The sequence below is a fragment of the Peromyscus maniculatus genome, chromosome 5 (genome assembly GCF_049852395.1).
Source record: "Peromyscus maniculatus bairdii isolate BWxNUB_F1_BW_parent chromosome 5, HU_Pman_BW_mat_3.1, whole genome shotgun sequence".
NCBI classification, from domain to species: domain Eukaryota; kingdom Metazoa; phylum Chordata; class Mammalia; order Rodentia; family Cricetidae; genus Peromyscus; species Peromyscus maniculatus.
In genome coordinates, this window is record NC_134856.1 from 18,549,469 (window position 1) to 18,620,260 (window position 70,792).

The 70,792-nt window shown below is 46.9% G+C and overlaps 2 protein-coding genes across 3 annotated transcripts; both read left to right on the forward strand.

Moving 5' to 3' along the window:
- Positions 1-4,004: 4,004 nt before the first annotated feature.
- Positions 4,005-5,172, forward strand: LOC143273252 (non-histone chromosomal protein HMG-17). The gene has a single exon (XM_076571765.1). The coding sequence runs from the start codon at positions 4,097-4,099 to the stop codon at positions 4,367-4,369; it is 273 nt and encodes a 90-aa protein (XP_076427880.1). The 5' UTR covers positions 4,005-4,096; the 3' UTR covers positions 4,370-5,172.
- Positions 5,173-14,983: 9,811 nt separating this feature from the next.
- On the forward strand, positions 14,984-56,548 carry N4bp1 (NEDD4 binding protein 1). Of its 2 annotated transcripts, none has more exons than XM_076571766.1 (7): positions 14,984-15,325; positions 36,807-38,494; positions 47,988-48,118; positions 49,618-49,714; positions 52,599-52,706; positions 53,926-54,033; positions 55,837-56,548. In XM_076571766.1, exons 1-7 carry the CDS (start codon positions 15,128-15,130, stop codon positions 56,192-56,194), a joined length of 2,688 nt encoding a protein of 895 aa, XP_076427881.1. In that variant the 5' UTR covers positions 14,984-15,127; the 3' UTR covers positions 56,195-56,548. The 2 variants fall into 2 exon arrangements, with proteins under 2 accessions (XP_076427881.1, XP_076427883.1); XM_076571768.1 differs by lacking the exon at positions 14,984-15,325 and adding an exon at positions 35,014-35,207.
- The last annotated feature ends 14,244 nt before the right edge of the window (positions 56,549-70,792 follow it).

Below are 70,792 nucleotides of genomic sequence, written 5' to 3' on the forward strand. Positions count from 1 at the left end.
CCTCCCATATTATGTACTTGTACTCATATTCTCTCTCATTCTCTCTCTCTCTCCCTCCCTGCCCCCCCTCTGTGTCCCTGTCTTCCAAGTCTCTTCAATATGTGGATGAACTTTTTTGCAGCCTCTCTGTCTCTATCTCTTATACTATTATCTTACGTAATTTCTTTGCTCAATAAAAGTGAAGAGTTTCATCTTTGAAAGCATAATTCTTTGAAAAACTCAAGGGGGAGGTTGTCTTAGTCACTGTTCTAAGCTGGAGCAGTAACAAAGGAATACATCCTGATCCACAGACAGACACAGAGAACTTAGGCCTGGCATGGGCTTTTGAAACTTCAGCGTCCACCCACACACTTCCTCCAAGGCCATACCTCGTAATCCTTCTAATCCTTTCACATAGTGCCACTCCCCAGTGACTAAGCATTCAAATATTTGAGCCTATGGAGACCATTTTTTTTTTCCTGAGACAGGGTTTTTCTGTGTAACCCTGGCCATCCTGGAATTCACTCTGTAGACCAGGCTGGCCTCGAACTCAGAGATCCACCTGGCTCTGCCTCCTGAGTGCTGGGATTAAAGGTGTGGGCCACTCTTATTCAAACCACCACAGAAGTCCAGTTTCTTGGGGCTCATTGTTTTAATAGTTTAATAGTTTGTCAGACTGAGGGACACAGTGTCTGTTTAGAATATATTTGTTTCTGCCAGGCTGGTTACAGTTTCATTAGGGTTGATGCCTGTGTGTGGTGTGTGTGTGTGTGTGTGTGGTGTGTGTGTGTGTGTGTGTGTGTGTGTGTGTGTGTGTGTGTGTGTGAATGCTGAAAAGAAGATTCTAAGTTATTGCAAGCTTAGTCCCAGGAATGTTTCTTCCTTTGAACCTACTCTATAGACCAGAAAATCCCAACTGGAGACAATTTTGACACCAGGAAACATTACTAAAATTCCTTCCTGGGGTAGATATAAACACATCAATCCCTCTTTCTAAGGTCCCAGTACCACCAAAGTTTACTCAGGGAAACCAGTGAGTTTATGAGGCTCATTTACAAGAGTGGTGGGTGGAAACTTATTGGAAATAGCATAGGTGATCTCAACCCCAGCCACACTGGCAGATCTGCACCCAACAAGACGCTGGCTTCCCCACAGCTACATAGAGGGGCCCCTCTCCTCACTGTTATGATGCGAGGACAGAGAGGCCTTGGTGGGTGGAGCCAAGCTGCCCCACAGTGGGTGAGAGATAGAGACACCATGCAGACAGTGGAGAGTTTTATTTGGTGGAGGGAAGGGAGAGGGGAGAGGGAAAGAGAGAGATAGGGAGAGAGAGAGAAGGGAGGGGGAAGGTGTGTGCTACCTTGTGGCAAATGGAGGAAGAGAGAGTGAAGGGGGAGGAGTCCCTTCTTAAAGGGAACAGGAATGTAGGGTGTTGTCAGGATACTGGGCGGGCCAGGGTGTTGTCTGCTTATTGGCCAGGATTCCAAGAAGGTGGGTCTGAATGCTAACACCCATCCCTCCCTATCTATATGTTCTAGCCCCTCCTAGAGATCCTGAGGTCATGTCCAGTTTGGACAAACTGCATATTACTTACTGTACTAATAATGAGGGGTGGTTGGATACTCAGGTGAGAATCCCATCAACCTCTCTGCCCCCTCCTTTTAAAACAGAAGGTCAGTCAACAAGCCAAGTGGTGACGATCTTTGGGGAACGTTCTTAGTTGGACTCCTGAAGAGGGCAGTGGCTTGGCTTGGAGGATAGTCCGTCCAACAGGCACTGTCTGGAGATCCTTGTTACTGTTGTCACACGAGGGGGGTGGTTGTTGCTTACATCTGGTAGAGCAATGGAAGGCTGGTGCGAAACATCGGACAATTCACAGGGTGGACACACACACAACACACAACAAATCATCAATAGTGCTACAGTTGAGAAATAACTGGAAAGAATGCTGGGAAACTGTTATGAATCGGAGGCATCTAGGAACCGGCAGACAATCCCTGTGGGACATGTGTCTCAGTACCTGTTTCCCCACTTACGTTGAATGGGTTTTATAAATAGCCAATCATGAGCAGTTATAGCTTCAACAATATGGTTAATAAAAATGCAACAAAATGGTTAATAAAAATGCAAAAGAGGGCCAGAGGTGTAGAACAGTCCTGAAGTGCCTATCTAGCATGTACAAGGCCCAGAAATTTGGGAGACTCCCACCTAGAGTGCTACATTTACTGCGGAAATTGGGGTCTCTTTGGGGGATTTTTTTTTCTTTTCTTCTGAGACAGGGTTTCTCTGTGTAATAGCTCTGGCTGTCCTGGAACTTGCTTTGTAGACCAGGCTGGCCTCAAACTCACAGAGATTTGCCTGCCTCTGCCTTCTGAGTGCTGGGATTAAAGGTGTATGCCACCACTGCCCAGCTCTTCTGGGGGTTCTTAGTCTTGTTAGTAAAAGAATTTAAGAATAGACTCAGAAGAAAGCACAGGGACAATTTTATTAGAGTTTTAAAAAAAGAAACCACACCAAAACCTTGCAGGGCAGCAAGCTGTAAATCTTGGCAGCTTCCCAGAAGAGGGAGGTGGAGAAGAGGAAGAGAGAAAGCTTGGCTATTTGCAGCAGCCACAGGGCATTAGTGGGCAGGAATGACTTCCTAGAAAAAGAGTAGGTCAGAGTGTCCAGAAGAGTATGACCAAGCTTTGGCAAATATTCAAGAGAAGGAAAAAGAAGAAAAAAAGGAAAAGTCACACTTTACTGAGTAATTTAGAAAAGCAGGTGGGCTTGAGCCAGTCATCATTTTCTGCTCCATGCATGACTGTGCTGGGGACTTCTGGGGGGGGGGGAGTTGATTATCTCATTATAGAGATCATTATGTTATAAAGATGTAATTATTCCGTCCTTCTCTTCAGCCTGGCATTGGTGAATCTGCCTTCCTAAATGGTGATCTCTTAGCCAGACAACTGCCCAGCCCAGCTGGACTCTCGTCTTTTGGGTTACTTGCATTAGTACTCCTTCTAAGACAGACAGGCCTGTTCTCCTGACCAGGAGGGAAGAGCTGTAATGGACCTCCAATGCTTTTGCACCATTCTCCCCTGTGAAGAGGTAACTCTAAAATCACTGAGAGAATGGGCAGAAACTGGGCAATGGAGAGAACCCATTTCACCATGAAAATCAAGAGGCCTATTTTGAAGTTGTTCCAGAAAGGATTAGTGTCTGGCCCCGAGCTTCAGTATCACCGTCAAGCACCCCAGGCAGGGCTGTTCACTGAAGAGCAGGGCTCCCTGGCATGCCTGGCTGGAGATGGACTCCATCCAGGAGCCGCTGCTCCCAGGGGTCCTCTCAGAGTGTGCCAGCCCAACTGGCTTCTCCTCCCTGACACTCTCAGGACCCTTTCCCAGGTCCTCCTGACAGGACTCTGTCCCCTTCTCATTACTGCTCTCAACCCACAGCACTGAAAGAGAAAATGAGAGAGACAGAGACAGAGAGAGAGAGAGAGAGAGAGAGAGAGAGAGAGAGAGAGAGAGAGAGAGAGAGAGAGAGAGTGTGTGTGTGTGTGTGTATGAGAGAGAGAGAGAGAGAGAGAGAGAGAGAGAGAGAGAGAGAGAGAGAGAGAGAGAGCGCAACAAACACATCAAGATTTTTCTTGAGCTAAGGAAAACTGAGTCTTTTGTGTTTTAACACAGAGACACTTGTGTCTGCCTGCTTTGGCTATCAGGCCACTGAGACAATGGACACCAAGACATTGGAATTTCCCCAGGAAATTGTCAAAACTTACAGGAGAGAGCCTGGAGCTGAGACACTGCTAATGTGTGGGACCACACCTTAAGTAGGACTGTTTTTGATGCATACCTCTTGCTTTCTTTTTTTGTTTTTAGTTTTTCTTGTAGTTTCTGGTATGGGGGTTCTGCCCACATGTGTGTCTACGCACCTTGTGTGCCTAGGACAGTGGGAAGCCACGATCAAGTGTCAGCTCCTCTGGAACTGGAGTTACAGTTGTGAGCTGTCTAGCATGAATCTTAAAAGTTCGTATTAGAGCAGTGTGAAGAAGCAGCGAGAACGACCCCCGGACGGACCGACCCCGCGCACCGCCGCATCCCCGCGTTCAGCGCCGACGTCCCCCGCCGCCGCCATGCCCAAAAGAAAGGCTGAAGGGGATACTAAAGGAGATAAAGCCAAGGTGAAGGACGAGCCACAGAGAAGATCTGCAAGGTTGTCTGCTAAACCTGCTCCTCCAAAGCCAGAGCCCAAGCCTAAAAAGGCCCCTGCAAAGAAGGGAGAGAAGGTCCCCAAAGGGAAGAAGGGGAAAGCCGATGCCGGGAAGGATGCGAATAATCCTGCAGAGAACGGAGACGCCAAAACAGACCAGGCACAAAAAGCTGAAGGTGCTGGAGATGCCAAGTGAAATGTGTGCATTTTTGATAACTGTGTACTTCTGGTGACTGTACAGTTTGAAATACTATTTTTTATCAAGTTTTATAAAAATGCAGAATTTTGTTTTACTTTTTTTTTTTTTTTTAAGCTATGTTGTTAGCACACAGAACACTTCATTGTTTTGGGGGGGAAGGAACATGTGTCACTAACAAAATGTCTCCCAAGCTGGATTGATGATGGTTGATATTGGAAAACATCTTTCCCTGCTAATTTTGAAAGACACCTCTTGGCTCTCAGGGGAGACGACCTGGTGTTGACATATGTGACCACCATGGCCTAGTGTGGGAAACTAAATTCATTTCTGTGTCTTCCTCCCCTGGACCATCAACATAGACTTACCTCCCTTCAAAACAGAGACCTGTTGGAACCTGACCCCCAAAATTGGTTTTGCCAGTCTATCAGGCAATCTGGACTTTGCAGTGGTATCATTGTGTCCTCAAAAGAGCAGCGGTTCCTTTTATAAAAGATTGTGGATCTTCAGATTGATAATCCTGCCGTGTTCGTTTGGTTTCCTGAAAGTCAGGGTCGGCTTGTGAAAAGTTGTTAAACAACATCCTCAATGTGAACTGTCAGCCCTCACTCTAAGCTCTTCCCCTTTTCAAAGCATCAAATGAAGACTCATCGGGTTTTATAGTGGCTTTCTGATTTTGGTAGTCTATACAAGAAGGGAGTTTGGAAGTTCTTGTATACTGTTAATGACTGTCTGCCCATGTCCTGCCTGAAAAACCATGATTGTTTATGGAAAGTATCTTTAATAAAGCTGGATACAGTTTGGCTTGGAAAAAAAAAAAAAAAAAAAAAGTTCGTATTAATAAAAACAAACCCAAGGCCAGTTATTGGGGTGAATGCTGGAAGATCAGAGAAGCAGAACAAGCCACAGCTTCCTCACCACGCCAGTTCCTCAGCTGATCCTGTTTCCTCAGACTGGAAGCCTCTGAGTCCTCATATCCAAATGGATCTCAGCTGAACTGCTGCTCAAAAGCCTCAAAACTTAACCAGCCTCTAGTTCCTGGTCCTCACGCCTTATATACCTTTCTGCTTCCTGCCATCACTTCCTGGGATTAAAGGCTCACTTTGTGGGTTTAAAGGCATGAGTCACCATGCCTGGCTGTTTCCAGTGTGGCCTTGAACTCACAGAGATCCAGGCGGATCTATACCTCTTGAATGCTAGGATTAAAGGCATGTGTGCCACTATTTTCTGGCCTCTATATCTAGTGGCTGTTCTGTTCTCTGACCCCAGATAAGTTTATTAGAGTCACACAATATTTTGGGGAACACAATACCACCACAGAGCTGCCTTGTGACTGCTGGCAAGTCAACCCGAGTCCTCTGGAGAATATACAGAGTTCTTAACCACTGAGCCATCTTTCCAATTCAACCCAGTTCTTCTGGAGAATAGACAGGGTTCTTAACCACTGAGCCACCTTTCCAGTTCAACCTGGGTCCTTCAGAAGAATAGACAGAGTTCTTAACCACTGAGCCATCTTTTCAATTCAACCCGGGTCCTTCAGAAGAACAGACAGAGTTCTTAACCACTGAGCCATCTTTCCAGCACTTGCTTTCTATTTAGACCTAAACCTCAGGAATGGGCTGGAGAGAGGGCAGTGGCTAAGTTTTTGCTGTGCTGGAGAGAGGCCTGGGTGGGCCACACTGTAACCCCAGCACTGGGGAACAGGGGAGGACTGGGTGTATAACCCCAGCACTGGGGAGCAGGGGAGGCCTGGGTATGTAACCCCAGCACTGGGGAGCAGGGGACAGACAGGAGGGTATTGGAGAGCTAGAAAAATTCTGAGTTCTTGGCTCAGTGTGAGAACCCTGCCTCAAAGAAACAACCTCCATTGGCCTATGCGGTGCTCTGCACAGCTTCAGGGATTGGCCAAACTGGGGCAATGAGAAAATGAAGGAAGAAAGGACAGACACACAGACACATGTATGGAGAGGCTGGGATCGTGTGGACCGTGCTCTTTGATGGAGACTCAAGAGCAATAGCAACCCAGAAACTCAACGTGGTTGTTGTACACAGCTGAACAAGGAGACAGGTTTGTGGTAGGAATGCAGGGTGGTGATATATTGGTACCCTAGTAAAATTTGCTTCAAGATCAGAGAACAGAACAAGCCACCAGAGTAAACAGAGAGGCCAGGCAGTGGTGGCACACACCTTTAATCCTAGCACTCCGGAAGCAGAGATACGTCTGGATCAAAGCCACCCTGGACTGCCTGAGATTGACTCAGTCTAGGAGAGAAACAGAGCCAGGCAGTGGCGGCACACACCTTTAATCCCAGCACTAAGAAGGAAGTGATATGGCTGGGCGGAGAAAGTGAGGAGACAGGAACTAAACCTTTTCAGCTGAAGCTTTTTAGGTTGGCGCTTTTTCAGGCTGAGGAGTCCTAGAGGTGAACCGTGGCAGTGGCTTGTTCCTTTGTCTCTCTGATCTTTCAGCATTTACCCAATATCTGGCTCCAGGTTTTTTTATTAAAAGACCATTTAGAACTTCATGCAACACCACAGTCGAACAAGCGGGGAGGTTTAGCCAGTCTCAGGAGGTCTCTGCAGAACAGTGTCTGTCGGGCTGCCGTCATCCCAGAGGAGGAAGCTGTGGTTGCCGGTTCCTGCACACGCTGTCAACATTCTCACCCAGACCAGAGGAAGGCTTTGCCACCATCCCTCTGAGCCTCACCCTGGGGGAGTTTTTGCCACTCCTATGGGGTTGTGGCATTGGGGTCCTTGACATGACTGCGTTCATGACAGCAATACACATTCACTTATGACTTCCCCCAGTCCCCACAGGCCTGTAACAGACAAATCAACCAATCAAATAAAACCCACCTAAACCCCAAAGAAGGACTTGGAGGGTGTGTGTGTGTTGGGAGTGGGGGGTCACTGTGCTCCTTAGTTCCTTTCCCAGGATGGCCATATTTAGTGACTCTTCTTGGCTTTTAGCTACTACTTGTTCCTTTAGCCCACTGAACAGAGGGGCTGAACCTCACTTGCTAAGGCTGCCCAGGCATGGCTCTGATCCTGACCATTTCAGCCACAGGAGCACAGTGGGGCTCTAAGAACCTGTGGCAAGGGGACTTGGCTGACCACAATGGTAGCCAAACTACAATTTATTTTTCACTCTGTGGTGCTGGGGATTGAGCCCAAGGTCTGATGCACATTAGGCAAACACTCTACCTCTGAGCTACAGCTCTTTAAAGGGTTTTGAGGCCAAGGCTTCTCTGAAATGAAAGTGTCTATCACACCATCATCAATGCTGACCAGAAAGGGCCTGAGACCTAGGTCAAGTTCCCCAATTACTGGTAACAGGGCGGTGCAAGCTGGGTAAACAGTTCTACTGGTGAGGTATATCCCTGGAGCCAGATTGTCTTGTACAGCAGAGTTTCTTGGGTAATAAAGTTTGCCACCAAAAGCAAATAGTAGTAGTAGTATTCTACCATCAGTAGAATAGGTAAGAGTGGATGACAAAATCTGTCACCTTTTACCTTCCCAGTGAGTTCATCTTCCCTAGCTGATGAGTTTTCCTGGGGACAAGAAACACAACAACTAAGTCCCTTGTTTGAAGTTTATCTTTAGGCCGACACACTTCAGAGAATGTGCTTCTCTAAGATGGGGAGAATGAACAGAGACCTTGATCTACATCAGTGGTCTCACCCACCCTTTAATTCAGTTCTTCACACGGTGATGCCCAACCATACAATTATTTCATTGCTACTTCAAAACCGGGGTGGTTGGAAAGAAAATGGCCCCCAAAGGGAGCGGCACTATTAGGAGGTGTGACCTCATTAGAGGAAGTGTGTCACTGTGGGGGCAGGCTTTAAGGTCTTTTTCCACTAAAGCTTCCCTCAGTGTGACACTCAGTTGACTTCCTGTGGCCTGCAAGATGTAGCACTCTCAGCTCCAGCCCCACGCTGCCATGCTCCCCTCCATGATCATAATGGACTGGACCTCTGAAACTGTAAGTGAGCCAGCCCCAATGAAATATTTCCTTTGTAAGAGTTGCCGTAGTCATGGTGTCTCTTCACAGCAATATGAAAACCCTAAGACAATAACTGTAGTTTTGCTACTGTTATGAATCATAATGTATCTGTGTTTTCTGATGGTCTTAGGCCACCCCTGTGAAAGGGCCATTCAGAGGGGCTGGAGAGATGACTCAGTGGTTAAGAACATTGGCTCTTCTTCCAGCGGACCAGTGTTCAATTCCCAGAGGACCAGGGTTCAGTTCCTAGCACCCACATAGCAGCTCACAACTATCTCTAACTCCAGTTCCAAAGGATCTGGCACCCTCTTACAAACATGCAGGCAAAACATCGACTGATGCTCATAAAGTAATTAGGAAGCAAGCACCATTCAAGCCCTAAAGGGGTCACGACCCACATGTTGAGAACCGCTGCTCTCAAGACTCCAGCATACCATATGCTATATAGCTTGCTGAGCACCAAACAGGCCGGTTAACACAGTGTGTAGTTGGAGCACAACTGTATTCTTGACTCCCAACCCACATTCCTGTGACTACAGTGGAAACACAGAGTCCAGGAAAATACATCGACCGAACACTGTGGGCCAGCAGCACCTAAAGTCGGTAGCATCGTAAGTCAGACCGACTGGGAGAGGAACAGCATGCCAAGTGCAGTTCTATTTTGAAAACATCGAAGGCAAATATGGTCCAAGAATGAGGGATTTGTCCATGATAGCACATTATCTGTCTTTTTAATATAAGATTTATTTTTATTATTTTTAATTATGTGTATGGGTGTGTACCCACACATGATAGGGGTCCCCCAGAGGCTGGAAGTCTTGGGTACCCCCCACACACACACACACTTGGAGTTATGGCCAAGTGAGCTCTAACCTGGGTGCTGGGAACTGAACTCGGGTCCTTTGGAAGAGCAGTACACTGCACTTACTGCTGAGCCATCCCCCCAACCTGCTCAGCTCTTCTTGCTCTTTAGGTCAAGGCTAGAAAGGAAGGGCTGGTTATACATAAGGCTTATCATTAAGGCCTAGCACTCAGGATGAGTAGAGCATGGATGCAAACGCCTATTCCTACTGACCTACTTACCAACTCTGTAGAACATTCCAGATTTTATTATCCTCATCTCTAAGATATCCGCTGTTGAAAGTTTAGGAGGTCAGTTAACATTCATTCTTACCCTTCCAAGTTAGAAGCTAAGAAATAAAAGCAAATAGGCAGAGGCCAGAGATGTAACCCAGAGGTAAAATACTTACCTAGTGAGGGTGAGAGCTTGGGCTGAGTCCCTAGCTTTATTTACCCACACTGCTACCACTACCAGCAGTAGTGTTCGATAGTTCAGTAGAGATTAAGATGTTATAAGATAACATCACCAGGCGGCGGCGGCGGCGGCGGCGGCGGCGGCACCCGCCTTTAATCCCAGCACTCGGGAGGCAGGGGCAGGTGAATCTCTGTGAGTTGCAGGCCAGACTGGTCTACAAATCGAGTTCCAGGACAGCCAGGGCTACAAGATGTCGTCTTTGCACCTGGAAAGATGGCTCAGTAGTTAGGAGTGCATACTGCTTAGCATCTGAGTTTGATTTCCAATATCTATGTCCCAAAGTTCCTAACTGCCTGTAATTCCAGCTCCAGGGTATCCGCCATCTCTGGCCTCCAAGGGCACCTGTACTCACATCACACATATATGCATAATTTAAAATATAGTTTTAATCTAGATATCTTTATGTGTATGAGTGTTTTGCCTGGATGTATTCCCGTGCACCAAGCTTGTGGCTAGTGCTGAAGGAAGGCATCAGATCGATGCCCTGGAACTGGAATCACGATTCATATATGTGAGCTGTCATGTAGATGTTAGGAGTCAAATTGGGTCCTTTACAAGAACAAATGCTAGCAACCTCTGAGCCAGCTCTCCAGCCTCTAACGCAGTTTTTTGGTGTTGTTGTTGTTGTTGTTTTTAGATTTCACATTTGCTGTTTATAAAAGTGGTGTTGGAGGGTCTGACTAAACTGGAAGCCTCTAACCATCACTGGCACAGTAAGCGACCACAGGCATCTGCTACCCGGGTACCTACTCTCTCCTAGGGTACAATGTCTGACACAGCACTGGGCTTTCTTCCTCCTGCTCTGGGGAAGGAAGAGTGAAAAGCGGAGGGAACGGAGGGAGAGAGAGAGAGCTACGCTCCTCCAGATGTTACCTGTCTAGGGCACAGAGGGAAACTACTTGCCCTTCTTGACAGAGAAGGTGAAGTGAATTTCTTCAGTCCATCACATGTGGCTGTTACAGAGGATCAAGAAAACCACAGAGGAGTCTGGAATGCAGACTCCAGAAAGACCTCATTCCTACCATCAGTCCCGGGGTCCCGGGCTGGCAAGGCCCGTCAGGCCGGCAGGGCTAGCCAACTGAGGAAGTTGTGGGTTAGAAGCCGCATGAAGCAAGGAAGCAAGGGGTTGCTTTACTGTTATCTCTCTCCTCTCTCTTCCTCCCTCCCCCTCTTGTTCTTTACACGCAGAAAGGCAAGAGGGGTCCTCAAAGGGGAATGCTGGACAAAGACAAACTGCAGAGAATTCTAATTAGGAGAAAAACACCCACCAGCTGTATAGATTCGGTGATGGAGCAGCTCAGTAACTCTGAATACAGTTTAGTATTGCGTAACCTCGCCTTGAACTTTGACCCTGGAGCCCCCCAAAAACTGGGATTTCAGGTGTATAGCATCATGCTCAGCTGCACTACCTCTGCTGTTGCAGCGTCCAGAAAGGAGGGTGCTGTTCTGTGCTGCTGAAGACAGTCTCTCTCGCCACCCCCTACAACTAAGCAATTACAGAATCATTGGCAGGGAAGTTACTGGAAATGCACAGGAACAGTGTTGGGGGAAAGCCCTGCCCAGTTGATGAACAATAGCGACTCCATTGAGTACAACCAAGGAAGGAACAGGTTGTGTTGATAACACGGGGCTCTGGGTGCCATATAACAGCCTGGTCACACCTACCACCTGCTCTGCCGCAGCCAGTCCCAGATAATTGACCTGGCGGAGCAAGACTGCAGGCTGTGTGGACACCAGGGGGAAAGCCCAGAGGGAAGAGGAAGCTGCTGGCCTGGGAGTCCGGTGTTTCTCATCTCAGAACTGAGTCATCTTTGGGTAAGGCACCAGGAGAACACCTGCCCGAGTTTCTGAAACATGGAAAATCCCAGCAGCCTGGACCCCTGGTAGATTTTATCTGGGGTAATCCCTCTCACCAACACCCACCCCGCCTTGCCATTTCTAACTCAAATATGTTTCCATCCTTTTCTTTCTCCTTCTGGGAGGAGGCACACAGATGGTACAGGCCCACACTTGAGTGTGGCTTAAATAAACCTACTACCCAGGGTTGCCACCAAAACTGCAGCTTTAAAAGTTTCTTGATTCCTCGACAGCCAGAACTGTTACACAGAGAAACTGTCTCAAAAACCAAACAACAACAAAAGTTTCCTAATTCAGCAATATTAGCTACTTTGTATCTCTCCTGCCCACACCAAGAACAGTTTTCATTAGGCAGGCGCGGTGGTGCATGCCTTTAATCTCAGCACTCAAACCAGCCTGGTCTACATAGGGAGTTCCAGAGCAGCCAGAGATGTGTACAGAGACCCTGTCTCAAAAAAAAAAAAAAACAGAAGATAAAAGAAATGAAAGCTGGAGGCTCAAAGATAAGACGAGCAGATACTGTTGTAGTCAGACATAAATCATGCTGATTGTTAATACTACGTTATTCCCATGATGCATTGGGAAATCAAAGTCTTTGGGGAAGAGGGATCAGGGAGTATGCCTGCAAAGCTGAAACTTTAGGGAACTGACTGGAGCACCATGAGGGTGTAACCTGCAGCTCGGAAATCTCAGGCAGGATTGATTACCCCTCCCCCATTAAATGGGTGGGGTACATGGCTGTTCTTGGTAGAGTGAATTTTCTGGTTAATTTTGATAATGAATGAAATCCTTACACAACAGCTAGTATTTAATAGGCATTTTGTGTTGGTATTATACTGACACAATAGGACTACTGTTTACCACATTGTACCAGTGAAGAGTTATAATACAAGTAATATTCCCATTAGTACTACTTACTATATTAACATACTTAGCTCAGGAAGAAAACTAACACTTTACTTTTCACAGTTTGTTTTCATGGATTCAAGAAAACTTATGGTCTGGGAAAAGGTGTTGGAGTCAAGTGAGTGACACCTTTGACTTTACAGATTGAAGCATGATCCTAATTAGTCTTATCAATAAAAACCAGGACTCAAATTTGGGATAATAACCTGAAAGATCAGAGAAGCAGGGGAGCAGCCACCAATGACTTCTTACCTCTCTGGATCCTCAGACTGAAAGGGGCACCAAGATCCTGTCTCCACCCACTTTATATTCCTGACTCCACCTCCTGATTGTGCTGGGATCAAAGGCATGAGCCACCATGTCTGGCTTCTATGATTAACCAGCAGCTAGCTCCACCCTCTGATCTTCAGACAAGCTTTATTTGTCAGAATACAAACAGAATATACAACATTTCCCCCTTTAAGTCTAAATAAAATGTAACTCAAATTTTTTAAATGGTCTTTTTAATAAAAAAAAAAAAAAAGAGCCAGATATTGGGGTAAATGCTGAAAGATCACAGAGACAAAGGAACAAGCCACTGCCACACCTTACCTCTAGGACTCCTCAGCCTGAAAAGTCCTCAGTTCCTGTCTTCTCATGCCTTATATACCTTTCTCTGCCCAGCCATCACTTCCTTCTTAGTGCTGGGATTAAAGGCATGTGTGCTCCCCAAGCAAAGGTATGAGATCTCAAGTGCTGGGATTAAACTCCTGTGAATCCCAAGTATTTGGATTAAAAGTGTGTGCCACCACTGCCTGGCTCTGTTTTCTCTCCTAGACTGAGTCAATCTCATGTAATCCAGGGTGGCTTTGAATTCACAGAGATCCAGACAGAGCTCTGCCTCACAAGTGCTAAGATTAAAGGTATGTGCCACCCCTGCCTGGCCTCTTTGTTTAATCTAATGGCTTGTTCTGTTATTTGATATTCAGGCAACTTTTAGGGGTGGAGGTACACCACAGATGGGCACTGAAGAAACTCCATATGGAGTTTGCTTTCTTTATGGCAAAAGCTAGCCATTTGGGCAAAGAAACTGCCCTTGCCTCAATTGCTGACAGTTATTATCCAAACTGGACCAGCAAAACACAAAAGAAATAGACTGCCAAACTATCAAGACAAGGTAGACAGTACTTCAAAGTTCCCTGCTTCTCAATATGTCTGGCAGATATTCTAGACCTGTAGGCCAGAGTTGGATGCCCCAACCTTGCAGAAGAACTTAGGCTGACTGTCATTAGGCAACATTTCGCCCATCTGGTGTTTTTGATGGAGTTAAAGACTAAATAAACTTTAGTTATGATAAAAAAGTAAATTATATATAAAACTTTAGACTCACAAAGATAAGGTAGATAATAGAGTACTTTCTCTAATTTTGCCAAATACAAATGGACTAGAAATTGTAACTGTAATTCTTACTTGATAATTGTTTTTGTTATATATAGTTTTACTATGTTAAAGTTAAAACTTTCTTTTTTATTTGGACCCAAAAAAAGGGGAAATGTTATGGAATAATCTTTCTGTATATTGTTGAAGATGTGTCTTTGCCAAGGTGCCTTCAGACTGGTTTAATAATAAGAAAAATAAAAAAAAGCTGAGGGAGGGGGGCGGTGAGTGTGTTTAGATGGAAAATTCTGCCTGCAGATTTATTTTAGAGTTGTTTTATGTATGTGTGAGTATATGGGCACAAGTGTGTGATGGTGAGCATGTCCCTCCAGGCAGAGGCCAGGAGGGGCTCAGGTCATCTCCTCTACCGCTTCTCATCTACTCCTTTAGAGTCTACCTGAGCCGGCGGCTCCTCTTTTGCTCCAAGCCCCCCTGTCTCCCTCGGAGCCGACGGTACAAGACTGCTTCCATGCCTGGCTTGATGTGTGGATGTCGCTATCCAAACTCCCAGTCTTGATGAGTACCCAACAAGCACTGTTAATCACTCAGCCATGTCCCGTTTGGTTTTTGAGACAAGGTTTCACTTGGTAGCCCAAGCTGGTCTCGAACTATATGTACTTCAGGCTTGCCTTCAGCAGAGAACTATCTGCCTACCTCAATCCTGATCTCATTGGGTTTACAGGGAGTTGACACTATGCCAGCCAATTTATTTAGCTTTTCAATTCTCCGCTGGTAGTCCCATTTTCTTTTCCTGCTACCATTTTTTTTCTTAAGTAAATAAGGGAAAGAAGTAAAGAGACGTAAAGGAAAAGAAGAATCATGTGCCTACCAATGTAAAACCAGAAACTTCCATCTGCTAGATGACCAAAGGTACCAGGGCCCTCGTCAAATATGGCCACCGAAGGCCCCGCCTGCCGACGCTTGCCCTTAACCAACATGGTGGCCGCGTATGGCGTCGACTTCCGTCGCCCTCAGCCTACCAACCCGCCCTTCGCGACGGGGCGGCGAGCTTCAATGACGGCGGCGGGCTGAGCGCATGCGTGGCGGCTGTGGCGGCGGCGGGGCGGCGGGGCGGCGGGGAGGGAGTGCCCGCAGTTGCTAAGCTGCGGCGGCCGTGTCGTGATGGTGTAGCGGGGCCTGCGGACGGGCGAGGCGGCCGGCACGGCCCACGCCTCCGGAGCGGCTCGGTGCGGCGGCGGCAACGCTGAGGGGGCGTCGCCGCCGCTGGCCCCCGGCGCCACGGGAGGCCGCGCCCGCCATGGCGGCCCGGGTGGTGCTGGACGAGTTCACGGCGCCCGCCGAGAAGGCGGCGCTGCTGGAGCGGAGCCGCGGCCGCATCGAGGCTCTGTTCGGCGTGGGCCTGGCGGTGCTCGGCGCCCTCGGGGCGGAGGAGCCGCTGCCCGCGCGCATCTGGCTGCAGCTCCGCGGCGCGCAGGAGGCGGTGCACAGCGCCAAGGTGAGTCCGGCCTGGCTCGCCTGGCCGCGGGGCTTGGCGGTTCCTTTCCGGGAGCCTCGGGGTCCCCGTGTGTAAAGGGCGCTGCGAAAGCGTCTGCCTCACTCGCCCCTCGCGGAGATGAAAGTGGGCGAGGGGCGCCGAAGGCAGCGCGGTCAGGCCCGGAGCACGCGCGCGCTCCGCGGTCGCGCCGTCGGTCCTCCAGCCCCTCGGATGGGCGCGCGGCTCGACGCCCCTGCTTGGTTTTCAGCCGCCAGGCCGCCACTGCAAGGTTCCCAAACCTCTGGAGATCTCGGGCCCTCTTGGAACTCAGGAGGGGGAAAGCATCATAAGTAATGGCCAGACACTTCAAAGGGAGGATGTGTAGTAGCTGCGTTAAAAAATAACATTGTTCCTGTATTGTTGCTGTTCTACGATTGTAAGAGGCGTGTGGCACCTCTGACATTCCGCCGAGTAAACGCAGCCTTTAAAAATCCAGCGAGGACGCTGTGATAGGAATCTTTCCTTCTATTAAACCAACAGCTGGAGAAACTGAAACTAAGTGGTGACTCACCTTGTGTCTGATCAGTATTTTAGACGTACCTACTCAACACCGCCATCAGCCCCTCCTCCTCGTCAGAAACGGTAGCAAAATTTGACCGTGAAGCCTTCTATGCCTACAAAAATCTCATTGAGCCAGTGAAATGGCCAGGTAGTGGACAGGTTGCCTGGAGAAGGGGCATTTTAGTGATGTTTTTATGTAAGAATCCTACAAGAGAAGGCCCACATGGCCAAAGTTGTATTGTATAGCATCCTAAGTTACAGGGGAGGAGTAGGAAGTTGAGGGATAAGGTGGTGCTTCCTCTCCTGCGGTATTTGGAGGGTCAGATCTGGGAACTTAGGAGAAAGCCCCTCGCTGCCCCTCTCGGTTTGCAGTCTACAGCTTCTCAAAGCCTGGTGTTTTGAGCTTTACTTCCTGAACACCTTCAGGTACCCACGTTTCTCCAAAGTTTCCCATCTGTGGGCGCCAGAATTCATGGGTGAGGTATTGTTTCTGGAACGTGAATGGGTGATGCTTGTCAAACAACCTAGCCCTGGGGAGACCCTTTTTTACATCCTACGTTACAAATTTCACGTTACCCTTGAGTGACTGTAGCTCCTGATGTAATTAGATTTAATTAAAAAAAAAAAAAGGATGCGTGTGTTTAACGTGGGTAGTCTACAAGGCACTTAGTTGTGTGATTCTTCACAGTGTGGGCTGAAATCATGGATGTTGGATCAAGTTGGTTTTCCAGTGCTTGATTCCTTAAATGGGTTGTTGATCACGAACAGATAGTATAACTCCTCCTGTTTCCCTTCTTTGTCTTCAGCACCCACTCTGACTATTCAGTCTAAAACCATGCCTGAGGCCCACCATTTCTAAATGTTACACCATGCGCCCGTTCCCCTTCTTCCCTGGCTTGGCTTCGGTCAGGACTTTGGTCCCCAGTGGGGTCCCTTCTGGCGTCCTTGTTTTTGTATCATTGCTCCCTGCCTCCTAGTTCACCTTATACTAGACTCTGGTCCTTCAGAAAGTCCTCCTTGCATGCTGGAACCTGGTAGGGCTTCCTGTCTGTCGGAACTGACACTGTAAGACGGTCTGGCTGTGGTGACTGACTGGTCTTGAATTAGGAGTCCTTCTAGCCTTGCCTCCAAGCACTGAGATTACAGGCGTGTGCCACCTCAGGGTACTTACTAATCCTGCGCCATCTTGTTTCCTACTGTATGTGGTAGCGGCTCTCTCTTAGACTTCCACAGCAGGCTAGTCTCTTCTGTTCTTGCTGTGGGTTGGGCTGATGCTGTTTCTGCTCTTTCTCAGGACACCCCAGAGGTAGAAAGTGCTTCCCCTCTACCTTGCCTGTCCTGCCAAACCTTCCAACCCGTTTTCTAGTGTGTCTGCTAGTACCACAGTGTTTGGCACAGCCAGTGGGAAAGGTGTGGCATATGGTATTTTGGTAATGGTAATGTCACCTGCCCTGTTAATCTTTTCAACATGTATTACTCATAATGTAACCTTCCCATTTACCAGAAGTCCTTTTTCCTCTCGTGAGATTCATGGTAAGAGTTGACTGCCACAATCAAGGGCAGTTAGTTTTACTTTTTAACTTTTGGAGGGAAAGGGAACCATTAACTTGGTGTAAGGAGAAAAGGCATTGGGGGGAACACAAAGAAATGTTCAGCCAGTGGCTGTGGTGAAACATACTGTAGTCCCAGAACTCTGGAGGCTGAGGCCTGAGGGTGGTGGTTTGAGGCCAGCCTGAGCTACACAGAGAAACCCAGTTTTTACTTTTGATAGTGCTGGGCATCAAACCCAGGGCCGTGTGTGCCCTAGCTAAGCACTCTTCATCAAGCTGTGCCCTCAGCCCAAGGAGAGTTCTCTACAGCTCAGTGTAGAATGCTTTGTCGCTTCAGTCCCTAGTGCCAGAAAATGGGACTGGGGGAGGCCACCTGCTGGGTTTTCTGTTACAACTGTGAGAATGGACTGTGAATTAGTTAGGTCTCCAGCAGTCAGGAGGAGGCAAGGGGGAGCTACTGTTTGAGTGATAATGCCTGTCGAAGCTCAAGAAAGGCATGGACTGACTGCCCCGTTCTGCTGGGAAGGAGGCAGCACTTTCGGTGGACTCTGAGAAGCTGGGAAGATTACCAGGTACTTCATTGTTGACAAAGATGTGGAAGCCAGAAAACACAGGAGGTAGAATGTCATGACAGAGTATGTCACAGTCCTTTGTGAGATACAATTGCTAGGCTCAAGCAAGAAGACCTTAGATATTCAGGAGGGAGTCAGTGAGAGTTTTTGCAGGGAAGGAATTTGCCTGAAATTTCTGGATGGATAATTTGAAGGCAAGCGGAAAGCCAGGGGTGAAAGGAATACTGTTTTAAGGTTGAACTGGACTTGGGTGGTGACAAGGGACTTGGGACCTGAGTGGAAGTAGGTATTTAAGGCAGTTTAAACCCTGGTAGCTGGAAGGAATGGTTCATAGTCTCTGGTGTTGGTGATGAGGCTGCCAGGTAGTCAAGTTTTAAAGTTTGTATTTACTTGTTTTTAAGGACAAAGTCTTGCTTTATAGCTCTGGCTGGCTTCCAACTGGAGATACCCCTGCCTCTGCTTCTCAGGGCTGGGAGTGTGGGCATGTACCACAACTTGCCAGTGCTTAGCATTTGGGGAAAAGATCACCTGTGAGGGAGTCAATGTGTGGTTGTTCCTTATCCTCAAGAATCCTATAGCCTAGTAGGAGAGGGACATGGAAAAAGGACAGCGTGATTCACGTAATAGTTGTCATGTGTTCTAAGTGTTGCTTAATGAGAAGAAGGAACAGCTTCTCTGATCAGTGAGGCTCCAGAGGGTGAAGGAGGGAACCGTGAACACAATCCCAGGTATTTGAAAGGTGCAGTTTACTCAGTTCCTTGAGTGAAGAGAGCATGGAGGAAATTTCTAGAGGTAGAAAGGGTGTCTGAGGCCTGCTGAAGGAGGGTGAGTGTAGGAAGTCATGAATGTCAATGATGTAGCTACGAAATGCCACAGCATTTATACCTGTCCGCTGCTGGTTTGTGATGATACAAGTACAGATACTGTGAGTGATGACCAGCAACTTCCATACTAATTTGGCATTACTCTGGGGGTGTAAGGGTAAGATGTGTCCTGGCTAGTTTTATGTCAACTTGACATAAGCTACAGTCATCTGAGAGGAGGGAACCTCATTTATGAAAATGCCTCCATGAGATCAGGTTGTAGGCAAGCTTGTAGAGCATTTTCTTAATTAGTTATTGATGGGGTAGGGCACAGTCCAGTGTGGGTGGGGTCATCCCTGGGCTGGTGGTCCTGGGTTCTATAAGAAAGCAGGCTGAGCAAGCCATGGGGAGCAAGCCAGTAAGCAAACTCCTCCATGAGTATACATCAGCTCCTGCCTCCAGCTTCCCATCTGTTTTGAGCTCCTGCCTTGGCTTCCCCCAGTGTACCGTGATTCCACATATGTAAGCCAATTAAACCCTTTTCTCCCCACATTGCTTCTGGTTGTGGGGTTTCATCGCAGCAATATTAACCCTAAGATAGTATGAGAAGCTAGAAAACCTGGAGAGGACTTACTCATTGGGTGGGGTAAGGGAGAGCAAACTTATATTTTTAATTCCATGTACAAGTATCAACAAAAATTTTGTGTAATATGTTTTTTTCTTTTCTGTCTTAAGAAGGTTATGTAGCCCAGAATAGCTTGGAGCCCTCGTTTTCCTGCCTCAGCCTCTCACAGTTTGGGATTAACAGGCCACATTGATTCTCTCTGTAAGGTCATCCACACAAAACACAGCTGTCAAGGACAAGGAGACAGTTTGCTCTAAGCCTAATATGAGTGCCTGTGGCTCAGGAGCACACATTCTGTTCGCCCTGGATAACTTGTCTTTTTGTTGCTGCTGTTGGCTTTTCTAGACAGGGCTTCTCTGTGTGTAGCCCTGGCCATCCTGGACCAGGCTGGCCTGGAACTCAGTGATTTGCCTGCCTCTGCCTCCCAAATGCTGGGATTAAAGGGGTGTGCCACCACCAGGCTGAATAACATGTCTTAACATGGAAATAGTTACGTAAACTTTCATTGTCAGAACAAAAGACAGGCATAAATCATCTGGGTCTGGTAGCACACACCTCAAATCCCAGCACTCTAAGGCAGAGCTAAGGATCACCACAAATTCATAACCATCCTGGGTTGCATAGCAAGTTCTAACCCAGCTAGAGCTATCTGGCCACTGTCTCAAAAAAAAAAAAAAAAAAAAAAAAGTTAAGAGTCAAGGAAGTTTGCAGATGCGATGCTGGGAACTTGAGGTGGCTAGTACAGCAGGTGGGAAAATCTGTAGGTCTCAGATGTTGTTGATGGTGGTCTTAGCTTTTGGGTTGATGGAAGCTAGTATCCTGCTAAGTTAATACACCCCAAAAGCTTTACCTGTAGTTAAAAGGATGTTCTGTCAGATACAAGTGGACAGTGAATGGCCACTGAAGGGAGTAAAGATAGCCCAAGATGATTTGCCTGGATCTACAGTGTCAGCTCTAAGCCAAGCTCAAATCAACCAGCCTCTTTGAGTCTTCAGCATAGCCACCCCCAGGGTGTATATCAGTTTACAAGATATGTATTGTACTAAAGTCCAGTCACACATAGTGAAGAAAACATGTCAGTGATCCAGATGGAGCTTTTGAACTGTTCTTCTAACCTCTACTTTAGAAAGTATTAGTAATTACTACAGATTAATAAATTAACACACTTCCTTCTCTCGGAGAAGAGAGAGCAGCAGAAGACCTGGTGGTCCAGAACACTGTCTTGGAGAAACATCAGGTGGTTGGTTTTTCCTGGTGTGTGTGTGTGTGTGTGTGTGTGTGTGTGTGTGTGTGTGTGTGTGTGTGTGTGTGTTTGTGACAGAGAGAGAGAGAGAGAGAGAGAGAGAGAGAGAGAGAGAGAGAACGAGCACACTTGAGATTGCTTTCAGAAGGGACTTACTTCTGTGGGACTGAGGTAGGGACCAGAGGGAGTCAGGAACAGTGAGCTTACAGTGTCACTGGACCTTGGGGCCGATGTTGTAGGTGATGTGTCTGTCCCTGGTGGAGTAGTGAGTTCCACACACGGCATTACAGTTAAAAGGATCTAAGTAGAGTTGAGCAAGCAGAGTAGGGCCCAGGAGCTGTGTCTGAAGAGTCCCCTTGTTTGAGGATAAGGAAGTAGAAGGGAAAGTAGAGGTAAGACTGTAGGCTAGCGGGGCAGTGGTGGCGCATGCCTTTAATCCCAGCACTCAGGAGGCAGAGGCAGGCGGATCTCTGTGAGTTCGAGGCCAGCCTGGTCTACAAAACGAGTTCCAGGAAAGGCGGAAAGCTACACAGAGAAACCCTGTCTCAAAAAAAAAAAAAAAAAAAGACTGTAGTCTAGACTGTAGGTCAGCTGGGCTCCTTCAGGAAGTACTGGAGAATTATGGTACAGGGATTTCAGGTCCTTGTTGCTTGGAAGAGTGATACCTGGGTCATGTAGACTTGTTCATGGAGGAAGTAATTTAGAGATGTACCGCTGGGTAGTATTGTGGAGCTTTCGTGATTTTACCAGAAAGGAATGTGGTAGCTTTTTTACATTTCCTAGAATGATACTGTTTTTTCTGTATAGTTGTGAAAATCATCTTAAGAAACAGTGGTTGGCTCACTGTCTTTTATGGCTAATACTTTGGGGTTATTCCAGAATGTTGAAATGGGAGACACTCATTGCTAATGCTATAGCTTCCCCTTTCCTGTTCCGTTCCCAGCCAACAGTGTAGGATTTGGTTTAAGATTATATTAAGATTATACTTACTTATCTTGTCGGAGCTGTTTATGCCGTATCCTGCATGGGGGTCAGGGGTCAACTTGTCAAAGCTGGTTCTCCTTCCACCATGTAGGTCCCAGGATTGAACTCAGGTCACCAGATTTGTTGGCAGGTGACTTGACTTGCTGAGGCATTTTGCAGACCCTATTGTATGATTTTTTAAAAAGATGTATTTATCTTTCAAAGATGTTATGGGTCTGAATGTTCTCGCACTGCGTGTGCCAGTGTGCCATGTGCATGCCTGGTGCCGGTGGAGGTCAGAGGTCATCAGATCCCCTGGAACTGGTATCACTGGTAATTGTAAGCTGCCATGTGGGTAAGTAAAGGTTCACTATCTTGCTTTTTGCCAACATTTTACTAAATTAATATTATTGTATAAAGTTAGCATCCTTAAATTTCAAATGAAATCATGGAGGGAAATCTTTGTAGACCAAGGAACTGCTTTGTTGTTGTTCTTGTTAAACTCCTAGAAAAATTATTATAATTGTGTGTGTATGGGTTCTGTGTGTGTGTGTGTGTGTGTGTGTGTGTGTGTGTGTGTGTACATGCTGCAGTGTGCACACAGAGGACAATTTTGTGGAGTGGATTCTCTCCTGTCCCTGAATTCTGAGGGTTAGATTTAGGTTATCCTGTCGTACTGCAAGTGCCTTTGCCCACTAAGCCATCTCCCTAGCCCTGTTGTTATTCTTGAGACAGAATGCCACTGTGTAGACCAGGCTGGCCGAGATCTGCCTGCACTGTTCACCCACACACAACTCATGGGGGATTAAAGGCTCCTAACCCTGGTCTTGTTTTGTTTTGAGATAAAGTCTCACCATGTAGCCCTAGCTGGCCTAGAACTCACAGAGCTCTGCCTGTCTCTGCCTCCTTAGTGCTGGAAGTAAAGGGATATACCACTACACTCAGCACCTCTGGTGTTTTTTTTTTTTAATTAAGAGAATAAAATTGCTATTTTGTTGCTATAGGTAGATTAATGCATGTTGATCTATCTCTATTGTTAATAAAATTCTTGCAGTAGTAGATGCCTATACAAAATAGAGACTTAGTATTTTTTTCCACTAAAGAAATCTCAAGATGGCCGAGCATTTGTGATGCACACCTGTAGTACCACTTACTCATGAGGCTCAAGTGGGAGTGTTGCAAATTTGAGGTCTGCTTTGGGCTGTGTAGTGACTTGGAGACCAGCTTGGGTAACTTACTGAGACCCTGTCCTCAACTGAAAAAAAAGTGTAAAGGAGTTTGTTTAGGGCTTGCCTAGCATGTACAAGAAGACCCTGTGTTTAATCCTGAGCAGGACAAAGGGGTAAAGAAAATTTGAAGATAAGCAAGTCTCAGCAGTGGTTAGGAGTTGGTCCCACATCATCACAGAATGACTCACTGCTCAGCTATCAGGGCTGTCTTGAGAACAAAATATAGAAGTAACACCCTTCCAGAAAACCTTAATGTAATCTTTGCCTTCCTCTAATTGGCTAGAACTATGTCATGTGATCATTGCTAGTATCAAACTAGGAAATTTTCATTTATGACTCAGGTATATTGCTGTCCTGAACAGAATCTGAATTTTGTAATTAAGGAAGCAGAAAATGGATATTGATAGACGGTAGCTTGGCTGTCACATCTTATTGCCTACTTTTTAACAGGTACCCTCCTTCCTGTCAACTGTTTTAACTCATCAGGAGACTAGCTGGATAGGAAAGGTGTCTCTGAGAATGTCCAGTATAAGTACTGAGGGAGTAAGGCTTCGTATTGAAGCCTGGCTGGTTCAGTTCCCACAAGGCAGTGAGTTTCTGTGCCTTAATATAGATGACATGTCAAAAAGAACATTCTTCTAGATATACAGGGCCTCTCGAATGTTTTTGTTTTTACCTTTTTCCTTTCTCTGTCTTTTTTTTTTTTTTTTTTTTTTTTTTTTTTTTTTTTTTTTTTTTTTTTTTTTTGGAGAACGGGTCTCCTTGTGGGGCAGTGGTGGCACAAGCCTTTAATTCCCAGTCCTCAGATGGCAGAGGCAGGTAGGTCTCTGTGAGTTCGAGGCCAGCCTGGTCTACAGAGCAAGCTCCAGGACAGCCAAGGCTACACAGAGAAACCCTGTCTCGAAAAACCAAAAGAAAAAAAGAAGAAAGGAAGAAAGGAAAGAAACATGGTCTCTTATAGCCCAAGCTAACCTAGAACTTGATGTAGGATGTACCTTCAGGACCCTTGAACCCTCCTACATTCGTCCTTAGTGCTAGGATTTCTAGCGTGCACCTCCATACTTGTGATATTGGGGGTAGAACGCAGGACCTAGTTCATACAAGCAAGAACTATGACACTGAGCTGCATCCTGGCCACAAACCAGTTTCTTAATCTCGTCTGAAAGTAGATCCTAATATCTGCTAGACAGATAACCACATGATCGTACCCTAAAGGTCAGATTGCTGCCAGGGGAGCTTAGAACATGTTCATGCACATAGAGGTGCATTTGAGACTGGCAGGCTGGCTCTTGGCCCTGGCAAGGGGACAGGCAGAACTGGGCACAGTGGAATGAATACACCTGTACTCGCCAGCACTCAGGAAACTGCAGGAGGATCCTTGAGACCAGTGAGCCATCTCAAGGAAAGGGCTGGGGTGATGAGCTACAGAGACAGCAGCAGAAGAGAAGAACCCGGCAGAGAGGCAGAGAAGGGTAGACTTCTGCTGCCGAGGATGTGTTCTGAGACCTGAAATGAAATGTGAGACCACAACAAGCTTGTGTTTAAGCAGGAAACCAGATGCCTGGGCGGGGGAGGGGGAGCACCAAGTAAGACAAGCTTGTATTTAAACAGATAACCAGATGCCTTTTGGGGGTCACTTAGCTAGTTCTTCTAACAGTGAGTGCACTGGGGCATCTTAATGGGTCCTACAAACCTCCAAAGGGAAAACACCTTTTAAAGTTACAAGCCAGTTTTCAGACAGGCAGGTAACTCATGAACCAGAACCAGCTAGTAAGGACATAAATGTAGTTCAAAGAATGTTTGAGGATCTGAGGGCCTGCATGAAAAAAAAAAAAAAAACTAGAACCATGTCTTTAATCCAGCGGTTCTGAACTTGGTGGTATTGACCCCTTTGGGGATTGAGCGACCCTTTCACAGGATCACCTAAGATCATTAGAAAACATAGATACTTACATTAAGATGCATAACAGTAGCAAAACTATAGTTACAAAGTGGCAACAAAAACAATGGTATGGTTGGGGGTTACCACATGAGGAACTGTATTAAAGGTCACAGCATTAGGAAGGGTAAGAACCACCGCTTTAATCCCAGTTTAATCCCAGTACTCAGGAAGCAGAGGCTGGCAGATCTCTTGAGTTCAAGGTTAAACCTGGTTTATATATTGTATTCCAGGTCTACGAAGTGAAACCCTGTTTCAAACAAAACAAAACAAAAGAATGTTGGAATGAAGTTGCTGAGTTGGAGAATAAATTGGCTACCTAATGTCTTACAGAGCAAAGAAACCATACTCTTCAGGGATATCTCTTCTACCAGCTCAGAGAGTTACCATCTTGATGGCAAAGCTCCACATTTCAATTAATTGATTAATTTTCTAAACAGGGTGCCATGTATCCAAGGCCAACTTGGAATTCTATATAGCTAAGAATGACCTTGAACTTTTTTTTAGGATTTATTTTTTATTTTGTGTGTATGGTATGAGCATTTTGCGTGTGTGTGTGTGTGTGTGTGTGTGTGTGTGTGTGTGTGTGTGTGTGTGTGTGTACACTGTGTGCATGCCTGGTATCTTGAGGGCAGAAGAGGGTGCTGGATTTCCTAGAATGAGTTGTGGATCTTACAGGTCCTCTGCAAAAGCAGTAAGTGCTCTTAACTGCTGAGCCATCTCTTCAGCCCCTGACTTTGAACTTCTGATTCTCCTGTCTCCACTTTCTGAGTGTTGAGATGGCAGGCATGTATTGCCATTTTTGATACAGTGCTAAGGTGAATGCATACTAGGTAAGTACTCAGTCAACTAGTTACATACTTTGTTCCAGAACTCTACACATTTTAATATGTAGCTTCCCAGTCCAGACTATAATTAGTAACAAGTAGTATGTTCCTAGAAAATTAAATAATTTGGGAATAGGCCAAAGAAACAGGCCATATTTTTGTCTTTCTTAGAACTATTTAACATTTTTCTATATAAACTGTATTTTGAGGTAGGTATTGCGCTCACCCATCACATAGTCAAGGGTGGCTTTGAATTTCCAGTCCTCTTTCCTCCACTCCCAGGTGTTAGGATTACAGGCATGCATCACTATACTCAGTTTTATACTGTTGAAATGGAACACACACACAATTCTATTCTTGTCATTTTGGCCACCCTTTCTTAATTAATGTTTAGCCAAATCATTGTTGCAAGATGTTGGTCCATGTTTCCAAATCACCTCTAGGTATTTGTTAGACATTAATTGATTTCTTCAGGGTTTCTCAGCAGTGATGCATTTGGGTCATATAATTTGAGTGTGTGGGGAGGAGTGTACTGTGTCTATAGGATGATTAGCAGCATCTGTCTTCCACCCTCTAGATGCCAGAGATGCCAAGAGCATCTCCTCAAGCTGTAACAGCCAGGTACATCTCCTCATGTTGCTAGATGCTCAGAGAACTATGCCTGCTTGATAATCACTGAATTTGATGGCTAGGGGCATTTCCCACCCCTGAGAAATGTGCAATCTACTGGACTTGTGATAAACATTACAATTTAATAAGATGCAGAGATTAATATACATACTCTGTTTTCTCAGATAAAGTTTTTGAAGAGTAGAGGAAGGAAAAGTTAAAGTATGTAGCAAAAATAAGCAAACATGTTCATCCAAGCCAGAGGTCTTCAACAAGACCCCTCAGAACTTGAACATTAGTCCTGTGTAGTGTAGTCAGACTTCCCTTTGGGCCTCCAGCTCACAAATAATGACACAAAGACTTATTATTAATTATGAAAGCTCAGTCTATAGCTTAGGCTTGTTTCTAACTAGTCCTAATAAATTAACCCATATCTACTAAACTAAGACCTGCCATGTGGCATCACCTCTCTTCTTGCACCTCCTGTTTCTTCTCTGTCTAGATTCTTCTTCCTTTTCCTTTCTCTCCCCGAAACCCTGCCTGTACCTCCTGCCTGGCTATTGGCCATTCAGCCTTTATTACAACCATCACAGCAATACACCTTTCCACAATACAAATATCCCACAACAGTCCTGTCCAGCGGGAAGCTTTCTAGAGTATGCTTTCAGAAGCACCTCTTATATTGTAACAAGGGGTAGACAAGTTATTGTATCGAGGGCATAATAAGATTGATGGGTAGAAAGAAGTTTGATTTGTAGTTGATTACAATGTATACATTGACTCTAAGCCACTGTTCATTAAAAGAGAACCTGGAGCAAAGATGGGTCAGAAGAGAGCTGTCAGCTCCAGTTCAGACCTGAATTGGAGGCATTTTTGGACTAGAATGACTGGGTGGAAGTGCTGGGCCAGTAGTCTTGTCCTCACAGTGTTGAGGACAGTGGAAGTTACGGGGGAGTTTGGAGAGGCGAGCATTGTAATTGAGAGGAAGCTACCTGCAGACAATTCTGAGAACAATCCTCCTCTGAGGGCGGGAGAAAATGGTAGCAAAGGATTTGGGGCGTAGTCGGGAGAGGAAGAGACACTCAGTAGTAGCCCCTGAACAAACCCAGCTTTCCTGTATGAGGAGCAGCACTTAGGCAGACTGATCTTTTGCAGGGAGGGATTGCTGACAGAGGTAAGGTCCTAGTTGGGGGGGGGGGGCACCAAGACCAGTTGTATTTCCACAATCTGGGTCAGAAAGAAGCACATTTTTATAAGTTAAGACATAGTGACCTATGCTTTGCTGGAGTGTACCTGGTTTATCTGAAAATAACATCTATGCACAGGGCACATTCCAGAGCGAGGGTCTCACTCCTCGGGCTGCGTTACACTTGGGGCAATCCTCCTGCCTTGTTCTCCTTAGTGGTGAATTTATAGCCGTAGGCACCATGCTTGACTTCATATTATTAACTTGCCAGCACTCTTAACTCTGATTTCTTTCCTTTTCCTCCTTTTGACATCCTGATTCCCGTTTCATGAATTCATTGTCATTTTGTATTTATTAGAAAGTGTCAATAATTTCTTCTTCTGTACTGAGGATTTGTGATGGTTGGTTTTCATTGTCAGTTTGTCCCAGTCTAGAATCACTTGAGAAGAGAGTCTCAGTGAGGGATTATGTGCATCAGGTTGGCCTGTTGGGGATTGTCTTGATTTCATTTTTGATGTGAGAAAATCCAGCCTAAAAGTGTGTGCTACCATTTCCTGGGTTCGGGTCCTGGACGATAGAAAGAATGTGACTCAGCGCCACTAAGTGCGCATGCGTCCATTTCTGATAGACATGACGTGACCAGCTGACAAAGTTCCTGCACTTGACTTTTTGCTGTGATAGACTGTCACCTGTAATTGTGAGCTAAAACAAACCCTTTCTCCCGGGGTTGCTTTTTGTAAGGGTAGTTTGTCATCGCTACAGACATGAACCTACAGCAGGATTGAAACTGGGGCCTCATGCTGCCGAGTGCTCTACCCCAGGACACTGTTTGCAGCCCTGACATTGTCTTAAGAATTTGGCTTTATTGTCTTGGTCTCATAGCCAAGCCTTTGTTCATGCACAGGCATCTTTATGTGTTTGATGAAAAATCTTTTTTAACTAAGCCAGTTTCGAGTTCTGGGCCCAGGTAGAATCTGTTCATAGGTGGGCTTTATTGTGGATCAGTTAGAAAAATAGCCCTTTAAAGAGAGTATTTTGGAAGTCTTTTATCTAGAAAAGACATCTCTCCCCCTTCAGCTTGACTAATTGCTGCTGATATCCTGCTGAAGAGATCTGATCAGGTCTCTTCCTTCTCCTTATTCAAGTGACTGTAGGATTTCCTCTGTACTTGATCTGGTGCAGGTGAACTCAGCCTCACACCTCCTTCCCTGGACTGGCAGCTTCCCTTACACTAACAGGTGTAAGGCCATTTCCAGTCCTAGGACTGCAGGGCGAGCGCCCTGATAGTTCTGTAACACAGCTGTCAGACCCTGACTGAATGCCTGAGGTAGCTACTTGGAAAAGACTTGGTAGACTTGGAAACACAAATAGGAACAGATGAATTGGAAGAGAACCAAATTTAGAAGATTAACAAGCCATTGATAGTGAATTTACTGCCTGCCCCCACCCCCCACCCCCGATTTGGTTTGCCCTGTTGTTTATTGATTTATTTATTCCTTAATTTATCAGGGTATGGGCATATGTACCCAGGGAGCTGTGGAGGTCAATTTGCAGGAGTCCAGTCTCTTGTTCTACCACATGGGTCTTAGAAATTGAACTTAGATCATCAATTTGGGCAGGAGGAGCTTTTATCCACTGAGCCATCTTGTTGCCCACCCCCTCTTCCTGTTTGTTGTGTTTGTTGGTTGGAGACAAAGTCTCACTCTTTAGTCCAGGTTGGTCTTGAACTCAAGACAGTTCTTTTTCAGCCTTCCAAATGCTGGATTTACAGGTAAGTTGCCACCTATCTCTACTGTCTTTAACTTTCCATTATCTGTGTACAACAGAGCTCAGCCTGCAGGTGGGACTGTAGGGCACACAAAGACCACCAAGAGGAGCCTATGGTTCTGACTGGAGAGACAGGAAGGGGCACACTGTACTTGACATTTGCCAAATCCCTGTCTTTTTTCTTTTCTCTATACTCAGGCAGCATCACTCCTGTGGTGGGGACAACATAAAAGTTGCTTTCTGTTCTCTGTTATGTACAGTGTATGTAAATGAGGCAGGCCACTCTTAAAATAACTGGTGTGGCAGGGGCAGGGGCACTCGTGCTGAATCTTCATCCTCACTAAGTCACAAAGTATTCAGTTCTGTAGGGATGAGACTTGTACCATCCAAACTGCTCGTGGTGAAGAGGACACTTAGATTTTCTTCGTCAAAGCAATTTGAAGAAAGTTGAATAATTCTTGTATGTATAAATAATATGTATTGGTGATATGCCAATGAAAATAGACCTGTTAAAATGATTTTTTGCATACAATTTAACAAAATGATATTTTCCCGTTTTATTTATTTGAGATTTATTCTCTTTTCTAACATATATTAGTATTTTGCCTGCATGTCTATCTGAGTAGCACATGCATGCAGTGCCCTTGGAGGCCGGAAGAGCATATCAGATCCTCTGGGACTAGAGTTGCAGAAGGTTGTGAGCCACCGTGTGGATGCTGGGATTTGACCTGGGTCATCTGGAAAAGCAGCCAGTGCTCTTAACCTCTGAAGTGTCTCTCCAGCCCCAAACATTTTTAAAAACAATATATGAAACTAGCCATAGGGGCACAAGCCTTAATAACAGCATTTGGAACGTGGATGCTGAAGGATCAGTAGTTAGTTCAAGGCCAGCCTGTACCACATAGGCCCTGTCTCACAAAGCAAATATACAACTTTAGTCCCTTTCCAAGTGTGGATTGTAGGTCTTGGTAGCAAAGAATATAAAATAGTATGTCCTCCTCAGCTAATCTTCTGAAGGAGAAGTGAGTGTTTTATGAGTTTGTTGCTGAAATCAACAGTTGAGCACCAGCAACTCAAGCTTGCTCTTCTTCAAGGCTGCCTCACTGTGTAACCCTGGCTGGCCTGGCGCTCACAGAGCACTCCTGCCTCAGTCTTCTGGAAGTTAGGATTAAAGGTTGCTGCCATCATGTGCAGCAAGAGCCCTTATGGAGAATTTCCTGTCAAAGGAAATTATCATTTAAGAGTCAAATAGAACATTCTCAGTTAAAGAAAGAGTAAAGGGAAACCATTGCTAAGAGTCACCTGCCTAAGAATTGCTCAAGCTGAGGGCTGGAGAGATGGACTGACAGTTCAGAGCATCCAGTTGCCACACCTGTGTCAGGAGACTCACAACCACCTCTTACTCCTGCCCAGGGGCTCAGATACCTCTGACCTCTGTGGACACTACACTCAGGTGCGCATCCTCCCCATGCCATAATTCAAAATGACAAAACAAACATTTTTTAGAAGTTGCTGAAATTCTAAGTTGCTAAAGTTTCCATGGAAGTAGTAAACGCCTGGGTAAATGCAGTTGGTTACTTTCTCCTTTTATGGTGTTTTGTTTGTTTGTTTTTCATGTGAATGTCATGGTATAGCCTAGTAGTGTGGCCTTAAATTCGAAATTCCCCTGTTTCAGCCTCTTTGGTGCTGGGATTATAGACTAGGATTATACTACCACACCTGTTCTTCCTGAGTTCTTCAACTTGAGTTTGATTGCTAAAAACAAAAAGTATGTATCATATGCTGGGTTTTTAATGATGCACATGGAATATGAGGAAGCTGTTGTAAAACGTGGGAGAAGAAAGGATCTAAGAATAAATGAAGTCTGGGAATGTAGCTCAGTGGTAGAGCACTTACCTAATGCATACAAGTCTCACACTTTGGTTCCCAGCACAGGAAGAAAACAAAACAAGAGTCTTTATCCTGGCATATTAAAATTATACATGTGGGGGATGGGAAGATGGCTCAGTGGCTAGAGCTTTAGTTACGTTAATTTTGGGAACCATTAAAAGGTGGGTAGGCATGGAGACCACGTGTAGTCCCAACACTCAGGAGGCAGAGATAGGTTTTCATGCTATACCCCAGCTGTCCTTGAATTCATGTCTGTCCCCCATCTCTACCTCCTAAATGCTGGATTAAGGTGGGTTATAGGTGTGAGTTTGCCATACCCAATCTTTATTGTTTTCTAATGTGTGCATTTATGTCTTACAAATTTCCTTTTCAAGCCAGGCATGGCTGTCCCTGGCTGTCCATGCTGTCATCCCAGCATCAGGAAGGCAAAGGTGAAGGAATCACCGAGTTCAAGGCTCACCTGCTGATCTACATAGTGAATTCTAGGTCAGTCAGGGCTGTGTTGAGACTCTTGGAAAAGCCAGTAAAATATAAATAAACATCCCTTTCAGTGCTGCTCCAGTTGTGCCTTGATATTTCATATTTTTTCATTTAGTTCAGTGTATTCCCAAGAGATTTCCCTATGGGAGCTGTGGTGCAGCTCAGTAGCAGAACACTTACCTAGCATGACTAAGGCCCTGGCTTCATCCCAGCACGATAAAAACGAACTCACATCTGGAAGATGCGAACCCTTCCAAAGAAAGGAACAGAAAAAGGAAATCCCCCTGACCTGTGAGTTACTTAGAAGGGTGCTGTTTAGTTTCTAATTCCCAATCACCTGGGAATTTTTCTTGTCTGTAACTGATTTGTTTGATTATTTTGTGGTGAGATCATTCTACATGATTTCAATTCTTCTAAATTTGTTGATACTTGTTTCATGGTCAGCATAAGGTTTATCTTGATAGTTCTGTGGGTTCTTGAGAAGAACTTACTTGGGTTGTTGGACAGAGTGCTCTGTAAAGACCTTTCAGTAACATGGCTGTTTGCTGGGGGCTGGGAACTGAACCTGGGTCTCCTGGAGGAGCAGCTCATGTCCAGACTTCTGAGCTCTCCACCACCTCTGTGTGTGTGTGTGTGTGTGTGTGTGTGTGTGTGTGTGTGTGTGTGTGTGTGTGTGTGTGTGGTCTTTAGAGGAAAAAAAAATCCCTTCCTCCTTCATCCAGCATTGAGAAGGAAAGTCAGGGCTTTGTGCTTGCCTCAGCAGGCATGCTGTTGCTGAGCTAAAGCCTCGGCTCTTAGATATAAAACCTGTTTAAGATGACGTAGGGGAAATGGAGCGAGCTGGAGCTTAAGGAAGACATGAATGGTGCTTTCTTAAAAATTATTTTTTTTTGCAACCACAAAGCACCCTGTTAATTCATAGATAATGGAAAGAAGGATCTGTGGATGTAGCTCAGTTAATAGTTTCTGCCTAGCATGCCTGAAACCATAGGTTCCGTTTCCAGCTCCATGTAGACCAGGTGCGCTAGAGACCAGCTTAGGCTACATGAGATCCTGTCTCAAAGTGGAGAAGATATGGGAAGATGACTACTGATGCCTATAAAACAGATGGAAGCCACATTTCTTTCTTTCTTTTTAAAGGTTTATTTATTATGTACACAGAAGAGGGCGCCAGATCTCATTACAGATGGTTGTGAGCCACCATGTGGTGCTGGGAATTGAACTCAGAACCTCTGGAAGAATAGTCGGTGCTCTTAACCTCTGAGCCATCTCTCCAGCCCCTGGAAGCCACATTTCTTACAGAAGACTAGAATGTTCAAAGAAGTCTCAAAACTCAATGATAAAAACCAGTCCAATTAGAGACAGACAAAAGAATAAGACATTTCACTGGAGAGGACAGCTGGCATGAGGCAAGATGATCAGGGTCACTAATCAGGAGGAAAATGGGAACTGAGATAAGCTATACCATATTCTTACTGGCATGTCAAAAATAGAAACTAGCGCTATTAGAAATGGACAGTTTTGGGGGAAACTGGATTTCATACATTTTGGGGGTATTGTAAAATGTGTAGCAAACTAAAAATAGTTGGGTAACTTCTTGGGAACTAAGTACGTGTTTACCATGGGAACCAGCAGTTGTCCCCTCAGCATTGATCCTAGAGAGCTGAAGCTCACATGAAAACCTGAACATGACTCTTCTTAGCCGTTTTATTTTTCTTTATGCTGTTTTGTTTGGTTGGTTTGAGACAGGTCTCACTGTATAGCCAAGGCTGGCCTCAAACTTATGACAGTCTTGCTTTGGTCTCCCTTCTTTGCAGTCTCTAGTCTGAGCCACCACTTCCAGCTGCAACATCTTAAGTTTTAAGAGCATCATGTTGAGTGAAAAGTCACCATCACCATACTCGCATCCATGCTTATTGCAGCAGAATTCACAATAACTAAGTTATGGAACCAGCCTAGGTGCCTATCAACAGATGAATGGATAGAGGAAATGGGGTGCATTTGTCCAACCTTAAAATAGGAAAGTAGAAAGGACCTAGGGCCATGGGGTGAGAGGAGAGTAAGGGACCTAAGGGAGCTGGGTAGGAGAGGAGGCTAGGAAGCAAGTGGGTAAAAAGATAAATATCACAGGTTCTCATGTCGACCCTGGATTTAAACAGGCGTGTGTGTGTGTGTGTGTGTGTGTGTGTGTATGGGGGGGGCAGTGGGGGTAGAGGGCTACAGTAAGAAAGGTGGGGGGGCAGTGAGGCCTGTGCACTGAAAGGCCAGTACTTTACATGTACTGAGATGTTTAAAGTCAAATATTGTATAATTCCATTTTCATAGCATGTCACAAAACTTTGAATTTGAAAACAAATGCAAATGAATGACTATTAGGAGATTGAAAGTAGAGTGGTAAGTGTGACCATAAAAAGATAAAGGCAATCTTTGTGGTAATAGAATAGTTCTAAACATTGACACAAGGTAATGGTTTTATAAAACCATGTGATGTACTACTAGTCTAGATCTCCGGGCTCATGTGCAATGCAGATTTCTGATACTTATGGTATCATCATACAGATGTGGTTAGGTTAGATGGAGTGCAGTCTGTAATTACCTTAAAAAATTAGTTCTTGTGAAACTATTAGCTCAAGATAAAGTGCCTTATAAAAATATTTTCTCCTTTTAAAGAACTTATTTTTCAATCTATGCATATGTGGTAGGGAGGTGGGTGTATGCAAATGTATGTGTAGGTGTCCACAGAGGCCAGAAGAAGGTGTCCCATCCTCTGGAATCAGAATTACAGGCTGTTTTGACCTTCCGACATGAGTGTTGTAAATCAAACTTGGGTCTTCTAGAAGGGCAGCAAGTGCTCTTAACTGCTGGGCCATCTCTCCAGCCCCTATAAAAATATTTTTAAAATATTTTTTAAATATAATAAGTAGGGGTTGGGGATTTAGCTCAGTGGTAGAGCGCTTGCCTAGCAAGCGCAAGGCCCTGGGTTCAATCCTCAGCTCAAAAAAAAAAAAATATATATATATATAATAAGTAAATATAGAATAAGATTTATTTTACTATAAAAAAAAAGTAAATATAGAATAAGTTCAAACAAGTTGTAGTAATTGGAAAGAGAACTGTTTGTTTGTGTTAGGGTCTCATGTAGCTGAGGCTGGCCTTTACCCTGTGCAGCTGAGGATGATTTTGAACTTCTGGTCCCCTTGTCCCAACCTCCTAAGTACTGGAATTATAGACATGCACCACCATGCCTGATTTCTATGGTAACAAGGTTGAACTCAGGCCCTGGTTCATGCTCGGCAGGCATTCTACTAGCTAAGCCACATCCCCAGATCCCACTTGGAGCTCTAAGGCTGCTGGCATCAGTATTTAGCACTGCTTGGATATTCCGGAAGATAAAACTATGGAAAGAGGCTTGGGGAAATGAGCTACCTTTATTAAATAGACAGAATCTATGCACAATGATTACAGGTCGGAAAGGAGAGTCCACCAGAGTAACAGCTGTCCTGCTGTTCCCTCTGGGGGCACATCTGTCGCCTACTCCCGCTGTTTGCTCCCAATGGGCAATGGAGAAGGTCACCAAGCCTCACTTCCTCTGTGGCTTCAGCAAGTCCCTCTACAGTCCAATAGAGAGAGAACGACCTGCCACCTTGGGTTCCTAAAGGGTCAGTATCTTCAGAGAAGACCACGCCTATTGGGCTAAACTACACCATTCCATTAGTCATTGTACCGAACGGCAGAATTCCCACAACATAAGATGATCGGTTATTTGGTTTAACTAAATTGTCCTGTTAACAAAAGTAGAAAATCATGCTTATTAAAAAGACAAGACTCCTGTGCTTCATCCTCAAGACTACAAACCCCCAGTACAGTCAAGACTCATAGGAGCAGTGAAAGCCTGGAAATGTATCATACTATTTGCATGGGAATTTCCTCATCTCTACTGTTTCATCTACTCAGAGATTTTGTGATTCTAAACTATAAATGCACAAACATTAGGCATATATATTGGAATGTGGATTCTAACTGAAGGCATGTGGTCATAAGCAGCAAGTGTATATTAAGTTCAAGCTGAAAAAACTCCTGACTGGCGCTTCACAGGCAGAGCATTTAAATACCGCTGCTTTTGTGACGCTTTTCTAATCTCAGTTGAAAGCATAGGTCAGATCTCACTTCACCAGGGTCTGTGCAGAAGTTCACTCATCATGGGGTAACAGTCTCGCCGTGTGACAAGGTGCCTTGTAAGGACTTTAACTCCCCTAACCCTCTATGAGTGCACTATTCTTAACCTCTGCTGTTGAAGAAACCAGGCTTCGTTTGGTTGGGTAACTTGAGCAAGTCTACACCAGTAGTATTTTTGGAATTTGAGACCAACACATTCCAGAGCTAAAGTTGGTGGGTATATTAACAAATGTGTTTCACTGGGGTGTGTGTGTGTGTTTGTGTGTTCACTTGCTTGACTCATTTTTTGTTTCTAGTAGCAACCCACTTGCTAAAGAAACTAATTCTCTTAAAATTTTTACTACATTTATGAGGTGAGTGGGGGGTGTGGGGGTGTACATTGCCACAACATGTGTGTTGAGGTCACAGAGTTGATTCTGTCCTTCTACCATGTGGGTCCTCAGGTCATCATCAGGCCTGACAGTGAGTTCTTCCACTGCTGACCCATCTCACTAGTTCCCTTGCTTAATCCTACTAAAGCCTTCTTCAGTAGCAGCAGGGCAAGTCCTACTAGTGTTCTGGTTATACTTGAATCTTATTGTTCCTAAATGTCTTCAAGGAACCTGAAGCAGGGTGATCATTTTTGTTGCATCTGCAAACCAGTGGTGTTCTCTTGTCACTCACTGATCTGATGATCTCATCTTGGGGCTATGTCCTCCTTGTGATAAATGACTGGGTAGCAGGAGATGTCTTTTAGATGTAAATGAATCCAGCCTTGGGATTATCCAATGTGTAGCTAGGCAAGCCCCTAAGATCACAGTGGAAGACACAGTGAAAAGGTTATGCATTCCCACTCTGTAGATTATACAAAGTTTCAGTTCCTCCAAAGATGATTAAATAGTTAGAGTGAAACAGACGAACAGCCCCCCATCCCAACACACACACAAGTTGAGAGCTGTAATTTTTTTTTAATTGAAGTCAAGGAATTTTACTCCAAATTATAAATATGCTTAATGATTTAAAAAAAAAAGTTAGCCTGGCTGTTGTAGGTCCTTGTACTAAGGAATCTGGTAAATCTGTCTAATTTTGTCTTCTCTTTACAGGAGTATATCAAAGGGATCTGTGAGCCTGAACTGGAAGAAAGAGAATGCTACCCCAAGGCCATGCACTGCATTTTTGTAGGGGCACAGAGCCTATTTTTAAAGAGCCTAATTCAGGATACTTGTGCTGACCTCTGCATTTTAGATACGGGGCTTCTTGGCATTAGAGGAAGTGCTGAGGCTGTGGTCATGGCCAGGAGTCATATTCAGCAGTTTGTGAAGCTCTTTGAGAATAATGAGAACCTGCCCAGTAGTCAGAAAGAGTCGGAAATCAAACGGGAATTCAGACAGTTTGTTGAAGCCCATGCAGACAATTATACAATGGATTTGTTGATTTTGCCTACTTCCTTGAAGAAAGAACTACTGAGTCTCACACGAGGTGAAGAGAATCTGTTTGAAACAGAAGATGATGAAGTCATTAAAATTGGAGAGATGCGGCCACCGGAGTTGACGCAGAATGCTGCCACAGGACCGAGTATTGCTAGAGATGAACTTGTTTTACAGGAAGATGCCAGGAGTGGAGCTAGGACCCCTGTTTCTGAGCTTACAAAACAAATGGACACAGTCTTTCCTAGCTCTCCAGATGTGCTCTTTGTTCCAGTAAATGGTCTAAGTCCAGATGAAGATGCACTTTCCGAAGACAGGGTTGGTCATAAGAGGAGGTCTTCTGATACGGAAGAAAGGCATACCAAGAAGCAGTTTTCCTTAGAGAATGTTCTAGAAGGGGAGCTTTTGCATGATGGTAAAGCATCAGCTGGAAATGAAGTCATTGACCTGTGTGATGCTGCTTCTAACTCTACAAATCTAAGCCCCGATGGAAAAGACACTACAGAAGAGATGGAGTACAACATCCTTGTAAACTTCTTTAAAACCATGGGCTATTCCCAGGAGATTGTTGAGAAGGTCATCAGGGAGTACGGGCCTTCTACAGAACCGTTATTGCTCTTAGAGGAGATTGAAAAGGAGAACAAGAGGCTCCAAGGAGACAGAGCATTTCCACCTTGCCCTGTGGCTCCAGATGCTGGGCAGAGCAGAAGTGCGGGTGTTGGGAGCAGCACACCTGAGCTCACAACAGATTCTACTCCAAAGAAAACACAGAGTCACACAGAGCAAGATATAGTGGAAAGATTTTCCCAGTTACCGTTCAAAGACCCCAAACCGTGTACCTCAAATTGCAGAATTAATTCTTTCAGAACAGTGCCAGTAGGACAGAAACATGAAATGTGGGGCTCAAACCAGAACTTCACTTGTAATGTAGATCTTGAGACTGATGGCCTCTCACCCTCTGCTGCCTCTTCCAGTCCTAAAGAAGTCAGCTTCATTTCGAGGGGAGCCGCAGGTCACCAACAGAGAAGCCCAGCTTTTCCTGAAAATGGTCTTCAGCAGCAAGCAGAACCCTTGCTTCCAAATAATATGAAGTCTGCCTGTGAAAAACGTTCTGGCTGTTGTAGCTCTCCTCAGCCTAAGCCAAATTATCCCCCACTTTCCCCACCGATGCCGCCGCCCCAGCTGTTACCTTCAGTTACTGATACACGGTTGGCAGGATCCTCTGATCATATCGATTCCTCAGTTACGGGTGTTCAAAGATTTCGAGATACCCTGAAAATACCATACAAGCTGGAATTAAAAAATGAACCAGGGAGAGCAGATTTGAAGCATATTGTTATAGATGGGAGTAATGTTGCAATTACGTAAGTCCACTCTGCCAATTATTCTTCCCTGTTCTCTAAGAATTGTGTGTCTGTGCATGCATACATGTGTGTGTAGACTGCTCTGTGTGTTCTAGTGGATCTATATTCTTCCCCAGAGAGAACCAGCTGGCTGGGAAGGTTTGCATTTGGTCTTCTGAAGTTCTAAGCTTCTGCTTCACCCTGTTCCTGTGGGTAGGAGGTTGTATAGACTGTATTTTCCCATTACACCTTGCTCTGGCACATAGGGTACAGTTGTAAATGAATTAGACTTTGAAATCTGTGTCGCTGTTAGATTCCCAATACTAGAGTGGAGCGGCTGCTTGGTGCTGCCTTTTGTTTGTGAGACAGTCTCTTGTAGCCCAGGCTAGCTGCTGACTTGTAGTACTTCTTCTCTTGGCTTCCGTGAGAAATCTTAAACACACACACACACACACACACACACACACACACACACACACACATTGTTTTTCTTCATTTCTTTATTTTTATTTTTATTTTTTGGTTTTTTCGAGGCAAGGTTTCTCTTTGTAGTTTTGGTGCCTGTCCTGGATCTCTCTCTGTGGACTGGGCTGCCCTCAAACTCAGAGATCCTCCTGCCTCTGCCTCTCGAGTGCTGGGATTCAAGGCATGAGCCACCACCACCCGGCTTGCTTGCTTGCTTGCTTGCTTGCTTGCTTGCTTGCTTGCTTGCTTGCTTGCTTGCTTGCTTGCTTCCTTCCTTCCTTCCTTCCTTCCTTCCTTCCTTCCTTCCTTCCTTCCTTCCTTCCTTCCTTCCTTCCTTTCTTTCTTTCTTTCTTTCTTTCTTTCTATTACTTACTTACTGTTTTTTTCAAGATACACACATTGTTTTTCAAGACAGGGTTTCTCTGTGTAGCCTTGGCTGTCCTGGAACTCACTCTATAGACCAGGCTGGCCTTGAACTCACAGAGATCCTCCTGCCTCTGCCTCCCAAGTGCTGGGATTCAAGGCGTGAGCCGCCACCACCCAGCTTATTTTAATTAAGTGTATGTGTATGTCTGAAAGTCAATTTGTAAACATGAATGCAGTACCCACAGAGGCCAGAAAAACATGTCAGATCCCTGGAGCTGAAGAGTTCTAGGTGGATTTGATCCATCTGATGGGGGTGCTGGAAACTGAATTCAAGCCTTTCTTAACTGCTGAGCTCACTCCGAACTCATACAGATAGATACTAACTAAGACTAATATTCTCTATTGTTGAATGTCTGTATGACCACTTTCTAGGAATTCTAAAAGGTCAACTCGTGTCTTGAAGTTTTAGGAATGCCTATGACTTCTTTCTGGTTCTTGTGTTTGGACAAGGGCCTTACATGAGTGAGGCCAGTGCCCCACCACTATACTGTCTCCCAGGAGTCTCTTTATTTTTCATTTTGTGATGGTCTTCCTAAGTTGCCTAGGCTGACTGGTGAGGCTATATTCAGACTCACAGTCCTCTTACTGTACCCCCACCCCCACCCCCGTGCTTCTATTAGAGGCATGGAAATAAATATGTTCATATGCCCACCATGTGCATGCCTGGTGTCCAAGGAGGCCAGAAGAGGGTATTGGATCCCCTGGGACTAGAGTTACAGTTGTGAGCCATTGTGTGGGTGCTGGGAACTGAACCCAAGTCTTCCTCAAGAGTAGCAAGTTCTTTTAACTGCCAAGCCATCTTTCCAGCCACCTCAATTTGTTCTTCTTTATATTTGCATGTGCATTTGTGTGAATGCATTCCACATGTTTGCGGGTGCTGGAAGAGGCCAGATAAATGCATCGGATCCTCTGGAGCCAGAGTCACAGGCAGTTGTGAGCCTCTCTCTGCTGCTGTGGGAACTGAACTCAGCTTTATTGACTTATTTATTTTGCTATTTTTCTTTCATTAAGATTTACAAAGAAATATAATAAAAATGTGTGGTGACTCTGCATGGATTTACTCATTCAGCCTCAACAATTGCTTGTTCAGGACCAGTCTTGTTCCGTCTGCTCTCTTCCCTACCACTTTAAACCCACTGTTACGTGGTTTGATTTGTTTTTGTTGTATTGTTTATTTTCCCTGTGGTGGGGGGCGGTGGAGGCCAGGCTCTTCTGAGTGTTAGTCACGTGCTCTCTCTCTGCGGAGCTCCCTCTCTGGCTCTTTGTGGACTTGAAAGGAAATCTCAGATACATATTTCATCTGAAAGTACTTCAGAATATATCTGAGATACCTTCCATGTTGTTTTTGGAAATTATTTACTACTCAGAGGAAAGAAGGGACTTATATCTTGGCAGCTCGTGGTGCCTTCCTCATGGTGGTGAGGACTCTCACTCAGTTCCTCTTCCTTTCTTTTGGTGTGGGTGGATGCACATCTGTCCTTTTCTTGATGAACTCTGGGACCTGCTTGTCCATGGCCACATTGAGCAGCTCCAGAGCTCACTGTTACTTGGGAGCGGGGAGCAAAGCTACACACTTCTTAGGCCATGTCCCATATGAACTTGGTGTGCTCGCTCGGTGAGATGCCTCCAGCAGCAACTGCGCCGGCCTTGCCCATGGTAAAGTCCACAGCCATAGGGTAGCGCAGAACCATGCTGCAAGAGTGCAAGCCAGGCCCCGTTTGGTCTTCTCTGTACCTTAAGCTTGCTTGCCGTCCTCCAACCCACCTTTTGGGTCTGCCCGACAGCTTTTGGTGTGTATCTTTTGTTTGGGAACGGGGTCTCATGTAGCCCTGGTCTAGTGCTCACTGTGAAGACCGACTGCCCTTAAACTCACAAAAGATCCAATCTACCTCCTAAGCGCTGGGATTGTAGGCTTGTGCCTCCACACCTGGCCTGTTTATTTTGAGACAAAGTCTTACTATGTAGCCCTCAAGTCATGAAGATCCTCCTACCTGTGCCTTCCAAGTGCAAGGCTTTAAAGGTGTGTGCTACCATGCCTAGCAGGGTGGATTTTTACAAGTGTAAGCATTATTTTGCTTTTCTTTTGTAAAAAATAAATTACTGATTGTATGTTTACATTTTGCTGTCAAAAATTTTTTTAAAGTGCCACTATGTTAGATATTAGAAGTTTGGCAGTTTGGGCTGGAGCTGCATGTAGCTCTGTTGGTAGAATGCTTGCCTAGCATTCATGAAGCCCTGGGTTTTGTCCCATGCACCATATGAACTGGGCATGGTGGCCCCTTCCTGAATCCCAGCCCTGAGAAGGTCAGGGCAGGAAGATCAGAGTTTGAAAATGTAAAGGTAGGGAGTGAAACTGTTGTACCTGTATCCTCATTTCCAAGCAATACTGCCTATTATCGTCTTTCTTTGTATTCTGGCAGCTCTGTTGGGGAAAACCCAGCAAATGCCCCACAGCTCCGTAGATGTATCTAAGTAAAACTGTAAGAGCCTTTTGGGTACTTGTATTCCAAGACCGCTCCTGTTCCTCATTGTTAGTTCTTAAGCTAAGTGATGACACAGAGTTTAAGGCTGATTCTATATGTGAAAAGATTTCTCAAATTGATGATCAAGCAATAAGAACACAGAAGAACCAAGGCTGAGCCTGGTAATGTTTGTGTGTGCATGCTGTGTGTTCATGAGTGTGTATGTGTGTGTATATAGAGAGCAGAGGTTAATATTGGGTGTCTTCCTCTACTGCTTTCCACCTTGGTTTTTTGTTTGCTTTTGTGTTTTTTTTTTTTTTCTTTGTTGTTTTTAAGTTAGGGTCTTTCACTAGACCTGGAGCTCACCAATTTGGCTAGATCAGCTGGCTAGGGGACTCCAGGGTTCCTCCTCTCTTTTCCTCTTTACCAGTACTGGGATTACAAGTGTGTGCCACCACCTTTGCTTTTGACATGGGTGCTGGGGATCTGAACTCAAGTCCTCATGCTTGTTCAACATGCACTTTACCGACTGATCCATCAACTTTTGGAGTAGTAACTAGAATCTCTCACTATTAGAATGCACAGCGGTTCTGTTTGACCATGACAGGATGTTTTACATATCTGATCCCTTCCACTTTGTCCATTTCCCAGACACATGACAACACAAAAGACTACCACATATTTCCTGAAAATCTTGGATATAGTGCTGTTGCTTTTGAAAAACAATGATTATTACTTAAAGTGAGCCTGCAAGCTTTTATTAGTATATATTTTTAGTTGTTTCATGCATCTATTTATATGTTTATTGTATGGGGTGTGTTTGTGTCTCTGTGTGTGTGTGTGTGTGTGTGCGCTATATGGAGTAACAAACGGCTGTGAACCACCTGGCCTATATTCATATATATATATATATATATATATATATATATATATCTGCTGAGACTAGTTATTATCCTTATTACTTTAAACATTATTTTTAGTTATGTATATGGGTGGGGGTACAGGGAAGTTGTACATATGCATTCTGGTACCCACAGAGGTCAGAAGAGGGTGTTGGATCCCTGGAGCTGGAGTTGCAGGTGGTTGTGAACTGCTTAACGATGGTGATGGGAGCTGAACTCCAGCCATCTGAAAGAGCAGCTAGTGCTTTTAACCACTGAGCCAGCTCTCCAGCCCACTCACTAGTTTTGAAAACTGATTATTTCTAGAGGATTTGACTTTTCTTCCAATTTACTGATGTTTGTGTTTAAGAGCAACACGTTAAAAGGGGGCTGTTACCGTAAGAGGTAGTTGTAGTTAATTAGATGTAGATTCACCTTAGTTAGGGTTCTATTGCTGTGAAGAGACACCATGACCACAGCAACTCTTATAAAGGAAAACATTGAATTGGGGCTGGCTTACAGTTCAGAGGTTCAGTCCATTATCGTCATGGTGGCGTGCAGGCAGACATGGTGCTGGAGAAGGAGCTGAGAGTTCTATATCTTGATCTGCAGGAAGCAGGCAGAGAAACTACTGGCTTGAGCCTCTGAGACCTCAAAGCCCATCCCCTAGTCACACACCTCTTCCAGCAAGGCACTCCCTATGGACCCATGAGGGTCATTTTTATTCAAACCACCACAGTTAGTAATCAAAGGTAACTCTTTTTCTGAGAGAGGAAATGCCAATGGGGTGGGGCTTGACTCTGAGTTGGGAAGTCCTGAGATCAGATGGCAGTGTGCTGCATGGCACTGGAGACTGAGTGTTTGTTCTGAGGATCATCTCAGAAAGGCAGTCCCAAAGGTGGAGATGATTGGCTCTTACACAAACCATCTGTTTCCATAGTGAGTAAGTTTAGTTAGACTGTTCCACCAAACTACCCTCAGCTCTGGGCTCTGGACATGTGGGCTTCCTCTAAGAGCTGCTGAGTAAAAGACTAGCACTTTTTTACTGGCTTTTTGCTACTACTTGTAACTTCATGACATGACTGCCATTCTGATCACCAATTTAGATTACAGTTTAACTGAGACCAAATATTTCCTAAGTTTTTTGGCAGTAAGAATTGAACTTTGGTTCTTAGATATATTAGGCAAATGCTGTACTTCTGAGCTTCATTTTCAGTCTGGTACTTCATCATCATCATCATCATCATTTTGTAATGCAATCTTCATACTAGTTTCTTGGAGCACAAATTGAGTATAACTTACATGACACGAAGTGACAAGAACCTTGTCCAGGGTCACACCTAGACTTGGGGTCCTGTCTTTCCTCAGCACCTGGACTGCCTGTGTCTCCCATAGAAGTTGAGGTTGGACTGTTAAGACCTTGTTGTCATTGGACACATTAGTGCTTCTGAGTGACCCCCGCCCATTTAGCACAGCTAAGTGCTATGGTAGTTTAGAAGGAAATCCATGACCTGCAAGGGTAGGGTCTGTTGGTATAAACTACCCTGAAGCGGCCCCTCCCACTCTTCCCTGGGTTGCTGTTTATTCAGTCCAGCATGATATCTGCAGCTCATATATACCATGAAAAGTTCCAAAATACCTGCCTTATGCTGCTGGTTATGTGTGTTTTCAGTTTACCCCCCCCCCCCCACACACACACACACTCACTCCCCGTCACCATGAGTGAGTCAAGTGATGAGTCAGTGGAAATGTTTGCGGTGTCTGGCGCGACATCACAGTGGTGGCTGAAACTCCAGCGTGAGAGCACCTGATTTGGTGATTTTCTGTGTAGATGGGGTTTGCCCGTTCACTTGTCAGAACTGTACGTCCTATGCACTTTGCTTGCCGGTCTTTCTGTAGCAGGTTCCATGACTATTTTTATTAAGTAGAAGCTAGAAGGAAACCATGCTTTCCTGGTTAAGTCAGAGGGCTTTCCACAATATTTCCCTACACTGCCCTGCCTGGTTTGACAACCATTACAAGCTAGCTATTATCACCTAGCCCTCCTCTATTTTAAACGTTGACTAGCTGCTGTAATGTGAAAGATAGCCAGATAATTTAACCTGTTTCCCGAGGCATGGAACAAGTTCAAATCTCCCTGGAGAGCTGACACACCTACCCTCCAGGCTCAGTGTTTTCCTGCATGTGGAGCGGGGGTCTATTTGGAGTCCCTAAAGTAGAAGGTATTATGGTCTATGCCGTTTGAATATATGTTCTCTAGGTCAGAGAAGACCACCAGTTTGCACTTCCCTGTCCACCAGCCTCTCTATTAGAGAGACCAGAAGCAGCAAGGATTAAGCACACTTTATCCAGCCAGGGCATTAGGCTTAAAAGTAGAGTTCTTTCTAGACTATCATAGTATGACAACAGTTTGGCTCCTCTTTTTCCCCCCCCTTAGGGCTGCGACTTAAACTCAGACCACACACACACTATATTGGTCACACCAGCCCTCATTTCCTTTTTCTGTAGTTTATTTTCTAGATAAATCTGTATATTAGCTAACCCGAATCCTGAACCACTGTTTTTAACTCTGGAGTCTTCAGAGTGAAAGCTGCTGTGATCTCACCGTAGAGAACACTGAAAACTGGTACAGCATTGGTGCTTCTGGATGTTTAACTGTTTGTTTTACTATTGCTTTAAACAATTTGTCTCCCCCTTCCCCATAAGCTTATAAGATGCCCAGGGTAGCAGAATTCCTCCCATCTCTGTTGGCCTCCTTTTCTTCATGGACCCAGCAAATGGAGCTTGGTGCTCTATACCGTCCACGCCTGCTGTTGTGGGCAGTGAAACATTTAAGGAGAGGAGGACAAGCAGGTTAACTGGAGCGTATGTGCGTACTTCATGTTAGGACTGGCTGGCTGGCTGAACTCCAGGCCTGTCCTGGGTATTAACCAGTTAGAGTGATAGCTTATTCTTAAAAACAAAACAACCCCAGTTACTCCCTCTGTTTCACCACTAACAAGTCTTACTGGTAATCCTTACCATATCCGCAGCAGGTTTGTTTGCTTGCATGTGTTTTCTGGGATAAGATCTGATAGTTTCTTTTTTTTTTTTTTTTTTTTCTGAGACAGCATTTCTCTGTGTCATACTGGTTGTCCTGGAACTTGCTCTGGCCTCGAACTCACAGAGACCTGGGCCTGCCTCTGCCCCCTGCGTCCTGGGATTAAAGGGGTGTGCTAGCTGCCCAGCTGCGGGTTTCTTTTGATGGTCTCTGAAAAGGAGTGGGCTCTATCCTCTAGCACAGAGAACTTGTGAGCTCCTCTTTGTGACCTCCTGACAGCTTGGCAGTTTACATCAGGCCTTCCTGCTCTCCAGGGTCAGGGATGCAGATGGGGTTGGCACCATACTGTAGGATAGTGGAAGGGCCTTGGCCAGGTGTGGGCAGTGAGTCTGCTCCAGCACATCTGCCCTCTGCCTGCATACCTCGGACAGGCCACTCTGTCATGCACTGCGCAATAGAAGGCAGGAAGTGAGAGACAGGAAGGGCTTCACGGAGCCTGGACCGAGCCCTCAGGGCTGGTAGGGAAGGTACACCAGGAGACTTAGCAGCCAGGAGGGGTGGGAACAAGACCACCCAAGAGCAAGAGCTGGCCGGCATGTGTGCTATGGGAAGTTTGCCTTGGCTTGCTCTCTCTGACCTGTCAGATGTGGAGGGGACCTGGAAGCCAAGCCTGGGAGGATGTGTGTGGGAAGGACGTCTCTCCTCCACCTATTTAACTGCCTAAGACAAAAATGAAGGGTTATTTATTTATTTTTTATTATATTTATTTACTTATTAGTGTGTGTTTGTGTGTGTGGAGCACACACACCATGGTGAGTGTGTGGTACTGTGGCCTGTGGAGCCATATAGCCAGCTGATTTGTTTTTAATGTGTGTGTGTGTGTGTGTGTGTGTGTGTGTGTGTGTGTGTGTGTGTGTAAGTAAGTGTGTGTATGTATGTGTGTCTGTCTGTCTGTCTGGTCAGAAAAGGGCTTCTGATCCCCTGGAGTAACAGATGGTTTGAACCACAGGTGGGTGCTAAGAAACAAACCCATGCCCTTCTGTAGGAATAGCAAGTGCTCCTAAGTGTGAGCCATCTCTCCAGCCAGTGTCTGTTTTCGTGTTTTGAAATGTACTGCCAGACTTGAGAGGTACCTTTTTGTGTGTGTCTTCTGGAGCAGGAAGTCACACACCGGGCTGGGTGCAGCCCCATTTCTGTCTTAGGAGTAGGAACTCAGCCATATTTGTCATCTACAGCTGTTTGTGACTATTGTCACATTGCTGGGGCAGAGTTGAGTGGTGAGACAATGACCATGATGATCTTTACAGATTGACAGGTTCTAGCCCGTCTCTTACATGTTCACCCTTTTCCTGTTTTCTGCTTCATTCAGTACAGAATGTCCCTATGGTCCTAGATAGTTTCATTTGAATCTTGTTTTTTATGAGTTATAAACTCCGGAGCTTTTCAGTTCCCTGGAAAGTGGGTTGTGCACCCACCTGCCCTCCAGAGGTAGCAGCGACATTGGGCACTGTGGTGGTGGCAGTAGGGTCACATCTTTACTCCTGTCCTCAACAGGCAGGCACAGCACAGGCATTGCCCCAGCTACTGAACTGTCTTTGCTTGAGCAACAAATTCTGTGATTAAATTTCTAAGAAATTCTTAGGACACTGGTAGTGAAGCCCAGTGGTAGAGTGCTGACCTAGCATGTGTGAGGACCTGACTTTGAGCCCTAACCCAGCAGCAAACCAAGACAGCACCAAAACCCCACCAGGATAGTCACTCCGTAATCACATTAGGCAAATGTGGAAGTATGCACCAGTAATGTGAGACTCCAAGAGGCTGAGGCAGGAGGATCACTTGCTTTAGTCAGCTTCGATGACATACAAAAACCACACTCAAAAAAAGATAAAATTCTTAGAGGCCAGTGATTAGACAGAACTTAGAAAGAGTAGTAGTTTTTTCCACTAGGATGTGCTTTAAACCCCTGTGGTAATAAACAAAGATTACAGCAAGCCTGCCACCCTCCACCAAAACAGCGTGCCCAGTTTGTCAAGTACAAGGAAAGACCTAAGACTCTAAGATACAGGAAGGACTCAGTCAGCGGGTCTGACTTGGCTTTGCGAAGTAGCAAACGTACAACAAATTTGCAAAGTAAAAGCATGTTTGTGCTGATTCTGTTGTGCGTGACTGTTCTGTCTATGGTAAAATTTGGCCTTTACATATGCTTTAACCTGAATGAAATTGTCCTTGTTTCCTTCCAGCCATGGTCTGAAAAAGTTCTTTAGCTGCCGTGGAATAGCGATTGCAGTTGAGTATTTTTGGAAGCTTGGCAACAGAAACATCACTGTGTTTGTCCCACAGTGGAGAACAAGGCGAGATCCTAATGTCACAGGTGAGGCCCAGTGACTTTCCATATTTCTGGTTAGATATTTAATGAACTGGCTTCAAATTTCAAAACATTTCAACTCTTAGAATAGAATCGTGCACATGGGCAACAGCTTGAATGACGAGATTCTAAATTGGTTCTGTCTGGTAAAGTAGCAGTTGAAAACTCGGTGTGGTGGTCCACACCTGTAATGTCAGCACTCAGGATGGAGCAGGAAGATCAGAGCCATCCTTGGCTCCGCAGTATCGGTCAGTATCAGTTGAGGAGTGTTGTAGTGTAAACGGGAGTGATTAGGAAGGGTGGAAGGCTAGTGGAGCTGTTAGAAAGTGCGCGTCTCCACTGGGTTGGGCTTCTGAGTATATAAAGGGTATTTTTAAATAGTTGCCTGGTCAGTTCCGTGCCTCCAGATACATCCTTTCAGTAGTCCGATGCCTTACTAGGAGTCCTTTCTGTGTGCCGTACCCTGCACACACGGCAAACCTGCAGGCCCCCCACAAAGGTTTGAACTGCAGCGAGACACCCAGAGAACTGTGAGGTGGCTGTTGTCTTAGGCCCTCACAGAGACAAGGGGAAAGGGCCGTGGCAGAGTACATGAGGGCACCTAGAAAGCCAAGGCGACATGGGGAGGGGGCGACATATGTGGTTATAGATTCATCAGTACAGAGACAGGAAGTGACATTTAGTTACTAGAGAGGTGGAAGCGCTGAAGCCACTTCGCTCCGGAGTGTCCCCAGCTTCCTTTATCCACACGGAGCGAGGCAGATTCACTCCTTTTCTAGCCAAGTCTCAGTGCATACACACTGGGCAGCTCTGAGGTAGGAGACCCCCAATTTGGGCAGGTCAGCTCAGGTCACTGGCAGCTGCTTTGGTAGGAAATGCAAACCCAGGGATCTTATGCATCAGCTCTCCGCTTCTCTTGCCTGTGACTGCTCTTCCACAGGACTGCATTGGCCCTCCGTTCTGTCACTGCTCATGCCTGTGACAATCAGTCAAGACTTGTACAGACAACTAAGTAATTAGGAGAGGAGGCTACACTCGGGCTGGGGAGTACGCAGCCTTCCTTGACTGGAGCAAAGCAGTCTGCTCCTGCTGCTGCCTCTGCTTCCAGAGGGCTCTTCCCCTTCCCACTCCCACTCTTTGGGGGACTCCTGTCATTTCTTGTTATGTATTCTACTTGTAATATTTACCTTTGGAAAGGTTCTTGGGGGCAGGATTAATTAATTACAGGCTTATGGTTTAGTCTTAATAGGCAAATGAGTTTAACATTGGTTGGTTGGTTGGTTGTTTAAAAACTACCCAGTCAGTTCATAAGTAGAATTTGCCTGAGTATTGAGTCTTACTTGATTTTTTTTTTCTTCTTCATCTGGTGAGTTAGTAAAATTGAGTCAGTAGGAAAAAAGATTTTCTGCAAGTCCCCAAGTTAAATATTTGGGTTTGCATTCATTTATTTACACATCTGGGAAGATAGCCTTTGCTGAATACATATCAACTTCTTCCATGAACAGAACAGCACTTCTTAACCCAGCTCCAGGAGCTTGGAATATTATCTTTAACTCCTGCCCGGATGGTCTTTGGAGAAAGAATTGCTTCTCATGATGACAGGTATGAAGGGCTGTTTTCCTTCCCAAGGTGGGAGTGGGGTGGTGAGGAGGCAGCTACCTGCCACCAAACAGGTGTATACTGAAGGTCACTCTAGGCTCATGCACTCTGTGAGGTTAGGAATGGTACCAAACCACTACTGTGTTAGGTGTGGTTTGCTTTAATTAGTAAAGCATGTCTGAGGTGAGAAAAGGCAGGTACGTGTAGTTGGGTTTCCTTTTTTTTTTTTTGAGACAGGGTCTCACCATGCAGCCCCTGGCCTGGAACTCACTATGTAGATCATAGATGTGAGTGGATGTCTGCGTTTCAGGCCAGCCAGGGTTATGTGGTGAAATCCCCACCCCCCAAAAGGAGGAATTTTGACTCCAAGCTTACCCAGTGCTATGTAGTTTTACACCTGTTCAGGTGCTGCCCTGTAAGGAGTCACAGGCATGGTGTCTGGGGCCCCGGGGCTGACTCGTCTCTTCCTTCTCTACATTAATTATCCTGTCCATTTCCACACTCTTCCCAATGCGAGCACTGCTTTACTCTTACCCACGGTGGTCTGTGGTTGATGGGACAGAGGTGACTTAGGGCCACTACCAACATTCACTCACTGAAAGAGATGGGGTTAGATGGGGCGCATCCAGGTGTGAGAAGAGCTGGGAGAGGGCGGCACGTGAGTCAGAGCAGTCCCAGGAATCTGTCCTGGAAGGGCATTTCTTGTCTGCACTGCCGCAGCTCGGGAGCCCTGGGCAGCTTGGGTGAAAAAGCAGTTAGACCAGTAGGCCCAGGAAAAGCCTGCAGGTTTCTACCACCGCAGCTCTCTTCTCACAACCAGGGATTCAGACCCAGGCATAGACGTGCAGATGAAGCTTCGGCTTGGCTCAGGGTCTCAGAGAACATAGTTGTGTGTCCTGGTGGGCAGTGTGAGAAGCCTCACTATCTACTTTTACTGACGTCCGGGCAGAAAGCACATTGGCATTCATGTCCTGTAGAAATAAACTGAAATGTTCATTAATAAGGAACTCAGCCAAGTGTGGTGGCTCAAACCTGTAATTTCAGCATTTTAGAGTCAGAAGCAGAAGGCTCAGGAATTCACAGTCATCTCAGTGCATAGTGAATCCTAAGCTACCCTGGAATACATTCCTGAGTTCCTGTGGCGGGGGGGGGGGGGGGGGGGGGGTGAAAATAAACCAAAGCAAAACCGACTTTCCAAGGTTCCTAAGCTTGGGAACTGTGGAGTTAAGTCCTAGCTAGGAGTCCTTGCCACTGCTAAGAAGAACAGCCATTTCACCTTGGACTCCATGAGCTATGTTTTGTTTCACTACCTTTGTTCTTAGTCTAGAAATAGCATTTCCAGTATCTTCACAGTCTTTGTTCTGTTTTGCTTTTTAAGAGAGATTCTCACTATGTAGCTCTGGCTGTTCTGGAACTCCATCTAGACTAAGCTGACCTCAAACTCACAGATAACTGCCAGCTTCTGCCTCCCAAGTGCTGGTCTTAAAGGTGTGCACCACTATGCCTGGCCACTCATAAAGATTTTAAGAGGGTTTAAACAGGGATAATCTTCAACAACAAAACAAAATCCTTTATTATTTACTTCTTACTCCTTCATCACCATGTACATGAGACCCTGTGTTCTATCCCTAGCCCCTGGTAAGCCAGGTGTAATGATACACACCTGTAACCCCAGCACCAGAAGGTCAGGGTCAACTTCACCTACTTAGCTCAAGGCCAACCTGTGAGACTTAAGACCCTGTCTCTCAAACACAGGGCTGGGAGTTCAGTGATAGAGTCCAAAAGAGTCCCCAGTTCTCCAAAAGGCAGTGAGTAACCCCAAAACGGCAGTCTTTGCTCTCTCAAGCTGGACTATAGAAGAACTTCTGTCAGAGACAAGCTCACATATGCAGCATTCCTGCCTACCAGAAAGGGCCACTTCCCTTGGCTGTGCCCGTGATTACCTAGCAAACCCCAAGTTAACCTGGGCTCCTCCAGTCCCCAGTAACATGTCCATGTTATGAATATCAGAGCCCCATGCTAAACTCACTCTTCTCCCCTCCACTGTGCTAGCTCCCACGCTGGCCCCACTCTTCAGAATGGCAAGCCACCCCTCTCTCCATATTCGTTCTTTCCAGCTTCTCTCTGTGTCAAATCTCTACTGACCCCTACTTCCCAGCCCCATCTGAGAAATAGCCCTGATCATGGCCAGTCTGCTTCTCTCTCTCTCTGCTCTGGACTCCTCCAGATGCCCCTGGCTGTCCTCCCCCTGCCATCCAGCCCTGGAGCAGCTGTCTTGGTGGTGTTTTGCTGTGCCCTCACTCACACTTGCCTGCCGCCAGGCCCCTAGTTTGATCCCAGCACGACTAACACTGTTTTAAAACTGCAAACACCACGTCATCACCATATGTCCTTTCATCACCGAGTAAATGTCTCTATGTAGGCCAAAATGATGATGTCTTCTTAAAGCGAAGCAGAAAATGAATTGTTTTTTTAAATTGCAAAGCTGACTGCCAACTAACATTGAAGTAAACTCAGCCAGCTGAGCAACTGAAAGCTGAAAGATTTCACAGGCTGTTACCTTTAACTTGTCCTCTCCTCAAGTCCTCAAGCATTGTTACCACAGTTTATTGGTGGGTCTTTGATAGAAAATATAGGAATCATAGTTGAAATCATTTTTGTATGATTAGATTGCATGAAAAAAAGTTGTTTTATAATCACACTTATAATTCCAGAGATACTCATTATTTATCCATCTTCAGTTGACAGGGATCTACTTCTGTGTGTCCCGCCTTGTTTAAACTGGCTGTTTTCCTAAGAAGAGGAAACCCTTTCATTTCCTTAGCACAGCTTCTCTCAGCCAGGCATGCTGTTTGCTCATTGTGAACTAACTCTCTTGTTACCATAGGTTCCTGCTACACCTAGCGGACAAGACTGGGGGTATCATTGTTACAAATGATAACTTCAGAGAGTTTGTGACTGAGTCCGTGTCCTGGAGAGAAATTATTACAAGAAGGTAATCTTTTCTCCTTTGCTTTCATGGGAAGTTTGTTGTTTACTTCTTCTTTGCATTTACCTCACCGTGGGCTTGCCAGGGTAGTGGGCTCAGGAAAGTTGCAGGCACACAAATAAGAAAACAGTGTTAGCCGGGCGTTGGTGGTGCACGCCTTTAATCCCAGCACTCGGGAGGCAGAGCCAGGCGGATCTCTGTGAGTTCGAGGCCAGCCTGGGCTACCAAGTGAGCTCCAGGAAAGGCGCAAAGCTACACAGAGAAACCCTGTCTTGAAAAACCAAAAAAAAAAAAAAAGAAAGAAAGAAAGAAAACAGTGTCACTAAATGGTTAAGAGAAAGAGAACGCTTGCTGCAAACGTTGGATGAAAATGAATTACTTTGGACATTTTCAGCCCTGTGTTGCTAAAAAGGTCTTGGTGATGGGTAGAGGAGAGGTGACCTTTGACCTGGTGGGCACAGTTGATGAGTTGCTGAACTTGTCCGACACTGTGGTGTGTGTTAGACTCAATTCTACATACAAGGAGGCTCAAACCAACCCAATGGCTTCAGACCTCACAGAAGCAACTCAGAAACCAAAATGTGCACCACAGGCCTAGACACTAGGGTTTTTCATTGAATTTCGTTTTATGTATTCATTATTTGAGACGGGAGCTCACTGTAGCTCTGGCAGGCTCCACCTCTCCTGCCTCTGGAGTCCCAGGATTAAAAGCAGGTACCACCATCGCCAGTCGGTTCTTTATGTCTTGTACGGTGCTAGACCCCGTGGTCTCTGGTGTGCCTGGCAAGACTTTCCTGCGGAGAAGGCCCAGGTCCCCTGTCCTGGATGAGGGATGCCGGATCACCCTTGGGTTTCTCTGCCTGGGGTGCTGTTTTCACTTTTAAATAGCAGAGGTTTGCCTGTGAACACACTTGTTTTCAGTTTCACTTTGGCACACCTGCTGAGTCCCAAGCAGAATATCTTTAATCGTGTTTGCTCATCTGGTAGAAAATACTGGCTGGCGTCTGGAGGAGATCTGTGGGCAGCTGAGGAAAGCTTCTAGCATGGCTGTGTCCACAACAGAAGTAAAACGGATTCACTTGCATATGGGGTTGCTTCTCCTCAGTTAGCAGTCAGAAATTTTAGATTGACTACTGCCCCCAATGGGGTGGCTCCTTTGAGAGCTTCCATTTCCTACAGCAGTGAAGGGTACTGATGGTCAGCACTGTGGCTTTCTGTGTTGTAGACTGCTTCAGTACACGTTCGTGGGGGACATATTTATGGTTCCTGACGACCCTCTGGGGAGAAACGGACCTCGGCTAGAAGAATTTCTTCGAAAGGAGGGCTTTCTTAGGTATTTCTGTGTACCCTTGTATGTCAAAGGTTTTTTATTTTAACCAAATGTTGTGCTTTGGAACAAATGCTGTCCTTGAAAACTAGAAATGGCATTTAATTTTGTTTTAAGCCTTAATTAGACGTAGTGCTATGTGACCGATGGAGAAGCCAGCCGAGCACCCCAAGGCTAATCTTCAGTGTGGTCTTTTCAGTTTTGTTTGGCCTGCCTACCTGCCTGCTGCCTTAGACTGTTTCCTCTGTGTCGGCAGGCTGAGTCCAAACTCGGATCCTGCTGCCTGGGGTCTAGGCCTGCCCTGTGTGTGGGGGGGCTCCTTTTCGTTTTAATCCTAAAAGAACACAGACATTCTGAGGGCCTCAGAAGAAGCTGGTTTCCAAGCCGGGGAGAACTTGTCCATCACTGCTGCCCGGGTTCACTGTGTAGGATTCTTTCCCATGTACCTTTCTGCAGTGCTGACGGGTCCTGCTTAGGACTCAGTGCAGGGGTGGGGAGGTGGGGGTAGGGATGAGGGGTGACAGCTACTGTTTACCATCACTGAATGGGAAAGCCTGCCTGCTTATTTGTCTGACACTGGCAGGTAGAGGTTATTTCTATGTTCAGAATTCTCAGGTGACCTTGTTAACCACAGCCTCCTTCATGCGAACCCAGTGGCAGACCTTCTCTGTTTTAAAAACAAAATCAGCTATATTTCTGTGGACCTCCTGGCAGGTTTTTGCATGGGGTTGGTCTGGGTACCTAAAAAGAGAAGGCACACTCTCTCCCATCTTTCAAGGCTGCTAATCGTCACTTATAGCATGAGCCTTTGGGACCATCAGTTTGAACTTGATGGTGCACCAGGACGGGTTGATTTCCACCCAGGGATCTTCTATAATGGAGACCAGCACACTTGGAGCTTCCTGATCTTGTGATCATTTCTCTGTGAGCCTTTGGTTTTTACACAGTTGAGGTGTTAACTCAGACAGGGTTATCTGACCACACCACAGAAGCGGCAGCCTGCTGGACACTGTCTAGCTCATCCCCCAATCCCACGTCTTACACTGGAAATCCTGGTAGCATTTCAGGCCTCAAGGCCTGTGTTTGAGGCTGCGTAGGCCCTATGCTGAGCCGAGGCCTGGGTCAAGCTAAAGGTGGATTCTTCGCTACCTGTTCTGTTTCTTCAGTAGCCCGGTGGCAGGATCAGCCCTGCTGGTCATTTCCCCTCTCACGTAGTGTCATCTCAGAGTGCTTGGTGGCACTTGCCGTCACTCTCTCATGAGAGGATGCTGTTTGGAAGGTTTGCAGCCTGTTGAACTTCTGAAGTTAGTGGCGCTATTAGTTCTCAACTCCAGCTAGAATCGGTGGGTTTTGAAGCGGGGCAGGCGCCCCCTGGGTGCATACACAACACCATGTGCACATGCTTGGAGGGCACACATGCCCCAGCCAGACTCACCAGGGGCAGGGATTCCATGAGCCTGGTGGAGTTGCCTCTGCCCGGGGGATGCCTCTGCCCAGGTCTGCCAGCTGACACTGCCCACAGTCGATACCTGCAGAAGAGCAGGGACCTTTCCGGAGCAGCAGTTGGGGCCTGCCCTCAGACAGCCGACTGGGAAGGGGCTGTCCGTCCTAGGGTGCTTGTTCCCCCGTGGGTCTGGAAGTGGTGCCGGTGCCCTATAGGCCACTCTGTGGGGTGGGGGCTGGTTTCACCTCCCCACGGCTCTCAGGCCTTCAGAAACCATAGAACTAGCCTGTAGCCCCTCAATGTCAGCCATAGGTGCTTTGAAGGGTTTCTTCCTGCCTCTCTCACCATAATCCCTTCATCCACAGAGACATGCAGCCACTACTCAATGCCCTGCCAAATGTGGACACGTTTGACCCTGGCTTCCGGAGCCCCAACACCCAGGTAGTCAGCACCAGCCACCAGCCTCCTTCCCGAAACCAGGGAGCCTCTTCAAGCTCTTGGCTTCCTCAGCAGCCCCACTTCACACCCCTGGTCACCCTCCCCAGTATACAGCAGAACATTCTCATGCCAGCACAGAGATCTTCTGCGGAGACCAGCGAGCTGAGGGAGGCCCTGCTGAAGATCTTCCCTGACTCTGAGCAAAAACTGAAGATCGACCAGATCCTGGTAGCTCATCCCTACATGAAAGACCTGAATGCCCTTTCTGCCCTGGTATTGGACTGAAGGCTGGCCTGAGAGCCCCCTGATGCTGGGGACCAGAGGGAGCTGCCAACTCTGGGAGGTACCTTAGTGGGAAGAAGCCTTCCCAGAGTGAACATTGCTGTGCTGGATAGGAAAAGGAGGAAGGAAGATGTTTTATGTATACAAAAATCTGGATTTTCAAAGCCAGCTTTTTTCTATATATAAATTATGCTGCTATTACAGATTTAACATTTTCTGTAAAGGAAAGTACATTTTCTGCCTGTTCAGAACTGTTTCATAGCAGTTACTCTTGAGTGTATTTACAATTTTATGTTTTTTAAACTATTTTCCTTAAAGCTGAAGAAAAATTGACAAATGAATATGGTTAGCCTTTCTAAATAAAATTAAAAAAGAAAAAAAAAAAAAAAGGAGTTGCTTCCTTAAGGAAAGCAGACCTCTTAAAGTATATTTTCTTGAGGTGATCTGTCCTGTCCACTCCATGGTGTGTGCACCCCTGCCTTCCTCCTTGGAGTCGGCCTGCTTTGTTCTTGTGGGTCTTCTCAGCAGGCCACTGTGAGAGTGCAGAAGTGGAGCCGCAGATGGCACTTGGTGCCTGACTAATGAGTGACAAGACAAAAGCCGACTCTGAAGAGCGGGGGAGACGTTTCAGAGTCCATCCAGCCCCATCTTCTTCCCCTCCGCTGGACAGAGAAGGGAACTGAGTCCTAGCACACTCCACTGGCCTAGCTCCTTACTGCACTCACCAGCCAAGGCCGACGTGCGCCCGGCCTGACGCCTCAGAAGGCGAGGCAGGATTGGAGGATCTGGTGTGGAATCCCTTACTGTGGCCAGCATGAGTCCACAGCCCACAAGTATGGGAAAGACCCCATGTGGACTTGTACAGCTTTGCCAAAAAGTTTTCTATTCTCAAGGATGACCCAAGCCAATAAATAGCATTAGTGGTTTCAGAAGGGGTCTCAAAGCCCTGCTAGCTCCCTCTTTTGTCTTTCTAGAGGTCTCTTAGCAGCTCTTCCTGAGTCTTTCAGAACCAGTTACTCAGTATTGTCTCTTCTCAATGTGGCTTGAATTCAGTGTCTGAGAAACTTTCCTGGTCATTCTTAGCATCTTGACTCTCGCCCAGACCTTTAAAGGGCTTTGTGTTTTCCATCCGTGCTGTCTCCCGGCCCTCATGATCAACCCCGCTGCCCTGTAGATTGTGTCTTTCCTAGTCCCACAATTAGTAACCAAGGACTTGGTGCTGGTTTGTTCTCCGTGGTGCAGGGACTGTGTAGATCACAGGATGCTGTCACCATGTATGTATCTTGGTTTCATTTGATCCTTGCATCCCTCAGGAGATGAACACAGAGCTTTCTAGGTGGCCACACACTTATACTTCAGTCATGTTCTCCGGAACTCGTTGATGATACAACCTGCTGGGGAGCTGTGTATCATCTGTCGCTTGGGGGTTTGAGACCTGCAGCCTATCTAAGTAGAAAACATAGACTTTTGGCAAGGTCCAAGAGTAGACCCACCCCAGCCTGCCACCCTGTGCCCTAGCTTTGGAGCAGAGCAAAGGTGCCAAGGTGGGGCTGTCCCCCCGGCCTCCTGGTCTACTCAGTCCCAGTTCAGCATTCCTGGGAAGCAGGAGAGCTGGGGTGCTCCGCAGGTGCCTCATCCTGATGCTGGCAGGGAGGAAGGAGCACAGGCTTTCCTCAGCTCCACAGGCGGCCTGACTGAGTCGTGTGAGCCTCTGTGTTCTCAGTGTTGTTTCTGAGATACCTGCCCTTTTCCCCTTTCTCCATATAGGAGGGAAGAAGACGTTGGAGGAAACCGAGAGGCATTAATTACTTTGTAGATTATAATGTGAATATAATTCTAGATTCTTTGTGAAACCCATCACATTTAGGTGTAGCATTTAAAGCCCAGTTATCTAGCCACTGAAGGAAGCTCACAACCTGCTTCTCTGCCTCATCCCAAGCTCTGTTGCGCTAGGTGCTTGTAGATGCTCAACCTCCATCCCTCAGTGCCTCCACAGTGAACTTGGGAGTGTCTTGGCGTTCTCCCTATGTGGAGTGCCTCTGCCTCCTGTGTATCCTGACATTCGGATGAGGTGGTCAGCGTAGCTGAGGCTGATAATTTTGGTCATTGGTCAAGGTGTCTGATGCTTACAGAGGTTGAAAGGATAAGTAGCTAGTGTAGCTGATGAACTTACAGTCTCTGTACACGTGCATGCATACATGCATGCGTGCATGTGTGTGTGTTGCCGTAGCTGTCCTGGTCCAGTGTGGTGGCAGCATTGTTACTGGGTCTTGCTGTGAGACAGGATGAAGTTGTGTCTGTATAGGTTTGTGAATGTGTAAGACAAGAAAAGAGGACTCCACCCCTTCTTGCCACTGCCAAGTACCTAGCCCCTCCCCCGGTAGGAGCAACTGTGCAGACCCTGTGCCCTGGGCACCAGGCTCAGCCAGGGCCTAGCCTGCCTCCCTATCTCTTCTGATGCCCCATCCTCACACTCTGAGCCATCTCAGCTGGGTCCATCGGTTGCACTGTTCACTGGCATTACCGCCTCCCTCTTGGTCCCCGGTACCTTTGATGCTGCGGTTAAAACACCCTGCATTTGGTGGTCATGCTTCACTCTGCCTTCCCACGTTTGCACTCCCCGGTTTGCAAACCTGGCTTCTGTCCACCACGTGAGAGGAGCCTGGAAGTCACTGGTTGCTGTTTCGTTGCTAATGTAGTAGCTACAGACAGTGAGGCCATTGGCCTTATTTCTTCCGTTTTCCTTCTTCATTCCTTTCTTCTTGAAGGCCAGTCCTTCATACAGTTTCTCAACAGGTGGTTCTCGGACTGGGCCACCCTTAGACTCACAGTGGAAAGGGCAGGCCTTGCTAAGGTGCAGGTTACCCAGCAGCACCCTGAGGTGTGGACTCTGCTCTAGAGGAAAGCCTGGGGCCTCGTCACTTCCGCACACCCTGAGTGGCTCCCAGTTGGTGGTCTGGAACTGCATTTTGAGAAGCTGCACTTCTAGGAGTCACCACTCTTCCCTAATGTCGCCATCGCTGTGGTGACACTCTCCTGTCACTAGCCCTGCGGGGTCTTGACTCTCAGAACCTCGGCCTCCATTCTGTCATTTTCTCTCACCTATCCCTGAGAGGTCCCTTATAGCCCTCGTGGCTCTTGGCTTGCTGCTGCCCACCACTTCCCACCATCCCCCATAACACTGGTCCCTCATTGGTCCCTCAACACTAGGCCACTTTACAGCTCTCCCCTCCCCCAGACTCCACAGGGCTCCAAGTTCATCTAGAAGGCCATTTTACGTCATCCTCTTCATCTTCAGTGATCTCCTACAGCTGCGACCAGAATGCCAGCTCCTACCCTCTGGGCCTCGTGTCCATGGCTCGTGCCCTATGGCTATACTTGACTTGATCCCTGCCATGATGCTCACTCCAGCCACCCAGCTCTGGGTTGCCAGTGGGCCCTATCCATGCTTATTTCTCTTTTAGAAATGCCCTTTTGCCCTACAGCCTCCCTCCTCAAAGGCCCAGCCCTGAGTCTTCTTTGTGCTCTGAACAGAAGCAGCCCTGTGGTATTCTGTGACCCCACAGCACTTGGTGTCTCGCTTCTGGCTCTTGCCACTCTGGCAGGTGTAGCTGCAGCCAACTGTGTACTGTGTTGCCTCCCTCTAGACTGTGAGCTCCTCGCGGGCAGGGACCATATGGTCACTCTGTATTTCTTGTGGCACCTAACAGTGCCTTGCACTTGGTAGGTGCTCAATAAATGTCTGTTCAAGTGAATTGGAGGATGGTGTCTTCTTGACTGTGGCTTCAGCAGCAGGTCCCTGGAGGAACTTTGGTGATCATGTTTCAGAGATACGACCCACCTCTGTTAGGTTTAGGGGTGGTTTTGCTTGCCTGATTCACTGGGACCCCCTTCCCTAGGGGCTTCAGCACAGTATCCTGGGCAGAGATGCCCAGACCTGGAATCCTGACCAGATGGAAACATCCAAAGGCACACACACTACTCTTCCTCAGAGATTTTTCCCCATTGTGGGTGGGTGCCATGAGGCGATCCATCCACAGCCATTAGCACCATTTTCTGCCATGGGGAAGAAGCATGAGCAAGAGACTCCTGGCCCTGAGTCCTGAGCTTCCTTTGTTAAGGAAACGCTCCTCAGATGTCACTAGACCCAGGATTCTCTAAGTGCCCCCTGTTGCTGAAGCAGTTTCATGTTGGACTTAATCCCTAGAAATCTGGCGTCTGTTCTGAGTGAAGGCCCTCACTGTCCTTAGCAGAGCATGGCAGATTGGATGGGAGACATCCAGCTTAATGTTTAGGAAGGTCCCAAAGGCACACTAGGATGGGTACCCAGTCTGTGTCCTGCTTGGGAGAGCCCTGCCCCCACCAAGCTTCCTGCTGCCCCCCCCCCACCCCTCTTCCACCTTTTCATGGAAGGAAATGCCTGCACTGTTGCTGTGGGAGGAGACGGGAAGCACATTGTTTTGTTGGTTTTTACAAAGTTATGCTAAATAGCTTAGAATGGCCTGGAACTGGCCCTAAACACTATCCTCCCGCCTCTCTGCCTCAGCCTCCCAAGCCTGGGATTACAGGCATGTGCCACCGTGCCTGGCAGGATTCTGTGCTTTTGTTTGTTCTTAGACAATCTCATTCTCTAGTCCAGGCTGGCCTTGAATTCATGGCAGTCCTCCTGCCTCAGCCTCCCCAGTGCTGGAGTTACAGGTGAGGGCCACCATGCCTTGCTCCACAGGTTTTGAGAACTCAAAGCAGTTCAGTTTTCCATTCTCCAGACACGAGGTGCTGCCAGGGGTGACTTCTGGGGAAGCCACTGAGCCAGAGTTCTTCAGCCAGTGCCAGGGATGCAGCCCAGGGGCTGAAATCACCTCTCCTCCTGTTCGGCGGCTTTCGCTGCAAATCCCAGGACTCTCCACTGCAGACTGCAGCTTCTAAGGATTTGCTTGCCATCTCTCTGGGTCCCCACCTGGCCCTGCTCAGCCCCAGTCTGGAACCCAGTCTGGAGGTCAGACCCATCCTCGATCACTGCTCCCAGCAGAGGAATCAGGACCTGCACTGCTCTGCCATGTCTGTCTTGTGGATCAGGCTCAAGTGGCCACCACCCAAAACAGGCAGCAGGAAGAAGGGTCCTCCTGAGTGGCCCAGAGGAGCTGGAAACAGCCTGTCCCATCCGCAGGGCCTATACCAGCAAGGCACTTACTTGGACCCTCTGAAAAGGGTTCAATACAGCCCCAATACCACCTCCCCACTGGATACTTCTGCTTTATCTGTCCCCTGAGTCCCGTCTCCCCTAAAGAAATCACAGAGACAGTGCTGAAGGATGGAAGGAGGCAGTCAGAAGGGCCCCAGGGTGAGTGTGTGGCCCCTCAGCACTTGCTTTGACTGGCTGCCACTGAATGCCCTTCCTGCTTCCTGTCTCCACCCTGTGTCCCCACCTCCTGGAAGAAACAACTAATCTCATCCAGGACAATTTCTGGAGAAAGAGAAACAAGGGAAGGAACAGCTAGGTCTTTTCACCAAACTAGCCGGTTACCTTGCTCAGCCATCATTCACAGTGTGTGGAGGCCCAGCTGGTTCTGGCTGTCCACAGCCACCAGCCATCAGGCGAGGCGAGGCGTGAACTCCCATTTTATCCCCCATTTGTTCAGAAGATGAGGGTGGCTTTTCCCTTCCAGTGTTCTGCATTGTCTGACACCTTCAGAACCTCTAAGAGCAGAAGCAGCCAGAACCATTTCTGGGTGGACAGTGGAGAGCAATTGTACCGTTCCAGAGCCCTGGCTACGGGGACACTGGGGGGTGCTGATGGGGAGAGGCCCTGGACTGCTGTAGAAATGGCCTTGGCCGAGATAGGTAGCTCCCATCCTGACCCAGGCTTACATCTGTATCCTTAGCTTGATCTATCCCAGCAGGCATGGCAGCCCCATGTCCTTGTCACAGATAACCAGAGAAAGCAGCATCATGGATCCAGGGGCTGAGAGCAAGCTCCAACCCAGATGGCCATGAAGCATTCTGCTTCCCACACGGCTGCTCCTCAGATGGATGGCCCAGGCCTCTGTGCTCAGGTGTCCTCTGCTGTCCTCCCCATGCCCAGCCAGCACTGCCCAGCATCTCATAGTGACCCTGTTCTGCAGTAACCAGAAGAGCAGGGTTAGCAGAAATAGTTCTTCGTGCAGGTGAGAAACAGGACAGCAGAGCTGACACCCATGCCGCAGTCTCCATGCTCCAAGAGCAGCATTGTGTCTACTCACTGAATGGGCCCAGAGCCATAGCCGGTGGTCAAAGCCAGCCATCAGTCAGTCCATGATGTCAGCAACCTTCCACAAATACCTAAGCCTAAACCATCCGTGGTGTGTACCCCCATGGGTGTCTAGACAAGGAAAGTGGATGGATGGAGCATGTGGGAAGGAGCCAGGCCAGGCAAGGCAGGCAGGCACTGCCTAAGAGACCTGTCCTGGCAATGGGGAGGTTCAAAGAGCTCAGACGCTCCAAGGCTGGAGAGATCAGGGCAGAGGACCTGGCTGTGGCTTGCTTTCCTTCTTCAGGTGGAGGCCTGTGCGAAGGCAGCAGGCTCCAGTCTCTACGGTTTGAGAAATCCTTCCAGGTCCCTGTTCTGCACCTTGGAGTCATCCGATGCAGGAACAGGAGCATGGCCTCAGTTTCCAGCCAAGCCACCTCCATTGCAGCATGTGTTGAGGGTTAGTGCCAGGGTAGCTTCCCCAACATACACTGCTGAGTTTCAAGAAAGCATTCATAGTGACTTGGCCTGTCAGTAGTGTGTGGTGGCCCAAGGGTGCCTTGGACCAGTTATCAGAGATGCATTTTCCAAGTCCCCTGAGATGGGTGATTGTAGTCCAGATCAAAGCTGGAATGGCTACCCACTACAGGTGATCACCCCTGCAGGGAGCCATCACCAGTCTCCATGTGTGCATTCCATGGCCAGTCAATCTGAAGGCCTTCCTTCCTAGTAGAGAAAATGCATGGTTCCTGTTGGTGAAGCTAGGTGGTGTCTATCTGTTGGAGAGCATACACAAGGTCTTGGGATCAGATCCATTCCTAGAAAGTAACTCTCTCTCTCTCTCTCTCTCTCTCTCTCTCTCTCACACACACACACACACACACACACACACACACAGAGAGAGAGAGAGAGAGAGAGAGAAAGAGAGAGAGGAGAGAGAGCAAGCAAATGAGGGGTTTTTTAGGGACAAAGATTGATTTTTTTTTTCTATTGGCATAACATATAGCCTCCATTAAAGAGTCCCCTTAATCACTCAGAGCTTTGATTTTCTCATCTTTTACTTGGTCAACCTGTTTTTACAAAACAAAAGAAGAAGAAGGAAGGAAGGAAAGAGAGGAGTCAAAACAAAACAAAAAAAAAAACACTGTCAGTTTATTTTCCCCAAAGCCCAAATGTCAATGTGGGCGAATTCCTTTCTCTTTGGTAAACTCTGTGGACACATGATTGACATATAGGGAAGAACACAGCTCATAAACACACGGCTTGCTAAATTGTCAAAACCAACCTTCTGCATCTGTGACACCCAGAAGAAAGACTGTCAGCTGCCAGAGTCCCATCCCCCCTCAGTTCTCACTTCTGCCCTGATACCCATGAGCTTGGTCCTCTACCAGGCTTTGAAGCCTTTCCTGGCTCCTTCAACACAGGGCTGACAAGGGCCCTACAAAAGGAAAAGAATCAGGCAGAGTACAGTCACGGCAGGCCGGAAGTCCCCTGTGCAGGACGTCAGGCCCCTGGGCCAAGTGGGATTTACCTTCCACGTAGCCCCAAGAGGGACCTCCTGAGAGCTCACCTACAGAAAGCCAACACCATAGCTCCATAGGAAAAAGGGTTTTCGAGCCATGTGCCCATTTGGTAGACCAGAGGAAGTGAACAAAAAGAAGGTTGTATTCTGCCTATCGTGCATAAGGATTTCAATGTGGGACTGAGCCCCAACACCACCCACTCACACTCACGCACACATGCATACAAGGTTTTATATTTTTAACTTGGAACCTTAGAGAGTCACATCCAGCAAGCCTACATTCCAGGCCCCTTTGCAGCACCCAGCCAGCAAGCTTGCTCTTCCCCTGGCCTCCCAAACCGTAATTGCCACCGTCTGTCCAGAGTAGAAAGAAGCTCCTGCTTCCAGAGCCCAGAGGTGCCTTCTGATCGCCGAAGAATGACTAGGTCACCAGCAGTAGAAAGTCCCTTGCCTGTCACTCACAAGCCATCTCATCTCCTCTTTGCTCAAGGCCACCCCAGTCCTGGCTCCAGCTCAGCTATGGACTCCATTGAGCTCACTCTTCCCCTCTGTGGGTGCGGTGCCTCGGACTGTGACACATGTGAGTGTCTTCACTACCGCTGGACTGGGTGGCTGTGAGCCCCTGGGGCAAAGTCACTGCCCTTTGCTTCAGCCATAGATTTTGGCAGGGCCATGGGGATACTTGGCTGAGAGCAGTGTGCAAGGCCTGTCCTCCTGGGCAGTGGCTTTGGCCACCTACTTGGCCAGCACCTCCCTGACCCCTGATGGCAGGAAGCAGCTGCAGGATACAAGATGTATCTGTGAGAAAATTGGTTGCTGGTTGCTTGAGCAGACACCCTTTCAACCTGGCTGAGGGCAGAGCAGATTTCTAAGGGGTGCCCAGATCTTCAGAGCCAGGACCAGCACCAGGAAAGGGGCTACTGTTTATTCTCCAGATGCCTGGCCATTTAGGTGGCCAGACTAGAGCCCAGGAGTAGCTCCCACTCCATCAAGGCCTCACAGGACTTCTGTGGACAAGCCCCCAGAAGGCGGTCCCAACCCAGGATGGGGTCAGGGGCCAATCTTTGAAAACTACTGCTCTCTAAGCTTGCTTGATTGGAGGAGTCTTTTCCTGCAGATTGGCAAAGGGTTAAACTAACTGTAGCTCACACAAAGGAGGCAGAAACAGGAGGATCTTGAGTTTGAGCCCTGCCTGGGCTGCAGGGGGAGCCCCTATCACAGACTCAGCCACCCTCAAAACAAACAAACAAAAACAAAGGAGGACTCACCTTCCCTGGTTTCAAGTTGGTTAGTTAGATGACTAGTCTAAAACTAGTCATCCGGACCACATGTTCTTAGCTAACAGATACACATCCGGGCAGGTGGATTAGAAATGGGTGCACACTCGGTATTGTGTCCCCATGGCAGGGAGATTTAAAGGAATGGTGACGTTTGCCTGGCAGTTCACACCTTGAGTGGGAGTGGGTCCTGTGGCAGGGACACCCTTCCCAAGGACATATAATGCACCGTGTCCTAAGCAGCTGCCACAGGCTACTCACTGGCTGATGAGAAAACAGGTGTGTGTGGGAAGCTCATTAAACGAGGGTCCGTGAGGAGCCTGTGGGAGCAGAGGGTGGCCTGGGACAAGCTGCGCCCTTGCTCTTACAACTGCAGGCAAGCAAGTTCTGCCAGCAACTCAAGTGAACTGCGAAGTGGATTCTCCATCATCGGGCCTCAGAGGAGAGAACACTGCATGGTCACACCCTGGTGGTGGTATCGGAGAGGCTGGGCCACTCAAACTCCTGACCCCCAGGAACTAAGATGACAAGTGTGTGTTTATCAAGTGAGTAAGAGTGCGGTCATTTACGATGTGGCACAGAAAACCAGTACACTCCATACACCACACAAAACATGAACCTCCACCTTGTTTCAGAGCAGATAGAGAATTAGCACAGGATGAATCATAGGCCTAATGTAAACTTACAGAAAACAACAAAAACCCTGAGCACAGACTCAGTTGGACAGGTGGAGACCAAGTTGGGCACCATGGACAGGTGGAGACCAAGTTGGGCACCATAGACCAAGATTGGCACCATGGACAGGTGGAGACCAAGATGGCACCATGGACCAAGATGGGCACCATGGATGGGTAGAGACCATGATGGGCACCATGGACCAAGATGGGCACCATGGATGGGTAGAGACCATGATGGGCACCATGGACCAAGATGGGCACCATGGATGGGTAGAGACCATGATGGGCACCATGCGAGGGAGGGGAAAGGAAAGCACCAGTATGGTACAGTGGACTCAGACCACATCATGACGTATCAAGTGGTGGCAGCCTGACACCAGGACCTCCGACGGCATCCCCAGTCCCTTCTGTCCCCTGCTTCCAGCTGCATGTTCAGGTCCCACTTCAGTGCAGTCCTGATCTGGTCACTTCCCACCTTTGTGCATGGCCAGGCAACAGCCACTTCCTGGTAGTGTTGCTCAGTGGTGGGGTACCTGCCAATAGCCACCTCCCAGCCAAGGCAGTGGGAGGACCCCTGGACTGGATAGGCTCTGTGACACACACATGAGCAAGGATTCTTCTCAGTCTCTGCCACCCCGGGAGCCGAGGGCTGCAGGCTAACTACCTGTGCCCCCCACCAGAAGTTTCCACGAGGCTACCAAGGCTAACAGCTGAGCAGGGAGCCCATCTGAGAAAATTTGAAGTTAACTGTAAATGCAAGTATTGGGGTAGAAGAGGGGTGTGGGAAGCTTCTGGGGCCTGACCCTTTCTAGTAAGATCCATGGAGCCCAGCTTGGGCTCATCGCTGACAACCAGGGCCCATGGGCTTCCAGGTGGACTAAATTCCCAAGAATTTGCGTGTGTGTGTGTGTGTGTGTGTGTGTGTGTGTGTGAGAGAGAGAGAGAGAGAGAGAGAGAGAGAGAGAGAGAGAGAGAGAGAGAGAGAGAGAGAGAGGGATAAGGTACTGTTAAGGAAGCCAATGAAATGGCGGCTCACGTTAAGCAGCCTGTATGGAGGAAGTTGCGAAGGGGGTCTACTAAAACTGAAGTAGGGGTGAGTGGAAGGTGCTGGGCACCCAGGAAAGGGAGGTGCACAGCCGTGCTGAACCTGCATCAGACACGATGAGCCTGCTGAGTGCTGTGTGGTCAGATGCGTGGGTCTTCCTCCCTTTGCCTATCTACGGGTAGGCTTTGCCTTTGTGGAAGGATTAGCTGAGGTCAGAGACAGGGTGGGCTGGAGGCCAGATTCCTCCAAAGTTCAAACACAAGACAGATTCAGAAATACAAGATAGCTCTCCGGATCACTGGAGAGATGGACAGCGGCTAAGAACACGACTACTCTCCAGAGGACCTGAGTTCCCTTCCCAGCACCCACATCAGGCAGCCCACCACTGCCTGGAACTTCGGCTTTGGAGGATCTGATGCCCTCTTCTGGCCTTGTAGAACTCTGAATGCATTTGTTCTGTGGCCCTACGTGCATGCCAATATTTTCATCAAACTAGCAAGTAAGACTGAAGAAAACTAGCATATGAAATGGGAGGAGAGGCAAAAAGACATTATGCCAAGTACCCAGTCCAGTCATCTGGACGCAGCGGAGGGCATCCCAACCTCAGGGGAAGCCTCTGGGGTGACCTGGGTGTTGAGGGGACCTCTGAGGACAGATGGCAGCAGAGGCTTGTACCTCATCTCGTAAGATTCCTGACTGTTGATGGGAAATGAACGTTGGGACAGTCACAGCGGGAGTCCAACAGGGAGGGCGTTGTGAAAAGGTTTCCAAGGACAAAGTTTGGTGCTGGGGAGCAGTATTTCCCATGAACTCCTGCCAACTTATACTCATTTGAGGATGTCACGCTGCTTACTGACCAATACTGCCTGAGTCCAGTCGAGACAACCCAAGACATAAGGGGCTTCATCCTGGAAGACGTCCTGTAGGAGAAAAGTGGGAGAGGTATGAATTGAATACAGACCATAAGAATAGGGGGAAAGAGTATTCGTCTGTCCTCTAGCCTGTGTCCCTCTGTCTTTGTGGGAGAATGACATATTTCTCAAACGAATCAGTATGTGTAACGATAGCGGATGACCACAAAGAAGATTCCATGGACACACAATTGGGGCAGAAGAGGGTGACAGCTAGGGAATCCAATGCTGTCTAACAAACGATCCCCAGAGGTAGCAAACAACAAAACCACTCTTTCTTCTTTTTTTCATTTTAAAAAAAATGTTTATTTATTTTTATTTTATGTGTATTCTATGTGTGGGTTTTTGTTTTTGTTTTTCTGCCTTCTGTGCACCACATGTGTACCTTGCTCTTGGAGGCCAGAGAGGGTATGAAATCCCCTGGAACTAGAGTTACAGATGTTTGTGAACTGCTATGTGGGTGCCGGGAATTGAACCCAGGTCCTCTGAAGGAGCAGCCAGTGCTGTCAACACAGAGCCATCTGCAGCCCCCACCATTAGCTCTCAAGGGTTCTCAGGCTCAGAAACACAGGAAGAGCACAGTGGGAGGAGCCTGGTTCTGTGATGGTGGCACTCGACGGGATTTGAAGGCAAGGTTCTGGGGTTGTCTGAAAGCCCATTTGCTCCCATGGCTCTGGACTGAGCTGTCAGGAGTTAGAACGGACCAGGTACAAAGGAAGAGCATCTGGGCAGTGAGAACACCTGGAACGGGAGAGAAGTGGGTCTGTTTGTGCCCCCACAGGAAGATGAGTGTTGTAGAACGGGGCTGCACAGCACCCTGCGGGCCAGAGGTGGATGACACCTTAGCCTGAGGTTCTGTGGGTCCAGGAAGTGACTTGGTCTGGTGGATGTTTGCTATTTCTTTTAATTTAATTTTACTCTCCTTCCTTCCTTCCTTCCTTCCTTCCTTCCTTCCTTCCTTCCTTCCTTCCTTCCTTCCTCCCTCCCTCCTTCCCTCCCTCCTTCCCTCCCTTCCTCCCTCCCTCCCTTCCTTTCTTCTTTTCCTTCTTTCCTTCTTTTCTTTCTTTCTTTCCTTCCTCCCTTCCTTTCTTTTTTCTCTTTCTTCCATTTACAGTGCTAAGAATAGAACCCAGAACCTCATACATGCTTTACAAGCACACACACATAGTCCATTGAACTTATTAATCAGAGTGGACAAAAACAAGAGTTGATAACTGACCTCAGCAGCACATTACAATCTGGTTTATTAAAAATAGTCAATATGGCTGGGCAGTGGTAGCACATGCCTTTACTCCCAGCACTCGGGAGGCAGCGCCAAGCAGATCTCTGTGAGTTCAAGGCCAGCCTGGTCTACAGAGTGATATTCAGGGTAGGCACCAAACGACACAGAGAAACCCTGTCTCAAAAGACAAAACAAAACAAAAACATAGTCAATATGGTGATACACAACTAAATCCCTGCACTTGGGAATCGGAAGCAGGAACATCACAAGTTGAAGATCAACTTGTTCTGCACAGCAAGACCAACAAGGTCTACATACTGTTCCTAAGTAACTAAATACAGTCAAACTCAATGAAACATACTACTTCAGAACAACTTCTCTGAAGCCACAGCAGCATATAAATATGTTTAAAACTAAAATACAGACAGGAAGGTTGACTAGAAGGCTAAGCAAATGTGGTGGTTTGAAGGAAAATGGGGGAGAGGCACTATTAGGAGGTGTGGTCTTGTTGGAGGAAGTGTGTCACTGTGGGGGTGGGCTTTGAGGCCTTTTTCTCAAGCTTCCCTCAGTGTGACTTTCAGCTGACTTCCTGTTGCCTGCAAGATGTAGCACTCTCAGCTCCAGCCCCACATGGGCCTGCCTGCCGCCATGCTCCCTGTATGGTGACAATGGACTGAACCTCTGAAACTGTAAGCTGCTACCCCAATTAAATGTTCCCTTTATAAGAGTGGCTGTGGTCATGGTGCTTCCTCCCAGCAGTAGTAAACCCTAACCAAGACAGTAAACTTCCAACGTTTTCAGAGATCATCACAAAGGACAAAGTTACGTTTTTCACAGAAATATAGCCCATTGGAATCACCATGTTGGCCAGCTTTAGAACACTTGTTCACGGGATGGACCTAGTCTTTAGCTGGCCTCCTGTTTTCTTCTTCCCAGTCAGAGTTTTGTGGATGTGTGGGGAGCCATTCCACCACAGCAAGTGTAACCTGATAAGAATCCAGTTCTTCGTCCCCACAGAGAGCAAGGGGCAGTGACAGCCCTTCACCTTAAGTCTTGATTTGTTTCCTGTTCAGGCACCTTCTGTGGTGAGGTGCTCAGGAGGGCTCTGCTGTGCCCAGTGGTGGTGGCACTTCCCTGCCCATGACTGTTTGTCCTACATCTCAGATGCTATAAACATGGCCTACAGTGATCTGTGAAGCCAGCTCTCTGTAGTAGGAAACCTTTAAGAGGCCTGGAAGAGTCTTGCCATTGACCATCTCCAAGTCTGCTGAAACTTAAGCGGAAAAGACAGAGGAGGGCTGGGGAGATGTCTCATCAACTAAGAGCACTTGTTCTTCCGGAGGACATGAGTTCAGTTCCCACCACCCATGTTGAAAAGCTCACAACCATCTGTAACCCCAGCTCCAAGGGATCTTCTGGCCTCCTTGGGCACCTGCACATGTTGGGGCACACACACACACACACACACACACACACACACACACACACACACACACACACCGAGAGAGAGACAGAGACAGACAGACAGACAGACAGACAGACAGACAGACAGAGACAGAGACAGAAACATAGCAGTAAAAATAAATCTTAAGACAGAAAAAGGTAGAGAGAGGGCTAGTCAGACACAGAGCCACCATCCACTTACTTCTTCACCACACAGCAGTTCAAACTACCCAACAGGTGTTCTAAGAGGTTCCATCGGAATCTGAGTGGAGAACGGG

Excerpts from the sequence above, each read along its gene's own strand:
- N4bp1 (XM_076571766.1), top strand. The coding sequence starts at position 15,128 with ATGGCGGCCCGGGTGGTGCTGGACGAGTTCACGGCGCCCGCCGAGAAG. Across the intron at positions 15,326-36,806 it reads AGGCGGTGCACAGCGCCAAG|GAGTATATCAAAGGGATCTG; the intron begins GTGAGTCCGGCC and ends TTCTCTTTACAG. Across the intron at positions 49,715-52,598 it reads ATTGCTTCTCATGATGACAG|GTTCCTGCTACACCTAGCGG; the intron begins GTATGAAGGGCT and ends TTGTTACCATAG.
- LOC143273252 (XM_076571765.1), top strand. The coding sequence starts at position 4,097 with ATGCCCAAAAGAAAGGCTGAAGGGGATACTAAAGGAGATAAAGCCAAG.